Source organism: Triturus cristatus, chromosome 3_1 (genome assembly GCF_964204655.1).
Source record: "Triturus cristatus chromosome 3_1, aTriCri1.1, whole genome shotgun sequence".
NCBI lineage: Eukaryota > Metazoa > Chordata > Amphibia > Caudata > Salamandridae > Triturus > Triturus cristatus.
In genome coordinates, this window is record NC_140583.1 from 845,426,037 (window position 1) to 845,498,125 (window position 72,089).

Consider the following 72,089-nt stretch of genomic DNA (forward strand, 5'->3'; position numbering starts at 1 on the left):
GTGAGAGCTGATTGGTTTTCAGCACTTCATCCAAGAAGTGTTGGCAGCCATCTTGGGACCAATATACATGATAACACCTCATTAAAAAGCATTGCAGTTAATACAAGGTTTTAAGACTTTAGTTACATTATAAATCATTTGTTGATGGTACCATACTCATTTTAGGAATTGTGGTGTGTTCTAAGGTGATTTTACCATGTGAAAAAGCCTTCGGCTGGGATATCATGAATCATGTTTGAGAGAAAACTATTTTCTCATGCTTTTACCACAGAGGTTTGGAAGGTGATCTATAAGCTAAACTGAGAGCATATTTTCTGTAAATTCACATTATCTTTTTCAGTCATGTGAGACTGAAGTCTGAAATTCTCAGTAAAACATGTACATCCAACAAGGGCAGAGACCTGTCAGTTGATTCCTTTGTTTTCTACTGCAGCTTCCCAGAGTGTTCTAAAGAACAACTAGAGCACTAACAGTCCTACTTATGACAAACGTATTGCACACCTGAAGCCATCTTGATTGGAATAAAGTGGTAACTCTTAAAACATTTAATTTAAAAAGAAACAAAATGAGGGGGTTCATTTTGCCATAGAAAGTATGATTCGTGCTGCAGAAAGAAAAATTAGGGCACATTTTGAGTGACTTCTCAAATCCTCTTCTATTTCATTAAAGAATTCTGACATGCAGACTGAAACAAGCACTTTCAATACCAGCAGCAGACTTCCCTGGTGAGCAGTAGTTTTACTACAGTGATCTAATGAGCAACTAGAGTGCTAACATTCAGAATGTATGGCAAATATGTGACTCATCTGAATGCCTTCTTGATGGAACCAAAGTAAAAAACTGAAAGTATTTCCTACTGAGGAGACTGCAGTAAATGAGGAAATTAGGAAACGTCATAACAAATAAGTCTCCCAAGATGGCCACCAGAGGCAAAACACCCAAATGTAGCACAAATATCACCCAGATGTAGCCCAAGTATAGCCCAATGACATAATGTCCCAGTGTTCTTAAGAACAACTAGAGCGTTAACAGTCCTACTTATGACAAACGTATTGCACACCCGAAGCCCTCTTGATTGGAATAAAGTGGTAACTCTTAAAACATTTAATTTAAAAAGGAACAAAATGAGGGGGTTCATTTTGCCATAGAAAGTATGATTAGTGCTGCAGAAAGAAAAATTAGGGCACATTTTGAGTGACTTCTCAAATCCTCTTCTATTTCATTAAAAATTTCTGACATGCAGAATGAAACATGCACTTTCAATACCTCCAGCAGACTTCCCTGGCGAGCAGTAGCTTTACTACAGTGATCTAATGAGAAACTAGAGTGCTCACATTCTGAATTTATGGCAAATGTGTGACACGTCTGATTGCCTTCTTGATGGAATCAAAGTAAAAAACTGAAAGTATTTCCTACTGAGGAGACTGCAGTAAATGAGGAAATTAGGAAACTTCATAACAAATAGGTCTCCCAAGATGGCCACCAGAGACAAAAGAGCCGAAATGTAGCACAAATATCACCCAGATGTAGCCCAAGTATAGCCCAATGACAGAATGTCCCAGAGTGTTCTAAAGAACAACTAGAGCGCTAACAGTCTTACTTATGACAAACGTATTGCACACCTGAAGCCATCTTGATTGGAATAAAGTGGTAACTCCTAAAACATTTTATTTAAAAAGGAACAAAATGAGGGGGTTCATTTTGCCATAGAAAGTATGATTAGTGCTGCAGAAAGAAAAATTAGGGCACATTTTGAGTGACTTCTCAAATCCTCTTCTATTTCATTAAACAATTCTGACATGCAGCCTGAAACATGCACTTTCAATACCAGCAGCAGACTTCCCTGGTGAGCAGTAGTTTTACTACAGTGATCTAACGAGCAACTAGAGTGCTAACATTGAGAATTTATTGCAAATGTGTGACATATCTGAATACCTTCATGTAGGAATCAAAGTATAAAACTGAAAGCATTTCCTACTGAGGAGACTGCAGTAAATGAGGAAATTAGGACACTTCATAACAAATAAATCTCCAAAGATGGCCACCAGAGACAAAAGAGCCCAAATGCAGCACAAATATCACCCAGATGTAGCCCACATGTAGCCCAATGACAGAAGTGTGCAAAACGGTCCCCAATGTTGTATAGGCCCCAGGGGATGGGGTCCCCGGGGAGAATGGAAATTAGTGATAGGTGCTAATTGTTTTTTTTTATGGGCAAATTAGGAGTCGCACACCCAGTGCGGCGCTCAGCGCGGCTACTTGGTGCGCACGTGCTGGGTGCGTGACTACTAACGCGTCGAACATGTAAATGACGTCATGCACAAGCGCGCGAGCATCACGTAAAGTAATACGTATGTGTCGCGTATGCGCCTGGAGTCGCGTACCGGTCGCATACCAATCGCGCAGGAAAATAAGCACCCATCGCACATCCTACGCATACAACAATCCTAAAATGTCGGCTAGGTTCTGCGCGCTGATCGAGAAAGGTACGCTTTGAGTGCGCGACTCCCCCCAAAAATTTGAAAAAATAAAACAATAAAGAAAATAATATAAATATATTTTAAAAAATATATAAAACAATAAAAACATTAGAGTTTCAATATTTGAAAAAAAAAATGTTTTCCATTGATGTTAAAAATATTAAAAATACATAATGTAATTTAACAAATAAAATATGTAAAAATAAATGTAGAAAATCAGAATAAAAAAAATAAATATAACTATTATTACATTTAAAAATTGTCATTTAAGAAATCTTTGAAATTCACTGAAAAAACCATAGGTTTCAGACATGTTATAACTTGCTTGCCCGCAATCCACTGCTGATGATGTCACATATTAAATCATTCATGACATGGTCAGTGACATCACTGATGACATCACTGATGACATCTCAAATGACATCACTGATGACATCACTGATGACATCATCTAGTAGCTGTAATATGTGACGTCATCAGCAGTGTATTGCGGGCGCGCGAGTTATAGTTAGTAGAACCAACTATAACGGAGGAATTTCTATGGTTTTGTACGAGTGAAATGTCCATCTAACTATAACTTTCCCTAAAACCTATGGTTTTTTCAGTGAATTTCTAAGGTTTTTAAATTTGCTAATCTCTAACTATAACGTGCCTGAAACCTATGGTTTTTTCAGTGAATTTCAAAGGTTTTTTAAATGCTAATTTCTAACTATAACGTATCTGAAACCTATGGTTTTTCAAGTGAATTTCAAAGGTTTTTTAAATGCTAGTTTCTAACTATGCCTACAGAGATAGGACATGTGAAGAAACAAGAAAAACGCACAAAAAGAAGCAAAAGAAATTTAGAAAGAGGCAGCAGAAGTCCACAAAGATGAAGAAAATTACAGGAAGAAGCAAGATGTGCAGAAAGAACCAACAGAGGAAAAGAAAGAGGCCTCGTTGCAAAATCATCATGTGCCCACAACTATTTGAGCCGGGTACTGGTGGTAACTGACTCTGACTAACCATGCCTAGAGCCAGTGCTATTCTAAAAGACACTTAGAATACAGTGAAAACACCAATATATACACTATGGAACACTATGCGTTGTGGTACCCCTGTGATTAGCATGACCTCCTCTGTAAGGCCCTAGTACATAATAGGGCAGGGGGATTACATCTACCTCCAGGGGCCCTCAGGATGGAAGGGGAATTAATTCTCCAACTTAAAACATGCCAACGGGTGTGTTTGCACATGTCATCTCAGGCCCCGCCCCCTCCCTTCACAACTGTGTAAACACGCCCCATGGCACGTTTTAAGTTGGGGGATTAAGCCCCTCGAATCCTGAGGGTCCCTGCGGTCCAGCTAGCCCACCACAGCACCACAGAGCTGCGTTGCAGATAGGTGCAAAAAGGGGCTTTGCCTGGACCACATTTCTGCAACGCAGGTCTGTGGCGCTTACTGGAGGTACCTGGTAGGCAAGTTGGCCCCCAGGAACCCTCAGGATTGAAAGGGTATTAATTCCCCAACTGAAAAAGCGGCACAGGGTGTGTTTGCACACGTCACCTCGGGCCCCGCTCCCTCCCTTCACCACTGTGTAAACACACCCCATGGCACATTTTAAGTTGGGGAATTAAGTCCCCTTGAATCCTGAGGGTCCCTGGGGTCCAACTAGCCCCCAGGTACCTCCAGTTAGCGCCAAAGGGCTGCATTGCAGAGAGGTGGTCTGAGGCCACGCCCCATTTTACACTTCTCTGCAACGCAGCTCTGTGGCGCTGACTGAAGGAAAGTGGTGGGCTAGTTGGACCCCAGGGACCCTCAGGATAGAAGAGGAATTGATTCCCCAACTTAAAACGCGTCACAGGGTGTGTTTGCACACATGTCACCTCAAGCCCTGCCCCCTCCCTTCACCACTGTGCAAACGCGCCTGTGGCGCGTTTTAAGTTGGGGAATAAAGTCCCCTTAAATCCTGAGGGTCCCTGGGGTCCAACTAGCCCACCAGGTACCTCCAGTAAGTGCACAGAGCTGCGTTGCAGAGAGGTGTAAAAAGGGGCGTGGCCTCTGAACACCTCTCTGCAATGCAGCTCCCTTGCGCATACTGGAGGTACCTGGTGGCCATTTATGGCCCCGGGGACCCCATCCCCCGGGGCCGGTATTTGCGTATTTAAAAAAAAAAAATTGTGGGGGAGGGGGACCACGTGGCCCACCTCATGTGCCACTCATGGCCCCAGGGAACCCATCTCAGGAGCCTGGCCTCTCGTTGGGGACAGTGGGTGGACCCCAATCCCCCCACGGTCCCACCGGCTCCCCGGCCCCGCATCCTGCAGGAGCTGGCATTGCTTTTCCAAAAGGGGAGCTGCTGACATCAAGCTCCCCTTATGGAAAAGCAATTCTGCTTTGCTTCATTGAAGCGAGAGCAGGTTTCCCTACTTTCGCCTCAATGAAGCAAAGCAGACTTTGCAATGACCGGATGGGAGCCGTGAGGCTCCCGCCCTGTCATTGCAAACAGCAGTGTCCTGGAGGTGGGCACCCTGGGACACTGCAGGAGCCGGCCCTGGGGGGTGGCGGTCCCCAGGGCCATGAAGGGCTCCAGGAGGGGGCCGAGCGGCCCCCCTGCCAACAATTGCACAGCCTCGGGGAGGTGGTGATCCCCGGGCCTGGGGGTCCATTACCCCTGAATTTAAATACTAGTGCCCCGGGGAGGTGGTGGTCCCCAGGGTGTGTGGGGGGGCTCGAGCCCCCCACACAGGTCTTCTGTTTTTTTAAAAAAAGCCCTAGGGCGGTCCCCAGGGCAGCGGGTAGATGTGTGCCCCAGTACATAATTAATCAAAACCCCGGGGGTGGCGGTTCCCAGGGCCCCCCATAAAAAAAGCCCCGGGGCTGCGGGGGGACTGTGTGGCCCCCGCAAATATTTATAAAAAAGCCCCGGTGGGTGGCGGTCCCCGGTCCCCCGCAACTATTTTTTGCCTATGCCCCTGGGGCTTGGCCCACCCGGGGGCTAATTAATAATGAAGCGCGGGAGTCCGCGCTTTGTTTTTTTATTTTAGCGGCCAGATCCGTGGATCCTCCACGCATCCCGCGATTTAAAAAAAAAATACATCTTTTTTTGGCCTTGGGGGTCCTTGTGGAACAGGCCTAGGGGGTCAGGGTGTTTCTACCCTGCCCCCTTTTCCTGTTTTATGCATTGGTTTTTCTGTTTTCTTGTGCCTCGCTTCTACCGAGAAACAAGATGGCTGCGATCACTTCCTGGTTTGGAGTGTTGATAGCTAATTAGCATGAAGCTCGTCATCGGGAGGGTGCGCGGATCCTCCGCGGCCATAGATATCCCTATCTTTGTTTCTTAAATTTCTCAAAAACTACTGAACGGATGTACACCATTTTTAAAAAGGACGCTTTATGGGCCAAGCAGTACCTTTTTGCCAAATTTGGTGTAATTCTGTTCAGCAGTTTTTGCTTTAACTGTGTTTAAACTTTCCTATGGGAAATTGATTTTTGACCTCTATTTTTTGATTTTCTCAGGAACTACTGAATGGATTTACACCATTTAAAAAAAAGGCCTCTCTCTGAGACAAGGGCTACCTTTTTGTAAGATTTGGTGTAATTCCGTTCAGTAGTTCGGGCTGTAGCCTGTTCCAAAATTTCCTACGGGAAATAACATGGAGAAAACGCGTTTTGGGAACCCCCTTTCTTCTCGGCTCCTGCTTGACGAATCACCCCCAAACTTTCAGGATAGGAGCTGACCCAAGCGCCCCACCAGTTTAGAAACTTTTGCGAAGATTCGTCATCCGGCGCCAAAGTTATTGGGAAAAGAATGTTCAGAATTTCCTATGGATAATAGGTCCTAACTATAACTACCTACTGGCGACCGCCAGTAGGTAATATATATATATGTAACAAAAGATTCCATCAGCGAAGGAAAAAGGAGGGACTCAGAGCTAGATAACAGGTCTAGAGCCCGTGCTCCTTGGTTTATAACACAATCAAAATTATGGGCCTCTGTTCCTAAAGAGAGAGTTAGAGTGTCGACACGACAGGTTATCTAAGATAAAGGCATATGTAAGGTGGCAGTCAGCAATACTCTTTCTTGTTGCCCTCACACAACCCAAAGGGATGTCATGCTTCATTATAGGATTGTTGCTCCTCGTTGGGCCGGCGCTGAAATGCCCAACGGGTCCCCCGACGGGTCACTTTGGCAGAGATCGTCTATTGGTATGTCGTATGGTAAGTGCAAGGTGGAGTCTTGTTGGGGTGGTTTTTCATATGTGATAATGTGAGCTAAAAATGATCCGGGAGGCCCCTAACTACTTTTAATAACTGGACGGTCCTGTCAGATTTAAAAACCTTTCTAAGTAGATGCTACCAGTAGGGTCATAAAGTCCCTTGGTAGGCTAGATGTGACTTTCCTTATTGGGGTACAACTCTAGTTGGTCAACATGTTTCGCGCTGCTTGTGGTCAGGAGGATCCTTGGCACTTTGTCAGGACAGGAATCATTTAGTGACTCTTCCTCCCCCACAAATATAGCTAAAGGTGCCCTTGCAGAGGACGAGTAGGTGTGACTATGCAGTCATACTCGGAAACGTTTAGCATGACTGAGCGCGGCACCTCTGCCAGACCCTAGGGAGCACTTCTATCTACCGATGGAGGTTGGAAAACCAAGTCCAAATAAGTAGGTACCACGGCAGGTACTGTGTGGCTTGTCTGGCTACATTCTTCTCCGCAGCAGCAAATCCCTTTTAGCTGTTGTTTACCAACGGGGTATATGACCTCGTCGGACTATCTTCAGCTACAGCCCTCTACCTCATCCCACTGGAGATTTTTTACTTCCATTTTACAGACTAAGTCCAAACGTAGAAATCTTCAACATGGCTCTGACACAAAGCTATCCACCAATGACACTCCCTCTTCAGACAACTCCTGCAGCCTTGCCCCGCTGAATGTTATCTTCTCAGAAAGATTTTCTTAAGGTAAACTCTGAGTGGGCCGAATCCTCTTCCTGTATCTGAACAACGCTCCATTGCAGACGGCATTTTTTTGGGTCTTTGATCCGGTCTTGCACAACTAATGTTCGCTGTTGGCTCTTAAATCTTTTAGGACCTAGTGTTTACTAAAAGCTTTAAAAATTCATTACTTCAGTTCTACTGATTCTATTTGAGTAATTTCGGTGGCAAAAAAATTATAAAATTTACTCTATTTGTCTACAGTGGTTTGATATTTTTCTTGTGATCTGGTTTCACTTTATTACTGTTTGTGTGTTGCATAAATCATTTTTACATTGCCTCTAAGTGTAGCCTGACTGCATTTTGTGTCAAACTACCCAGGGTTAAGCAAAGATTAATTTACTGACTTTATATTTTGGCAAAGACAAAAAACAAAAGAAACCATAACAAAATCAGTTACAGTCATGCAAAGACATACATATACAGACCATGCGTCATAAACTTCCGCGTTGCAACCCCATAGGGTATCTTCAACTGTCAATTTCCACCCGTTCACATTTCTCCATTGAAATATCACATGGTTCATCCTCTTCTTGAATGCTTGAAAGCTAGGGAGCCGAAACGTATGTTTAGGGTTAAAGGAGGGGCCACTCAAAGGCCCGCTAGCCATCACCCAGCCCCCCATCTAGGCCATAAAATGCCCACCTTTTACCCCACACCTTGCAGAATTTCCTCAGGCACCCCCTTGCCTTATAGGTGACCCTTTCTGCCGCCATGTACATATCCATTCCTGCTTTCCACTCTCGGAGCCGGGGAGCGGTTGCAGCCCCCCAAGATCATGCTACGTCCTGTTTTGCCACCACCAGGGCTAAGATAACAAAAATGAGCTGCGGTCGGCCCAAATCTACATCTCAACTATATGAATTTAGAGTCCAAGGGTATAGTTGTTTCTCGAACCTTGCTCACTTGCCCCAATACTTTCTTCCAGTATGTCTGTATTTCGTTGCAGCCCCATATGGTGTGATAAAGGTCTCCCTGCTCATAGCCACATCTCTGACAACCTGGTTTGCTGGCTTGGCCCATTCGGTGAAGTCTAGCCCTGTCATAATAGACTCTATGGAATATTTTACATTGGATGAGGCGGAGACGGGATTTATTAGCCACCTCCCTATGGTGCATCAAGGCTGCTTCCCAATCTATGTTTTCAAGTGCACCTAAGATCAGTTCCCAGGTCTCCCTCAACCTGCCCAGCCTGTCTGGTGCATTATTATTCAAGGTCTGGTATGTAAGTGATAACGCCTTAGTAAGCACTTCCTCCTGTAGCAAGCGCCCCTCCAGTGGTGCACAGTCTGGTAGCGAGGAGCAGAGTATGGTCTCTGCCTGCCAGGCATGCTGAAGTTGCGCATACTTGAAAAACTGGGAGATATGCAATGCAAAATCTGTCTGTAGCGAGCGGAGACTTTTGAGTTTACCCTTGGCTATGATATCGTCTATGGTAGAGATACCTATAGCATCCCATTCCTTCAAACACCCACAGTTTTTGGATTTCTTTTAGCCAGGGACAGTGTCAAGGAGGCGTCTGCTTAGTAGGTTTGCGATCCCACCCCATTGCCCTCGTTGCTCTTTCCCATGCTTCAATCGTGGCTTGGGTGGCCGGGAGAAGTCACCCTCTACCCCGTCCCCCATAGTGATAATTCAGGCAGATACGTCCCGCCATGGTTTCCCTCTCCAGTCTGTAGGTGGGATGGTCTGCCGTGGCTTGTATCCAGTCATTCACCGGCGTTAGGTGTTCCGCCCAGTAGTAGGCCTCTATATCTGGCAGCGAGATCCCCCCATTGTATTGATTACTTTGCAACGTAGTCAAAGCAATCCTCGGTTGTTTCCCAAGTCATAGGAGGGAGTGTAATTCCGCCTCAATAGCTCGAAAAGTCAGTCTCGAAAGGGGGATATATGCGTTCTTTAGGGCATAGAGAAAGCGGGGCAAGGTGATCATTTTAAACATGGCAGCCCGGCCTAGAATTGTGAGAGGAAGGGATTTTCATTTCTGCACATCTTCTGCAAAATTGGTAATTACCTGTTGGATGTTTCTCTGGTAGTAGAGGCTCTTATCTGTAGTGACGTAAATACCTAAGTAGGTGAACCCAGTATGAGCTATCTGGAGGGCCCCAGGGAGGGTAGGGCCAAGCGGATAAGGTACCTGGAATATATATCACCGACTTGTGCTAGTTAATGGTTTACCCTTAGTGAGTCCCATATACGTCCATGGTGGAGAACAAGGTGGGAATCGTGGTGGTCGGATGAGTGATATAAAGCAGGATATTGTCCGCATTTAGTGGGATCTTTTCTTCCCATGTGTCAAATGGATTCGGAACACCCGGATCTCTGGTCACTGCCTAATCGCACAAGCCACTGTCTCAATCGTGAGAGCAATGAGCAATGGGGAGAGAGGACAACCCTGACGGGTGCCTCTTCTGATAGTTGGGCGATATGATGCACATTCAGTAGGGGGCTTCCCTGCTTATGAATAGGGATAATCGTGGCCATGGGCAGGTCCAGGGGCAGGATTCCATCTTGAGACGCATCATGGAAGAGATTCAGCAGGTCGGGGCTAAAGAGATCTGCGCACTTCTTATAAAATTCCACAGGTAGTCCGTTGGGAAACGGGGTTTTCCCGGGACGTTGTCAGGTTATAGCCAGTTTAATTTCGTCCACCGTTATATCTGAATCTAGCCCCTCCCTATCACCCTCGTCTAGTAGTGGGGTATGAATTTCCGCCTGGTATTCTGTTATGGCTGAGAGCGTACTCATGGTCCGGGCCTCATAGACGTTTTGATAGTAGGACGCAAAAGTCTGCACTATCTGCTTATCGCGCCTCTGTGTTATCCCCTAGGGGGCCACAATACTTGCCACCCACCGGGCCTCCACCTCCCTATGACTAAGCCATGCCAGGAGCCTGCCTGACATGTCCCCCACATCATGCAACCTATGCAGGGTCGCCTGGGCCTGTGCTTTTGCCGCCTGCATAACCAGAGCCCTATATTGATGCTGTGCACCAGCTAGCTGTCGTAGGACTTGAGGGTCTCTCTGCGTGATGTTCCGTCTTTCTAGGGTAAGAATGTGGGCCTCCAGTGTGGTGAGTTCTTCATGAGCCTTCCTCTTTTCCCAGGCTATCTGGTTTTGAACCGTATCTCTTAGAACTGTTTTATAGACTTCCATATCACCACTCCCGACTGCACTGAACCCAGATTTTCAGCAAAAAAGACTTTTGTGTCAGCTTGGATGCCCTCGAGCACCTCCTTAGTCTGTAGGTCCCATGCCAATAATCTCCAGCCCCCATGCCCAGTTCGGGCTCTCTCACCCACTCCAACATATAGGGGCGAGTGGTCAGACAAACCGCTGGCCATGTATTCCACCTCGTAGATGTCCTGTATTACACCGTTCGGGATGAATACATAGTCTAGTCTCGAGTAGACCCTAGGGGCCCCAGAGTAGTAAAAGTATTGTCGTTCCCCCAGATGCAAGTCCTGCCACGCATCCACCAGACCCAGTGTGTCAGTCAGACGCGCCAGTTGTGTAACAGGGGATGAATGGACATGCTCTCCCGAATGATCAGCGGAGACATGCATCACCTCGTTAAAGTCACCCCCAATTATGTGTGTCGAGCCCGGTGTCTCCAGAAATATGTCCGTCACCTTGTTTAGTGTCCTGGTCTGAAGTTTTGGCGGGGCATAGACTGATATGATAGTAACATTCCTCCTTCCCCATGACACTTTCACTTCCACATAGGTTCCTTGGGGTTCTATCCACATACGCTTCACACTGAAGGGAGGCGACTTTTTAATCAGGATGGCGACACCTCTAATTTACTGACTTTTTCTGCTTCAGCCTGCAAGGGATGGTGGCTGTTGCTTAACCAGGGCTCCCACTCCAGTCAACCAACAACCCAATTTCTAACAATATTCCAATGACAAATGCATAGCTGAGTGATGATGGATAACTGTGATGCTTTCAAAAAAACTGTTGTAGTTCAAACACTTAAGGCAAAGTTTTCTTTCTTTTGTGTCATCAGATCTCATTGTCTTGCTACTAGGTTTCTCTCTACTTCAAGGAAAATGTTTCCTATGGTGGTTTGCCCTAAAAAAGTAACCATAGGTAATTGAGTTCAGTATATAGTGAATATAAAATCTGGTCAAATGAAATTGTTAACACAATTGTATTTTAAGATCATTATTGATCTGAAGGGCAAGTGTTTCAAATTGTACTATTTTTGTTGACACAGATTATCGTATTATCGAACAACCTTTATTTTCAAACCAAAATAATTCCTTGTTCCTGATACTGGTTCAATGGGTCAAATACAATGAAGTGTTTCTTTAGGTGGGAGCGGCCAACAGCACCTGGACACCTTGATGGTAGTTGCATGCTAAAAGAAAAGGTTAACAAGACATACGATTGTTGCATTTTTCCTGCCCAACATTGTGGTCCAGGCTGCAAAAAAATATTTTGGACGTTTCACCCAAACAAGAGGGGCCTCCTGATACCATCAAACAGCAGCCTTACATCCACTGGCTCACTGTAAATGGAGTTCTGACAGCAGAAAAACTGTGGTTTCTCCATATCTAAACGATGCAAGAAAATTGAAAAGTCACTTAAAAAGAGTCCACTGATTGCTAGGGGATACCCTAGCTCAACTACCTTGAAATGACCTTCTCAGCCTTAACAAATAGCTATGTAAACATCTTCATAGATATTGGAAGACAATTGTGATGGTATGGTAGACGTGAAACACTGTATGCCATTTAGAACTCCTGTCCTGTTACTTTGATAAAGTCTTAACAAGTGTTAGAAATGGGGGTCTCTAGGTGGCAGGTTGCTAGCCATTCCAAGTAGGGACCCTTTTTCCTAGTCAGGATAAGGGGGATGCACTTCTAAAATAACCCCTGCTCACCCCCTTGGTAGCTTAGCAAGAGCAGTCAGGCTTATCTCAGAGGCAGTATGCAAAGCATTTGCACATAACCAACAGTAATACAGTGAAAATACTACAAATGGACACCACACAAGTTTTATGAAAATATCAAATATTTTATCTGTGCAAAAAAGGCCAAAAACTATAAAAATCCACCATACAGTTATCAGAAATATCAATAATCATTAATAGACTCAAAACACAGTTCCTTGTAGTCGATAGCTCTGTCTGGGGCTATCATGGCGTTGTGATAAAGAAATCCAAACAGTTCTGCCGGATGGCAGTGACGCGAGCCAGCTACTGCCTTGGGAAGACCAGCAAAACAGTACCTTTTAGAAATGCAGGGCGTCAGCGACCTCTCATTGAGCTCGGAAGAGCTGGCGTCAGCAGGCATCAGTTCCGGAAGCCGGTACAGGAGTCGTCCGGCCCATGAAGTCACATGCATTGCAGATCGAACTTCTCGCTGTTGAAGTCGGAAGCACCACTATCAGCAGGCGTCGGGGCTGCAGTGTAAAGTGCAGCAGTGCAGCAGTGCAGCGTGCGGTGCCCTTAGGTCGCAGTGCAGGCAGCGGCATGGTGATGGTTATCCAGCGGCATCGGTGTTACCAGGGCTGAAGTGCGAAGTGATGCGGTGCTCATTGTGGTATTGGCACATCACAGTGCAAGCTGCGGCATCATCGTTGCTGAGGTGCTGTCATCAGCTGATGAACTAAAAGTCGATGGTGCCAGCGTCGGTAGGTCAAGGCTGTGGAATAAGGGTGGTGCATTGTGTAACTTACAAGCGGTGCCCTCGAACCACGGTGCAAACAGCAGCGTCGGTGTGGAGCACCATTGTCGGGGATACCACAGCGGTGGTGTTAAGCGAGGTGGCATGAAAGTGCAGTGCCCACAGGTCGTGGTGCAAGTAGCAGCTCAGTGGCAGCATTGGGGGGCAGCATTGTTGAGACCAGGGTTGTGGTGCAAAGTGTGGTGTTGCCCTCTGCAGTGTCTTCAGGACACGGAGCCGGCATTGGCATAGTTGACGGTGTTGGGTTTCTTTTTCTTCTGTTGCAGCATAAAACACACCATCGCAGTGCTGGTTGCAGATGAGCTTGAAGTCTTTGCTGTTCCTGAGACTTCATGAACTGAATGCAAGCTCTTCCTCAAGGCATTGGAGAAACTCAAGCAAAGAAGTTGCAGAAAGTTCAGTCCATTCCTTTCTCTTCCCAAGACAGAAGCAGCCAGTGCAGGCCCACACAGCAAAGTGGTAGTTCCTCCTCACAGCTTCTTCAGCTCCTTTTCTTTGCTGGTTCTAAAATTCTGGGGTCAGGGCCCCAATATTTATACCACATTTCCCTTTGTTCTCTTGTGGCAGAGAGTCTCTGTGCTTAGCCCAAACGAGTTCTGTCCTCTCTGGTCCAGCTTCCTGGCAGGAGGTGCAGACAGCATTGTGTAAGGCAGACCAGGCCTATTCAGGTGCAAGGAAATCTCTTCCCACTACTCTAAATGCGGCCAGGTTTATTCAGTCCAGCCCTGACTCATCCAGGACAGGCAGGACACACCTCAAGCCCCCTAGAGGCTGTCTACAGTAAAAGCACATCCCCAGCCCCTATCACTCCAAAGCCATACAGTCAATCCAAAACCTAGCAGAGGCACACAGACTGGTTTAGCAAGAAAATGCCTACTTTCTAAAAGTGGCATTTTCTAACACAATTTAAAAACCATCTTTACAAAAATATGTTTTTTAAAATTCTTAGTTCAGGCAAACTAAAATCCATTCTAATAACTTGTCCCAATGGAAAGTTATACTTGTAAGATGTTACAAAGTACCTCCCATTCTATCCTATGGGACAGATAGCCTTTCTATAGTAAAAACACATTACACTGTATTTCACTATCAGGACATGTCACACACACCAGTACATGTCCTACCTTTCACATACACTGCACCCTGCCCATGGGAGTACCTTGGTCCTACCTGAAGGGTGCCTTATTTGTAAGTAAAGGGGAGGTTTGGGGCCTGGCAAGTGGGTGTGCTTGCCAGGTCGAGATGGTAGTCACTGTGGCAGGTCTGAGATATATTTTCAGGGCTACTCAGGTGGGTGGCACAATCAGTGCTGCAAACACCCTAGTAGCATTTGATTTACAGGCTGTGGCACACCTTGTGTACATTACTAGGGACTTACTAGTAAATCAAATGAGCCAAACATGGAAACACCAATCAATAAACACAATTTACATGGAGAGCATATGCACTTTAGCACTGATTAGCAGTGGTAAATGTCCCAGAGTCCTAAAACCAACAAAAAGAAGGTAAAAAACAGGAGGCGCAAAAGTCTGAAAAAGTCAAGTCTAACAAAAAGTAAGACTCTTTGTGCATCCAATTATTAGTCTATAAGGAGAAAATGCAAATTGTCTGTGACTTTTAGGAATCAGTTATGAGATTGATTTTGTGATATAGTTATGGACCATGTACTTACTTGCACATGCTTTAACATGTGTCCTCTACTTTTTCATTCAAAGAACGCATCGCCAACAACGCACACAACAGCAAAGAGCTCTTCAACATCATGAAGGAACTCGCCAACCCCAGCTCCAGCTCTAAGGACATCCCTCTGTCGCAAGACCTCTGCAACTCACAAGCCAACTTCTTTCACCTCAAGATCACAGACATCCACGTCAACTTCAACACCCAGACCCCTCTGACAACTAAAACTCACCGCCCCCCAGCCACACCAGCCTCCTGCTCTCCTGGAACCATGTCAACGACGACGACACCATCAAAATCATGAAGACCATCTGCTCCGGCACGCCATCCAACCCCTGCCCCGATCACTTCTTCAACAAAGCTAGTTCCACCATCGCACCCCAACTTTGGAAGATCCTCAACAGCTCCTTCGAGACTGCCACCTTTCCGGAGAACTGGAAACACGCCGAGATCAACGCCCTACTCGAGAAACCCAAGGCAGACCCAAAGGACCTCAAGAACTTCCGGCCCATCTCCCTGCTCCAGTTCTTGGTGAAAGTCATTGAGAAGACTGTCAACAGGCAACTGACCCACTTCCTCAAGGAGAACAACACCCTGGACTCATCCCAATCCGGATTCTGAGGCAACCACAGCACCAAAACGGCCCTCATCACCACCACAGATGACATCAGGACCCTGCTGGACAACGGCGAAACCGTGGCACTCATCCTCCTGGTTTTCTCAGCCACCTTCGACACTGTCTGCCACCACACCCTACGCACACACCTCCACGAAGCGGGGATCCGCGGCAAAGCTCCATTCCGATCCGATGCCACCAAGATCATCTGCGGCGTACCCCAAGGATCATCCCTCAGCCCGACCCTCTTCAACGTCTACATGGCACCGCTCGCCAACATCGTCCAATCGCACGACCTCAACATTGTCTCAGATACCGATGACACCCAGCTGATCCTCTCCCTCACCAAGGACCCCACCACCGGCAAAAACAACAACCTCCACGACAGAATGAAGGCCGTCGCCGAATGGATGAAGAAGAGTCGACTGAAACTGAACTCAGACAAGACGGAGGTCCTCATCCTCGTCTCCACCTCATCCGCCTGGGACGACTCCTGGTGGCCACGCACGCAACTTGGGATTTATCCTGGACTCATCACTATCTATGACTCAGCAAGTCAACGCCATCTCCTCCTCCTGCTTTAACACCCTCCGCATGCTTTGCAAGATCTACAGATGGATCCCCACCGGAACCAGAAGGACGGTCACCCAGGCCCTCGTCAGCAGCAGGCTGGACTTCGGCTACTCCCTCTACGTGGGAACCACGGACAAACTCCAGAAAAGACTTCAACGCATACAGAGCACCTCCGCACGCCTCATCCTCGACATCCCCCACCACAGCCACATCACTACCCACCTGAAAGACCTGCACTGGCTCCCCGTCAACAAGAGGATCACCTTCAAGCTCTTCACCCACGCTCACAAAGCACTACACAACGCCGGACCAGCATACCTCAACAAACGACTCACCTTCTACACCCCAAAACTGCCAGCTTCGCTCCGCTGACCTCTCACCGCCACCGTTCCACACATCTGTGGTAAATATTTCGTTACCGGTACTATTTTTTATGCGGTAAAGTCTATCAAGAATAACTCAGTAAATATAAGAGGCAGAATCCGTGGTATTAGAGGTTTTAAAATGCTTTATTCCTATAAAAAGGAAGACAATTCGAATTGTGGGCCTTCTATTCCATCACCACGAAAGTTCAGGAAGGAAGGGAGCATATATTATTGACAGGTAGGCAGTTTTATAGAAAATACATTACAGTGAAACAGATGCAAGAGGCGTAACAGCTGATAAAAGGTGCATACGTAGCTAATAGAGGGCGTAATTCAAGAAACGTCATTAAACATGATGTCACAAGTGGGTGGATCCATAAAAGAATCCTGCAATGTCAGCAGAAATGTTTGGCAAAGATGCGCACGCAGCCGCATGACGTGTGATTGACGTGCAACTAGAGGGTGAAGGGGACTTGACATTTAGCTCTACATGTGGAGACAGAAGTCTGGGGTTATGTCAACCTAATTCCAAATCATATCTAATATCCTATGGTTAAAGAACTGTGTTATCCAAAAGGAAAGGTCTCTAGGATAGAATCTTATTCTATACTGACTATACTGACTGTTAGTGCGTGTACAAGCGTCTAAGTGTCTACACTAGATGCGAGGGGGTAGGAATATTCCATGGTAACGGGGCTATGAATTACTTGCATGAGGACAGCGAGGCCTGGCCCCTTTGCACGGTAGCTGGAGGAGTGTTTACCTAAACTACTAGACAGGAATGCATCGGATGAGGAGCGAAGGAGATAATCTCGAAGGTGAAATACAGTTTTTGGCAGGCGACAGGCTGGATCAGGCACCGTGAGCCGCGCGAGGAGTAAGACAAAGTTCATGGTCACAGATGTAGGCTCAGACTGGAGCTTTCAGAGGCAGAAGGCAGGAAAAGGCTTGATGACAGAATTCGGGCCTACTCGCCTGAATCTGTGAAATGTGGAAAGTGAACCACATAAAGTCGGTGGCCTTTCATACTTAGGAATGGAATATCTGACCCATTCATGACGGATCAGAAAGAGGACATGTTGACGGTGGACGCACATATATTTGCGTCTTCAGAACTGGAGCAGGAGGGAACATACATGTACTTATAGCATGCACATGGAGCCGTTGGGGTCTACGATAGGGGACATAACTGATCACAAAATTCATATTTCCTCATTCCCTCCTTGTCCCCTTCGGACCCTTAGGAGATATCGATCTTCATCAATCTATCGATCTGTTCATATAGCATCATTTGTTCTTCTTTCTTCTTCCGGGATCTCGAACGAAAACTTGGATGTGGGATACACGATGTGGCACACAGACCACAAATCGCTGGCCCACATTGTAGACATAAGCAGCAACTGAATAGTATGAGAAAGCCAATACCTAGGAAGGATAGGATTCTCCATCCCCAGGCTGACAACACGCTCCAGAACCAACCGGACCAACTCCAGGTGCCTGGACTCTGGTGTATCTGGCTTATAATCTTATGAAGGCGGGTTATGGCTTTATATACTGACGGTGAATTTTCTGGTATGAAAATGCAACAACTTGATCCGATGACCCTACAAGCTCCGCCCCTATCGGCCAGGATGACGTCAAGGACAAGACGATTTTGAAGCACAACAATCCGCATAGCAGACTGTTCTTCTGTTAAATTGCCTAAGGCGGAAATAGTCTCGTTCACTACTGCTTCAAGGGTTCTGGTTAATCTACGTATCAGCTTACTATTAGTGACTGTACCTATATAGGGAAAGAAACCTTTATTGAAATCTGTGTATTTTTCCCATGCTGTTTCAGTGTAATCGACAATTGGGAGATCTCTCTGCTGTCTATTGTGTACTAAATGGGTATTTCTATGATAATCAGGAGGAGCTAGGAAAACAGGTGGCAGAAGGAATGCTATGTAACAGGTACCATCCCAATCTAAAGGTAGACATATATATGCGGTCTGGCCACATATGAAGTAGGAATGATGGGAAGCTCTAAATGTAGACTTGCCTTGATCACTGAATTTTATTATAGTGGTACATTTACTGTGGCCCATGTGTATGGAACCATTCTTTCTTATACATAATTCCCCTTTTACTGGGAATACTGACATGGCGGGCAAGATTGGTGTAGCTTCAGATTCAACGTTCAGGATCATGAGGTTAAATGTAAAATTACCTAATCCATATACTTCATTTTCTAGATCAGTTCCTGTTCTTTTGGGGAGTCCCTCCTTGTTAGGGTAGCAGACTTTAAGTAAAACTAGGTTCAGATTTCCCCAAACCCAGTTGTCTTGATAAACTGCGGAATTTGAATCTAGGGTATTAATCAAACTAAACCATGCTCCACAGGAGCCATTGTGTGTGAACGGATAAGGAAAGAGGGGCAAAACTCCCTTATAGCTTTGATAGGGAGGGAGTCGGCCACATATACAACAATTTGTGGCATTGCTGGTTTGATGGGAATGATGTAACATACTAATAAATGTGTTGTTGCGCAGCGCAAATCTATATGACAACTCATGCGGAGGAAATTCACTAAAAGAATGTTCTGCAGTTATATTATAAGCACGCTTAAGAATAGGGTAATACATGTGCAATAGGATGCTGACAATGATGATCAGAAGACTTAGAAAAAGCAAAATTAATAATGTTACTGTGCAGTGACTACGAAGTGATTTACAATACGCATGCCTCTTGAGCTGTATCTGATTATTTCTCTCTCTATTCCGGTCCAGAGGATACATGTCAGAGACAAATTCAACCGATTCACCTTGGAGAGGACTTAAACAATCAAATTGTCTGACTTACTGGACCTCAATTTTAATTTATAAATTTCTGAGTTCGATTGCTCAACCAAGGGGAGCTTTGAATCTGTTTGTGAGGGAATACAGGGTTGAGTATCTACACCGGGTGGTAGTCCATAAAATTTTTTGATATGACTCGAGTGTAACCACCCTTTTCTTCCCTCGATTTTTACGGCTGTCCTTGTGGTGAGTAGAACCAACTTCGGTGACTTCCACCTAGGATCCAGTTGGGTCTTCCGGTCAAAGTTCCTGACCAGCACCAGGTCACCAGGAACCACGTCATGGGGCTTCACCTCAGTATTGTCGGGAAAAGCTGCGGATACCTGTGAACGACAAGATTGTACTGCAGACATCAAGGAAGCCAGGTAATCTGTCAGCATATTACAGTCAACATCAGTGATTTTGCGCGGTATAGGCGTCCCCCACATATTTGGTGGTCTACCGAAGATCACCTCATACGGGGATAGCCCTGTTCGAGAATGTGCTACCATTCTCATGTAAAAGAGCGCAACTGGTAAGGCTACTATCCAATCGACTCCTTTTTCTCTACATATTTTGGACAATCTAATTTTCAAAGTTTGATTATGGCGTTCTACGAGACCTGCTGCCTCGGGATGTCGGACACAGTGAAATTTCCATTGATACCCTAATAGAAGGGAAACGTGTTTCATTAGTTCGGATGAGAACGGCTGGCCGTTATCTGAGTAGACAACACGTGGTAAACCGTACCGTGGGAAGAATTCTCGAACTAACTGTTTGGCAGTAGTCGGGGCAGTGTAATCTGAAACCGGGTATGCTTCTGTCCAACGGGAAAGAGCACAGACAACTACGAGAACATATTTGAATCCTCGACATCGTTCCATCTGGATATAATCCATCTGGAGGACTTCAAAAGCATGATCGGGAGTTTGAAATCCACCCTGTTCTACGGGGATGCTTTTACCTGGATTAAACTGACAACATATCATACAGGTACGAACCTTTTGTTTAGCTGCGGCTCGCAAATGTTTGTTGAACCAAATGTGTTGAATACTGTCTAGCATAGCTTTTTCTCCCAGGTGTGCTGGACTATGTATTGTGTTAATGATAACTTGAACCATTGAGTCGGGAAGAAACCATATAGATTTTTCCTTCGTCATCCATCCCTGATCTGTTTGGATCCCTCCTAATTCAGTCCATTTCTTTATTTCTTCTGGTGTAGCATGTGTCTGTATGTCAATTACATCAAGGGCGGGATCCTTAACTGTCATGCAATGTGTTAGTGTCGGAACTATTGTCTTTGTCATGTCAGTTGTGAGAGTCTGATTCTGAGCAGTCTGTTTAGCTGTTCTGTCAGCTAGGTCATTACCCTGAGAAATGATATCGGTAACTTTTGTATGGGCTTTGCATTTCATAACCGATATTGCAGTAGGTAGATGAATCGCGTCTAATAGGGCTTGAATGAGGGGTCCGTGTTGGATGTGGGCACCGTGAGAAGTTAAATAACCTCTCTCTCGCCACAGTACGCCGAAGTCATGGACAACTCCGAAGGCATAACGTGAATCTGTGTATATATTGACCTTTTTATTTGTGGCTTGAATACAGGCTTGTTTCAGAGCGGTGAGTTCTGCTGCTTGAGCTGACAAAGTGTTAATACGATTTGTTTCAATGACTTCAGTGTCTGTTGTGACTGCGTAAGCAGCCACTAACTCTCCTGTACTTGTTCTCATACATGACCCATCTACATACAATGTCAAGTCTGGATCTGACAAAGGGATATCTGTCAAGTCTTGTCTGGGTTTCGTCGTGATAGTAATAACTTCGACACAATCATGTGTCAATGGATCTGTTCCGCCTACTGGTAATAGTGTAGCAGGATTTAACGTATTACAACGTCTGATTTCTATATGTGGCTGAAACAATGTTAATTCGTAACCGGTGAGTCTCGCTATAGTCAAGTGTTGTGTTTGTGTGCGGTTCAAAAGAACCTCTACTGCGTGTGGTACTTGTACGTTCAATTGATGTCCTAACACTATGGCATCGCTTTGTCTGATTGCTAAAGCTGTTGCTGCCACCGATTTCAGGCACGCTGGAAGAGCCTGAGCTACTGGATCTAATGTACTAGAAAAATAAGCACATGGTTTATGTGATCCTGCTTGTTCCTGAGTGAGTACTGACAAAGCAGTACCTTCGCGTTCTGTAACAAAGAGTGTAAACTGTTTATTGTAACATGGTGTTGCTAGGACAGGTGCTTGGCATAAAGCTTTCTTTAAACTTTCAAAGGCGTGTGTATGTTCTTGAGTCCAAGGGAGGACAGTCGATGTGGCTGTCTCCTGTGTTGTCAACTGGATGAGTGGTTTTGCTAGAAATGCATATTGAGGGATCCACTGCCTACAGTATGAAGTGAGGCCTATAAAAGCCCGTACCTCCTTTTGTGTCTTGGGTGGTGGCATGTTAGCGATTAACTGGATGCGGTCGGATGTAAGCTGCCTTCCCTCCTTGGACAGCGAGTGCCCAAGGTAAACAACTCGCTGGACACAGAATTGCAGCTTAGAAGGGGACACCTTGTGCCCTTTGTCAGCCAAAAATTTTAAAACCGTCAGTGACGCTTTTTCACATTCATGTTTGCTTCGAGCGGTGATCAGTAGATCATCGACATATTGAAGCAAGGCCGTGTTAACTGGCATATGGATACTGTCAAGTTCTCGTTTCAGTGCTTGGCTATAGATGCTGGGGCTTTCTGTAAATCCTTGAGGTGCGCGTGTAAATTTAAAACTTCGTCCATTTAAACTAAATCCGAATAAATATTGACTTTCCGGATCGATTGGGACACTAAAGAAAGCATTCTTGAGATCAATTACAGTGAAGAACGTTGCTTCTGAGTCAATAGCTGTTAGTAGTGAAGAGATATCGGGAACCACAGGGTATTGTGGTACAATACATTTATTTAATTCGCGCAGATCAATAACTAATCGATATACTGGTGGAGCTTTTGGATCCGTTCTTTTAAGAATCGGAATTATCGGAGAATTACATACATTGGAGTCAGTTTCGACAACCACTCCTTGTGCAATGAGCTCGTCAATGATTTGCAGCAAAGCCACAACAGCATCGGGTGGTAACTTGTATTGTCGTATTCGTGGTAGTATTACTCCTGTTTTCAGTGTAACTCGATATGGTGTAATGTTCATGCAACCAACATCAGTGGGGCCTTGTGCCCATAAGTGTATAGGTAAATTCTGCAGTCGGTGATCCATGTCTCTGGACACGTAGTGACCTTTAAAGTCACGTAAGAATAGTCGTACTCCTTCCGGAGAACAACATATTATAGCTCCTAGAGCTTTCAATGTTTTTATGCCTAACAAGTTTTCTGGACATGATTTAGTAAGCAATAAATCTGTAGTACGCGTCAATGGACCGATTGTAAGTGGAAGAGGTTGTGTCACATCATTAATTATAGGTTTTCCTGAGAATCCAAGGGAAATATTCTGTGAGCCTGAGAGGGGTGCCCCTGGAACTTCACTACGTCTTATAGTTGTTCTGCTTGCCCCTGTATCAAGTAAAAACTTTCTGTCTTCCCCTAATAGTTCACTATGTACATAAGGTCCCTCTTGGTCTACAGGAACCTCAATAAGGGGTAAGCCAACTTCCCTCTCTAGGCTATCTCATGAGTATCGCTGATAATCGGGATAATCTGCTTGTGCATACTGATACATCTGTTGTGTCGTTGCTTGTGTTGCAGCAATAGGCTGCGCTTGCGGTGGTGCTATTGTCTGTTGTGGAGCTCCTTGTTGCGGAGCTAATTGTTGCGGAGCTAACCTAGGTTGTGCATGCTGAGGTATTTGTTGTTTATTCTGATCCTGTCTAGGTGGACGTGGTCTCTCCTGAGTTCTACCTGTAGCAATATTATGTTTCAGGACTGGACAATCGTGTATATAATGACCTAGTTGTTTACAATAGTTGCATGTCCCTTTCGCAGGGCCTGCGGAATCACCCTTTTGATGATTATCAGCTGGAACTGACTGTGCAACAAGCATTTTCATTTTTGTATCTTTCATACGTCTTTGTTCGTGTTCTTGTTCTTCTCTAATTCTATTGTGATGATATTGTAACATCTGTAACATCTGTGATGGGGTATTACCTTGCCAGGTACTTTCGAATTTCAATACTCTATTCTTAACTTGTATCAGAGAATTTTCAACTAATTTTGTCACAAACAGATGTGGATATGACTCACTACTGGCTTTTATGCCACTATTTATACCAAAACATTTTTCAAATCGGGAATAGAAATCACTAGTATCTTCGTCTGGCTTTTGTTTACAGGCTGAGATTGCACCCCAGTCTTCCTTTTTCGTAGTTAATAAACGTGGCAGTACCTGTATTAGTAATCCTGCTAGTGCTGTAGTCTTTTCCCCAAGCCCTGCTCCTGCAGCTCGGGCCTTTTCTTCGTTTTCTAATGCTGTCCAATCTATCTTTTGGTCTCCCACCTCCCATTCTTTTTCTTTGAGTTTTTCATAAAGACCGGCGGGTAATAGGACTTTTAATATTTTCATAATGTCGGGGTAGGTATACTCTCCCATGAGTAACATGTCTTTTATCTCACGGTGGAAACCTGCTGGGTCCTTGTCATGGCTTGGTACTACTTTCTTCATTTCTAATAATTCTAATTTAGTTATAGGTGTGTACACAAATACGCGTGTAAAATTATCACCGGCACCTCTAATTGGGTGTACTTCGCGTAACGGATTCTGTCTATCTATGTGATACATTTTTCTTCCCATAATGGGAACTGGAACGTGTTCCGGGCATACGAAATTTAAATATTGGTTTCGGGATTCTAGTATTTCTTTAATCAAATCAGTACCTGACCCTCTCCATATGTTCGTGAGTAGTTCTGTCAATATGTCAGGTAAGGGTCCTGGATCGGAGTGTTGGCTTTTATATAATATAAGGAGGTGTTGAATCATGTATATACTAGCTAAACACTGTTCATATGGGTCTAGATTCAGAAACGTGTGTGTAAGTACATCATCATTGTATTCGCCGGGACTGTCAGCCCATTGTACTGCTGACCTGGCTAATTCTTGTTCGTCCATGGAATCGAGCATGTGGTACCCCCTTCGATCTCGGAGTAATTTATCAGCGGCTTGGAATAAGTGTTCGGGGGATTTTGTATTTAGCATAGGGTTTTGAAAATGTCTATTATATTCTGGACGTATTGGACGTACCGGATCATTAAAACCTCTGGTATTATTATGGGGTCTTCCTCTACCTACATAAGCTATCGTTTCTACTTGCTCTGACTCTTGCTCCTCCTCTTCTCTGTTTAGGTCAGCGGCGTCGACCTCTAATCTTTCTTCATGTATTCGTTCTACTTCTTTGCGGATCTTTCGGTACATAGCTACTATACATAACTGTTTATCATGTCTCCCTTCTGATATATTCTGGCCCCAAGTGACAAGTTTTTGCATTTCTTCCGGATTTACCCCAGGCCGGTCTTGATTTCTGATTACACAGTTTATGAGGAAACGTAACAGTTGTCCCTGTACCTCCGCTTTCTGGTACTCCATGGCTCTGCTAATACTTTCAGGACCTCGCCCTGACTGGACAAAGTGATACATATTTTCTAAATGTGTAGTCATTCCTGGTAGCTTCGTTAAATATATTGCAGCTCGTCGAATACGTAATGATGACAGCAGCATTTCGTCCCGTTTACCGGGCACAGGATCATATCTACAATCTACTAGAAGTTCCTTAAGCATGTCGGGAGTTGCTAGCTTGGGCGTACGTTGGAGTGCTAATTCTCTAAGGGTTAGTTTATTTCTCGGTGGTGTGGCAAACATATCTGTCGTACCTCCTGTAGCACCATCTGAGGTGCTAGGCAAGAAAGGATTCGTTGGGCGTAGGATAGAGATTGTAGATGCGGGAAAAACTGTAGAAACGGACGGACCTGTTGGAACTTGTGTAGGAGTTTGTAATTGCGGGGATATAGACGTATGCTCTTGGTGTTGGACACCATCGGCAAGCGATGTGGGTGGTATGGCATTAGCATACTCGGGAGCTGCGTCATCTAAATAGGAGGAAAGAAAAACGTCCTTTGCTGTTTTGGGATGTGATTTGGGATGCGCTTTTATCGGAAACAATGGAGGTGGCAAGTCTTTTGGTATTTCCGGAGTAGCCTTAGGTAACCCTTCGGCCAGAAGTGGATACATACCATTCATAAGGGCGTTTCTTTGTCTATCTACTTGTTCTGATTTTACTCGGGTACCTTCCTCAAGTAATAGATTTTCTCGTGTTTTATTTGAATTCTCTCTACCTTTCTCTTCCTGTCTGAGTTCTTTTTCTGTACGTCTATATGATTCTTTACGCCATAATTCAATGGCATCTTTCTGTGACTGTCTGGCTTTCTTTTTCCATAATTCTTCTTCTACTCTCATGATGCAATCTGCATCCCAGGTCCCTGCTGCGGGCCATCTCTGACTTTCTGGTAATTCTTTGGTGTAGTCCACCCATAAATCAAGAAATAATACGGCATCCAGACCATGCTTATGATACATAAAGTATCCTGGAGTATCCCTAGGTGGAATGGGAACAGCTTCTTCGAGTACCCCTTTTCTGGTTTTGATCTGTCTTAGTTTCGAAAAGAGCGGCATTTTTTTTTTTTTTTAGACCTTATTACTAGGACACACTTTATAAAACACAATAATGAACAGTCATTCACACCACAATGTATAGAACGTATTTAAACATTTAACATTTAACAGTTTTTAACGGACAATGATAACTAATAGAAAACTAGTTACTGACATAATACTGACACTAGATAATACTTATTTATATGCAAGACATACTATATATACTGCTAAACAGTACAGATACACTGCTGAAACAGTGCAGACCGGATTTGTGTACCCAAACCCGTCTTGACCAGCACAGACTATGTGCACGTTAAATGCCTCCCCGGTAATGGTACTCACCGGGTAGCTCGGAACGGAAGGCCTCGGAACGGAACTGAAACTGGACCGGACTGGACTCGACTTGACTGGACTCGGAACTTCGGAACCTGGTGGGCCTCTGTATACCTCGGATCTTGCTCTCTCAGCTAGGCTCTGGTCGGGATACTTCGCACTTCTCACCGCCTCGTCTGGGTGTTGATCGCAGCCTCAGTTGCCCCCGCTTGGCCGGAGGGAGATACAGGAAATCCTGCGGGTACGCGTAGTTGTCCGTTCAGCTGTGGCAGGAGACCGGGCCTGCAACGCACCGCCGGCGCGTGAGATGAGAAAGTGTCCCTATTCGGGCGCCAATTTATGTGGTAAATATTTCGTTACCGGTACTATTTTTTATGCGGTAAAGTCTATCAAGAATAACTCAGTAAATATAAGAGGCAGAATCCGTGGTATTAGAGGTTTTAAAATGCTTTATTCCTATAAAAAGGAAGACAATTCGAATTGTGGGCCTTCTATTCCATCACCACGAAAGTTCAGGAAGGAAGGGAGCATATATTATTGACAGGTAGGCAGTTTTATAGAAAATACATTACAGTGAAACAGATGCAAGAGGCATAACAGCTGATAAAAGGTGCATACGTAGCTAATAGAGGGCGTAATTCAAGAAACGTCATTAAACATGATGTCACAAGTGGGTGGATCCATAAAAGAATCCTGCAATGTCAGCAGAAATGTTTGGCAAAGATGCGCACGCAGCCGCATGACGTGTGATTGACGTGCAACTAGAGGGTGAAGGGGACTTGACATTTAGCTCTACATGTGGAGACAGAAGTCTGGGGTTATGTCAACCTAATTCCAAATCATATCTAATATCCTATGGTTAAAGAACTGTGTTATCCAAAAGGAAAGGTCTCTAGGATAGAATCTTATTCTGTACTGACTATACTGACTGTTAGTGCGTGTACAAGCGTCTAAGTGTCTACACTAGATGCGAGGGGGTAGGAATATTCCATGGTAACGGGGCTATGAATTACTTGCATGAGGACAGCGAGGCCTGGCCCCTTTGCACGGTAGCTGGAGGAGTGTTTACCTAAACTACTAGACAGGAATGCATCGGATGAGGAGCGAAGGAGATAATCTCGAAGGTGAAATACAGTTTTTGGCAGGCGACAGGCTGGATCAGGCACCGTGAGCCGCGCGAGGAGTAAGACAAAGTTCATGGTCACAGATGTAGGCTCAGACTGGAGCTTTCAGAGGCAGAAGGCAGGAAAAGGCTTGATGACAGAATTCGGGCCTACTCGCCTGAATCTGTGAAATGTGGAAAGTGAACCACATAAAGTCGGTGGCCTTTCATACTTAGGAATGGAATATCTGACCCATTCATGACGGATCAGAAAGAGGACATGTTGACGGTGGACGCACATATATTTGCGTCTTCAGAACTGGAGCAGGAGGGAACATACATGTACTTATAGCATGCACATGGAGCCGTTGGGGTCTACGATAGGGGACATAACTGATCACAAAATTCATATTTCCTCACATCCACCAAACGATCACAGGCAGCAGATCATTCTCCCACCTCGTCGCCAAGACATGGACCACCCTTCCCATCCTCCTGCGACAGACCCAGGACCTGCTGACCTTCAGAAGACTTCTCAAGACCTGGCTCTTCGAGCAGTAGCAGCATTCCCCCCACCCAGCGCCTTGAGACCCTCACGGGTGAGTAGTGAGCTCTATAAATGGATTGATTCATTCATTCATTCATTGGCCATTTTTCAAAACTCGACCAATCATTAATTAGCAACAATTAGTTCACTTCGTGAAATAATGGACAACAGGCCTCTTTTTGATAACAGTCAGTACCCATGATTCGAACAAACACCAACTCTTCTCAATAGATGTGGCTGTGGTTCCTGGGAGTTTTTCTAATTATTTAAATTGTGTTGCTTTTCTTTCTTATTAGGTATAGAGTGATGCTATTATTAGGGAAATTTCAAATCATCAGTCAGAATGCCTACATTTTACATGATAAATAAAGAATTTATACCAATTTTATGGTGACATTTTAGATAGGCACACTGATTTGAATGAAGGAAAAAAGAACAATCCTGTTTTAACTGAACCAGAGCCTGCATAGCAGACCATTCAGCATCCACAGCAGATTTTCATTGAAAACATGAGCAACATGGCAAGCAGCCCAAAGAATTCTCAGGGATTTTATTTTTTAGATGTGGGTCTCAGAATTAGTCCATACATATGTAAACTTGGAAACAAGGGGCTCTTTCTTTCATCAGGGATATCCGTTGAGAGCTGGGGACTTTCCTGAGTGCCACTCTTAGTACCATTTGGTTTACAGTGGCTTCTGAAACATTTTGTTTCCATAATGTGGATATGAGAATGGTTGAAAAAATGTCAAGGATCGGAAAGTGGATGGTGAAAATTAAAAAGTGTTCCTTAGCGTGGGGGCAGCACAAGCAGAGCAGGTAGAATCTGTTATGGGCAATTGGTGGTCTAAACTGACAAAAAGACAAAGAGATATGCCATAACCCGGCAGATGACTTACGTTTACCAAGAAAACCACTTTATTAAAAGCTTCAACTTTTCCATCAAAGCTAGAATTTAAATTTCTCTATATTATTATGTTTGTGAATTACATTTTTTTTTCATAATTTCTATATTTGTTTAATGTACACTTAGAACCCCATTACGAAAGTCCGCCAGCCACCGTATCGGAAAATGGGACCAACCGCCAGAGGTGCGGTGGTCCCGTCAGGACAATTAGAATGCGACCGCCACCCTGGCGGTCGCATCCAGCATCTTTAACATTGCGGCGGGCGGTGCTGTAAGCAGCACCCGCCGCAATGTTAAAGTGGCATGTTGTGCATTGCCATGCACACTGTGACAGGCACTGCACGGTGCCTGCCACCTTGTGCTTGGCAATGAAGGGGGGTACCATAGGTACTCCCCAAGTGCAGCCGCCTACCCTCCCATCCTCCCAGGGGCCCGCAACGGGCCCCCAAAGTGATTTATCGTATGTCTTTCCATGGCGGAGTCTCGACTATGGAAAGGCATACCCACCGATAGCGTCATAATATGGATGGCGGTGCCTGCAATATTGTGGGCCTTTCCGCCCGGCCAGCAATCGTGCGGATTGCTAACCAACGGAAAAGCGGCGGACAGACTTTCCCTCAGCCGCGGTACCCCCAGCCATGGTAATATGGCGGGGGGTAAATGTAGTTGTGATGACGGGCAGATCGCCACCGCCGGCCAGGCAGTGGTGATCCGCCCGCCATCATAATAGGCCCCTTAGTTCGGTAATTCTATGTATTAGTTTGAGGTTTAATCACACAAAACTCACAGGCCAGGGTCCCAAGCCTTCCAGTAGTGAACGTCCACAGAGGTCAAAAGGTTATGTATTATTGGTCTAGGGCATTAGTATCTTTATATAACAAATGATTTGGTATTGCTGACAATGTTATTCTCCATCTATCATGAGACCCTTATCCTTCACTGTATTTGGGAAAATAGGCACACTGCAACCCTTTCAGAAAAAAATACGTTTATTGTAACTCTTTGGCTTTATATTGCCTTGTAAACAGCATTAAATAACAAGTATTCCCTGTTGCCAAATTTAAATTCTGAATAATTTCTAAAACCCCATTTTTTTATTACCATGATTTCCATTTCTTCAGCGTAGTTCAGAAAAGAGTGATTGTCTATCTGAAATATTTATAAACTATGACCAAGTAAAATAATTGTTGTTAGAACTGTGCACACTCATAGAGGCTCATTACTATGTCGGGCAGAAAGCCTCCGCCCGACACTGTCTCGGTTTCGTGACCGACCGACTTGCGGTCTGCGGTTCCGACCGCCGGATTATGATGCTACCGAACACTGTTCGCTCGGATTCCCATTGTTTCCTATGGGAGTTCGTGTTACGCCTGAGAACTGGCCATAACAAAGGCTCCTATGAGGAAATGATGTGTGTGTGTGGAAAACCCTGAATTCTTTGGTAGGCACCCCATGGTGCCTGCCACACAGTGCAGGGTTTTACAGGGGGGTACATTAGGTACCCCCTTGGCAAGCAACTGTAGGGCACCAGGGCAGAGGCCCCCCAAAGTCAATTTCCGACAGCCTTTCCATGTCGGACAGGCTGACACGGAAATGCTGTTGGAAACCAACTCGTAATCCCAACAACGAAAACTGTGTCCATAGGGGATTACGGTGCAGTTCTGACTGACAGGAATACTCCACGAGTTGCTCGGGACCGAGTCGGAACGACCGACTGGTTTACATTCCGACCGCGAACATAGTTATCGGGCGGTTGGACTGTAAACCGACGAGTCGGTCGGAAGAGCTCCAACGCAGTCGCGAAGACTCCGACTGTTGGGCAGAGGCTTTCCGCACGACATCATAATGAGCCCCATAGTGTTTTCCACCCTTATACATTATCATCTCGTTTTGATCATCTTTTGTGTGAGTTCTACTTTCCCAAATTGAGTGCCATTTTTGCATTTTACAAGCTCATATCCTTTGAGGTTTTCACAAGGATTTACATTGTCTCTCTAAAGGCTAATACAAGCAAAATGTCGGTGCCTGGCATGGAGAAATGATTAGGCTTGTATGTGCCTGAAAAATGATTGGCGTGGAGTGAGCTTTTAGGAAGAAAACACTGAATCTACCGTAAGTGTGATGAGAGGCAGAGAAGGTGTGGGAATGCGATTTAGGGTTTTAATTAGGCCTGTACGGTTTTGCCAGAGTAATTGGAGTCATTTTGGTAGTTCCGCTTAACTCTTCGATGTGGAATTACCAATAATTATGCGACTACGCCTCATCACGTAACTAAAAGTAATTTGGTGGAAAAAATCCTAAATCAAGTGCACATTTAGCGAGCATAAGCAGCCACTCGTGCTCGCTATTTGTGTTCTGCTGCATTTAACGTTGTTTCTTATCGAAAAATGCATCCTTGTGTCTATTTTTGATGGAAGGGTGCATTTTGCGCTAATAAAATGGAGCTAAATATTGGTAATAAATTGGGGGAAAATCTTAACCCAAGAGCAAATTCAGAAAGTGTGAGCGGCCGCTCATGCTCACTCTTTGTGTTCTGTTATATTTAGCACTATTTCTTAGATCAAAATGCATCCTCGCATCCATTTTGGACATGAGGGGGCTAAATGTATAATTACTCTTCTCACGTAATTCAACCATAATCTCACAGTATTTTTTTTTAGGTAATTCTGCGTCATTGCACCACAATAAATTATGCAAGTTACACTCGCCCCTAGTTTAAATACAGAACCCCCAACTATTTCCACCCCCAGCCTCAGCTCCACTTCCCACTTATTTCCATTCAATAATCACATACCCATCACAGACTTCTAGAATGTTTATCGCTAGAGCCACATTTGGTAAGGTCTGCTGTCTGTGCAGACCTTGACAAGTCTGGAGCTTTATGTGCATAAATAACTAGCCTTACCTCTGAAGGGCACACTAAAATCCATTTATGCACACGCGTATGGCCTGGCTGGGGCATAAGGTTTAGGCAGAATGCAGCAGAATTCGGCTTTTAATAAGCAGCGATAATTAAGTACAATTTCCAAAATGTTGACACTGTAAAAAACCCTTATATGTCCACCTTTTTTTCAAAGGAAAATGTAATGAATAAAGAAAAAAATAACTTGCTTATTCTTACCAAAAATGGACTGCTTTTCTGTCGAAGGTACAAATGCACGGAATCTGATAAGGCTAGTCCACAGGTCACAAATCACCTGAAAGTGAATTTTATTTTCTGGCCGCTCCTGAGCCACAGAAAGTTATGCATGAGTACTAAGGCAAGCAATGCAAATGATATACCAGCCTCCGCTCGGGCGCATCTGATTGCCAGTTTGAATGTCTGTCTCTCTTTATTCAAGATGGTTACACGGAAAGTCAGCGCCAATGATGCATGCTTAAAAAAACGTCCTGCCAGAAATCAGGTACCTACACATCACCTCTAGTACAAATCTGAATTGTGCATCACCGGTGGTCGACATGGCTCTGAAGCCTTTGCAGACAGGGGAAAAAGTGAAGTGATGCATGGAAGGGAGTACGTGCTGCCTGCAACATTGTTGTAGCCACATTTCAGAGTAAACATTGAGATCAAATTACCATGAGGCGCAACAGCTAATCGGAGAAAATACATGTTTTCTTCACAGCATAACAAGAATGTCATATTCATCGCTGCCCGAATGGCGGGTTGGCAAGCATTTTTCTCAAAATAAATTTTGTTTTGCATATCTATCATTTGCTGATTTGAACAGATAAAATGGAAATCAGGATGCTGAATAAATCTATTAGCATTCTCACCTGTGAAGAACAGACAGGCGAGGAAGATCTGAGCATCATAAAAAGCGGGCTTTTTCATTATATGAACAATCTGATCATTTTTTTATTTTCGGGATCGCTCCAGTGCATTTACGGGAAAGTAAAATGGTATATATACAACCAAGGGCCTCCAGTGCTCTGCTTGCAAAGAGTATTCACCTCAAGTTCACTGACAATGTGCCTCGTGATAATAAAGTCAGGAAGATTGTTCTATGACATGTTATTTTCCAATAGGACATTTGTTTACCCTTCAATGTAAAAGAATGGCTGATTGTACATGCCTGGTATAGAAACTGAGAATAAGATGGGCAGTCAGCTTGCATGCCTGAAGAGGTATTCGGTCATGTAGTAGATGGTGATGTTTCGACAGCAGATGGCTAAGTGAACAACTATGACAAATTGATTTAAAAAACATATACCCTCATTATATAGCATAAATGCCAGTTAGGAAGCAAGTACTTTAATCTTCACGTGGGAGAACACAGTTTGGAAAATTGCTTCCAGGTAATACCTCAATTGTGAATGATAAAGATACGAAAACCCACGTAAGTATTGGATTCTTTATTTAACTTTTGGTACAGGCTAAATATTCCTGTCTTGAAAAAGCATATTCAAATTAATGTACTGTGTGTAGAACGTCCACATTTTTATCACTGAAAAACTGACTGATAGATGGGGAACGCTGCAACAAGGAATATTCCTAAACCTTTTGGGAGATTGTCAGTGAGTGAATAAGCTGAGCACCTACATAGGCCCCTGTAAACAATACAGATTGCTTTCAGGTGTCAATTGCAGTTTATAGTCAACTCAGGACCACATGAATTAGGAAGCAAAGGAAGCCTACATTAGGCGTTAGGTGTAGGTTAAGGGTGGACAGACTTCGTGGAATTTCACTCTGCAGAAATCTGCTAAATTACATAAAAACTCCGCGAGATTTTGCAGAGTTCCTTCAAGGTGTGGAAAATATGCAAGTTGCGCTGTTTGCATTGCAACTTAGCACTGGTAGCAAGAGCAGCACTGAAAAATCAGTATGAAAGGCACCATGCAGTGTGCCAGAGCTCGCGGCCATTCGAGTTGATTTTGCTACCCATCAAGTAGAAAATCTACTCCAGCAGCAGAAAGACACGAGAAGCAGCCCTCTGGCCATGGCCGTTCGTGACCACACATGACTACCTGTGACCATCAGCATTCGAAAATGGTGGTAGGGATGCCAAATATCGCTCATACTCGCACTTCTGGGGTATCGTGGGAAAAAATTCCGCCCCGTGGTGATTGGCAGAATTTGGCTGGAGCTCCACATTACGAGAGTATAACAGTCGCCAAAGCCTGCCAATTCCATGGGCAGACTGAAATATTCCGCCAACCCTTAGTGTAGATCCTGCGCATAATATTCTTTGGAAATGTTATCTAGGTTTTCTGAAATTTTAACATACATTGAAGCAAAAGGGAGCCTTCACACAGTCAGAAGATCCTTATCAAAATGGTATTCACCAATTCTAAATGATTTTGTCTTGATGGAAGACCACAGAGGCCATTTTATTAACACTATTTGTTATGGTTGGTCACACTGGCGGCCATCAGCATTTTAAAGAGTTGTTGCACTTTGGCTGGGATTGGACAGCGCCTGGTGCGCATGCATTCAAAATGTTTTTGAAGAGGTTGCCACCTGTGTGCCTGTATAGAGCATAGTTCTTTAGGCTGTGATTGGACAGCTCCAAATACCAAGGATCTTTGATTTAACAGCTACTTCTCAAAATGTGGAAAATCTGAGACTTTTCAATGGATTATCACCTAAGGGGCTCATTACGATGTCGGTCGGAAAGCATTCTGACCAAATCGGTCTCGGAATGGTTTCCGACTGAATCAGATTCATTTAGTCTGCCTGACCGATTATGATGGTTTCGGATACCATTCGGTCAGACTCCCATTGGGAGCCTGTGTTCCGACTGAATACACAGGCTCCTATTGAAGAAAAGGGTGAGTAGGGAAAATCATGCACCCTGTGGCGGGCACCCCTTGGGCCCATTCTGAAGGCTCCGGGTGAAGCGGGCCTGCTAACGGCCCCCAAAGTCAGATTCTGACAGCCGATCTGTGTCAGACAAACTGATTTGGAAAGGCTTTCCGATTCTGAAACCGTAATGGCTCTGTCGGAAACTAGTCTGTAGACCTTTACTAGTTGGCTCCGAATGACTCGGTTCCTCCGAATGCCATCCGGAACCGACTCGGAAAGTCCGAGCGCTTTCCAAACATTGTAATCGGTCATTCAGAAAGCTTTCTGAATCGGTCGGAAAGATGGGTTCCGAGTCCGATTCGGCAGACCTGAATCCAATTCCGAGCCTTTCTGACCGACATCGTAATCACCCCTTAAGTAGGAATGGTGTATACAGTCACAAATTGACTCACTACTCCACTTACACATTCCCCTCAGTGAGTTAAACACTTAATCCAGAGAGCTGTCTCTAACCTGCATGTCACATATGCCTTAGCTGTACATGTTCTCTGACCTACAAAAGTTTGTGCTACTCTGCTCTGCTGGGTCTTTTCTCCTGATAATGAATTACTGCACTTGTTGCCTTCTATGTGAGTGGTACTTGTTCTGGGTGGTGGTATTTTTAATAGGTGATAGGCGCTTATGGTTGATTCACCTGTTATCTAGTGAGAATTGTGTTATTCACGGTGCTAAAGGGTTGGGGAGAACCACCAGCCTCCCTAAATTATTGTGGCAGAGCAACAAAACAGTCATCAAAAAGGTATACCGAAGCACACGCAAAGTATCAGTTAGCATAAATGCAAGATCATTCTTGATGACTTCTATGTGAGAGGGAAGCTTGCTTCGCCACTGCCATCCTGTACCATTATGCGAGGAAGCCAAACTTGCACAGCTGCTGCTTGATTTGTATATTTACTCATAACTAGGAGACTGTACAACTACTGAGCAGTAGCACTCTGGATGGTTACAATGCTAGTTGTGAAAAACACTGATAAACCATACCACACTTGCTAGGTGGGTTTTAGCAACATATATGTGTACATGAATGTATGGCAAATCCATTAGAGGTTGGACTCTTTCTACCAAGCGTGATGTGCATCTTATATGTTTATGTGTGTTTCCAGCGAGTGTACAAGAGCCCTTTAACTCCTTTCACTGCCTCTTTACTATGTTAGCTACTTTTGTTGAACCTGGGCTTTAATGAGTGGAGTTTGTGTGATGCTCCACCCGCTCCAGCCACCTGTGTTTTACCTATTCTTTGCATAAACTTGAACTGCTGCTGTCCATGTTGTACCTTTATCAAAAAAAACTTGAGGTAGTCAAGTTACAAGAACCTAAACCAGGGGAATAGGAGGTGTCAGAAATCAACTTGGTTCTGAATATCACCTATTTGAAAGAAAGGGAAAAAATTTTCCTTTTCTTGAGTCCCCTCACTCACCAGGGTTTCCCCATGGTGACATGCTTCATCACTGGGGTCCTCCCAGTCCTCTACGAACTGGGGCGTGCTGCGACTTACGGATTACGCAGGAGCACTATAGGTCAGAATATGTGTAGTGCAAGTGAAAAAAGTGGAGTGGGAAAATTAAAATAATCAGCTAGTGGGCTAAATAAAATTTATTGATGCTCTAAGCTGAAAGGTTAAAAACGGGGTGATATGCTATAGGCCCTAACTATAATGGGTAGGTGTGCCTAGCATATGATCAGGTCAACTAGTTTCGAGCTTCCCCAGCTCTTCTTCAGGACTCCACCGGGACCAGCCCAGTGTGACGGTACCACTCCTAGTTAACCTAAATAAGGTGCAAAGTGTGAGACGCTGCAACTATAAGGCATGCGTAACAATAAATACATTCGTAATGTACGTCTGGTATAATCTGTAGGATATAATAAAACAAATGTTAAATGAAAAAAAGCACAATGTACTGTTAATCATAAGAAGTTGTGAGCACACTACACCCAAGTGTACATACACTTTAGTTTCTGATGTGCCTTGTGGTTAAAAAGAAAGAAACAATAAATCGCTTTCTCCATGCCGGCGTTTGTGCTGAAAAAGTGAATGAAATGGCAAGTTTAAACATAATTAACGGGTCTGACATAACATATAACATACGAACATATAATTGACAAATATGACATTACATACTTTTTAAAAAGCAACAATGTGCCTCATGGTCAACGGAGGGGGTGTGGCGATCTCGTACATCCAGGAGAAAATGTAGAGGAGGTTGTTGAATTTGTATCTGCCTTTTTGAAATAAATAAAAAAAATTTTTTTTTTTTTTTGTTTTTCTATTTTTTCTAAGGTACTGTGTTCCATTACACCATGGCTGCTTCTCTTTACCAAGCGCCATTCATCTTTGACAGCACCTCCACACGTCAGGCATTATCCTCCGTAAGTCAGTATCCCTACTGGTTGTTCTAATGCCTGATTGAATACTAACACATTGTCTCTTTACTATGTCCTGCATAATCACCCTTTTCTAAGATGGCCGCCCCGGTCGTACCCCGGATCACGAGCCCTCTTTGCTTTCCAAGCGAGCTGTGACTTTGGCATTTTGCTCCATTCCGGAGCAACACCGACATTAACACACTTGTTTTATCATTGCATCTCCACACATAAATATTCTTTCTATCTCATCCCCCCAAATACTCATAGACTTAGCAGGCACTTAATATGCTGTCTCGGTAATCGCCCCAACATAAGATGGCCGCCCAGATAGGGTTTCGGTTCACGAACCCTTCTCGCTTTCCATGCGGGATTTGGCTGTGATAAACAGCCCGTTACCGGAGACACGCCAGAATGCGGTCCGGTAGGCTTTGGCCCCAGTAGGTGATTAAGAGTGAGGCTTTCAACGTACAAGTAAGTGACCATTCTGGACCCAACTCCCTCCTCCCTCCCCCGTTTATCAGCTAAGTGGAGAACAGCTATTTCTCCCGCTTTTCCTTCCCTAAGGGCGAACCATTAATACGGAGGCAGATACAAATTCAACAACCTCCTCTACATTTTCTCCTAGATGTACGAGATCGCCACACCCCCTCCGTTGACCATGAGGCACATTGTTGCTTTTTAAAAAGTATGTAATGTCATATTTGTCAATTATATGTTCGTATGTTATATGTTATGTCAGACACGTTAGTTATGTTTAAACTTGCCATTTCATTCACTTTTTCAGCACAAACGCCGGCATGGAGAAAGCAATTTATTGTTTCTTTCTTTTTAACCACAAGGCACATCAGAAACTAAAGTGTATGTACACTTGGGTGTAGTGTGCTCACAACTTCTTATGATTAACCGTACATTGTGCTTTTTTCCATTTAACATTTGTTTTATTATATCCTACAGATTATACCAGACGTACATTACGTATGTATTTATTGTTACGCATGCCTTATAGTTGCAGCGTCTCACACTTTGCACCTTATTTAGGTTAACTAGGAGTGGTACCGTCACACTGGGCTGGTCCCGGTGGAGTCCTGAAGAAGAGCTGGGGAAGCTCGAAACTAGTTGACCTGATCATATGCTAGGCACACCTACCCATTATAGTTAGGGCCTATAGCATATCACCCCGTTTTTAACCTTTCAGCTTAGAGCATCAATAAAGTTTATTTAGCCCACTAGCTGATTATTTTAATTTTCCCACTCCACTTTTTCACTTGCACTACACATATTCTGACCTATAGTGCTCCTGCGTAATCCGTAAGTCGCAGCACGCCCCAGTTCGTAGAGGACTGGGAGGACCCCAATGATGAAGCATGTCACCATGGGGAAACCCTGGTGAGTGAGGGGACTCAAGAAAAGGAAAAAAAAATCCCTTTCATTCAAATAGGTGATATTCAGAACCAAGTTGATTTCTGACACCTCCTATTCCCCTGGTTTAGGTTCTTGTAACTTGACTACCTCAAGTTTTTTTTGATACATGTAATGTTGGAGGGCGAACCTAACCATGAACCTCTAATTCCCCCCCTTTTTTTGATAACATGTTGTACCTTTGTCATGTTGTGAAGCCCGGAATAAAACTTTCTACTACACAAAAGAGAAAAAAAAAATCATATTGCCAACATACCGGACAAGTGACTCCATGTCATGTATAACACATTTGGCCAGTTCTGGTATTGACTTTGAACCTTAAGAAAGTGGAAAGGCACAAATACAAGCTCCACAATGCAATGTACTGTTGTCTGAAAACTGAGGAATGGCTGATATGTCATAGTGCATTTGATAGATCAGTGAAAGGCAAAATAAAATTTTGTTCCTGGCTTTCTGCCTTTCATTTTTGAGGGTTAAACAGCCCAGTGGGTGAGAGGGAAGGCATAGCCTTTCAACTGTAAATGGGAACATATCACTGCTAATAGACTAACATTAACACTCTTTGGAGAAAAACAAAATGCTAAAAATAGATTATTTCCCAGACCAAGGTGAGCAGCAGACACACTAGGAAAGGAAAAACAATGTGCTGACACCCCTCTTTCCTGAGCATCTGCCTGGGATCCTGCCTTGAAATGGTACAGCATGTGTTGTAAGTGCTACCCTGCAAGGGCTTCCAATGGTTGGCCAGTCCAGCACGCATCTTACTGCATCTCAGCTCACATTAACTGGTACTGCCAGTTAATTGGTGTTTTTACTCACATTGCTGGAGACGGTCACACTGAACGGAGGGGCATTTGGCCTGTGCTGGGTTTCCATCTGTGGGCATGGCTGCTTCCACTGAATTCCATGTCAGTTCTTACCTTTGGAGTAAGTGCTGAGCTTCATGTTTTTCATTATGAATAGCAAATCCAATATGATGGTTAATTATTTCCAGGTCTTGTCTTTACTTCCTCTGTCTTTCGAGTATAAAAGAGGCTCAGGGGGCTACTCCAGTGCGACGCAATGTGTATTTCCTGTTTTTCACTCTAAGTGGATACTGCACTGATGGTTTGGTACTGCTTTTGATCCTGTTACACCTTGGCTCTGTTTTCTGCCTGAAAATTTCAGAAGTTTTTTGTTTTATCTCATGGGTTTTTCTTTCTGGAAGACAGGTTTCCCAGAAGCTCAATATGTTGTTCTTTCTCCACAGTGAATTCTAACCAACCTGGAGTCTGAGCAAGCGATTCTGAGGTGAGGGTCATTATTGGATACCAAGTGAAGACCAGATCCTACTGCTAATAAGAATCCAGTCTTGGTAAGGCTTGACAGGCTGTGAGAAGCTTGTCCAAGCTCAGTAATTAAGATGCATCAAGTTCAGGATTTATTGGTAGCTGTGAACACACTGACCGCCCAAGTTCAGGCCTTGACTACTCAGAATTAATCTCCCTGGTCCCCTTCGTCAATTCTATGACAAAGCATTGTTGTCCATCAAATAATGGCAGTGGCTGATCATAACTTTGATGGAAGAAGCCCTCATGAGAGTAAATCAATGTTGGACTCATGCATGATACACCTCTCATTTAAATATCACATTTATTCCTCTGTTGGCTCCAAATTAGGCTTTGTCATGAGTAATTTGATTGGGAATGCCCTCACCTGGGATACTCCATTAGTAGCCTAAGGGAGCCCCTTGCTCGAAAATTAACAATGACATCCCGAAGTCCTTCTTGGCCATGTTTGAACAACAGGATCAGCAATAATTTGTGCTTTTAAAAAAAATAACTTTTTTGTTGGTATTTTTATGTATAACAATATTATACTCAACACAATTACAGAACCATGACACGAGAAATATAGAGCATAGTGTGCCCATCAGGTTAAGTATCTCACTACAATCGTTATGGGAATCTGGGACAATAATCCGCGATCTCCACTCTATCTCTTGGTCATATCCGAATGTCTCCAGAATAACGTTCCCTTCCAGATTTGATGCAGCAGCAAAATAATTTCTCATCATGGCATTACAATCAATAGGGAGCAATCAGGTCAATTATCAACATTGTCCACTGTAGTTGTACATAGCTCCAAGGAGCATCATTTTGCCGCATGTTAGGGTACACCACCATAGTATAGAAGAAAATTATAGCCATATAACAAAACAAAAGAAAAACACAAAAGAACTTACGTAGCATCAAAAAAATATACACTGTAAAATAAACACACAACTACAACTTGCGATGAACTGCCAGGGTTCCTTAGACTGTACAAACATCTGCAATCTATGAGTCGACGCTACTTTGGGGTTGGGGGTAACCAGGGGGGGGAGAAAGGGGTAGGCCGGCGACGAGGAACAGGGGACAAGGGGGAGGCAAAGGGAATGAAGGCTAATACTGCCCTAGTTCAATAAGTGGATCAACAGGGCTTCACCCAATCTAACGTTCAGCATAGTTGTGATCTCTCACCCGGGAGCCGATCCCCCCTCCACCTCCCAGGAGCTCCAATCGGTTCACCCAGTCCACAACAGTCAAACAGCCATTAAAGTACGTGGGAGTGTGCCTCCCCCAATTCTTCAGAGTCAGTTGAATTTGTGTGTGAGAACTGTTCAGGTGAATGTCATGTATCCCATTCCCGCACAATGTCTGCCCATGGCTCTGCCAGTGGTTTACACCGCTTTGTGATTTTATCCTCTTTTATCAAGGCCTTCTCCTCAGCTCTTGCCAAGCAGGAGACATCGTCTTCCCATTTGACCACTAAAGGAGCCTGCTTCGCCTTCCACCTAAGAGCTATTCTCCTCTTTGCCAGGAGAAAGGCCAGGTCAACGAATCTATGACCCAGTCTTTTGGATTTAGGCCTCGGGAATAAGCCTTGGAGACAAACCTCTGGAACGCATGCCAGATTCTGAGACAGCACCCTATTAACCGTGTCTACAATCGTAGTCCAATAATCTGTGAGCCCTGGATAGAGCCAAACTATGTGATCAAAATCTGCATCTCTCTGCGAGCATCTGCCACAGGCCTGGTCATCACCCCCATATACCACGTTCAGCTGGTGAGGGGTAAGATAAGTTCTGTGGAGCATATTAAATTGCATAAATTTGAAAGCTGCGTTCCTGAACACTTTTTTTGGTCCACCCAGAGCCTTCTTCCATTCCTTCTCAGTCAATTGCCTATTCAGCGTACCTTCCCATCTCTCTTGTAGTCAAGGCAATGGACAAGATGTCATTTCCATTATCGCCAGATAGAGCCATTTCACCAGATGTCCCGCCAAGCCCAAAGTCACCATTGCCTGTAGTGTTGCATGGGTATCTGACTCTTTCATATCTATCCCCCATAATTCCGCCTTTGCCCCCGTATCCCATGGTAGCTCAAGAACTGCCCCGGTGGCAACCCATGGTATTCCAGGAATTCGTCTAGTGGAAGTAGTGCGTCTTCCCAGCCCTACAGCTGCAGCTGCGGAAGGGGAGGACCCCGTCCCGCTTGGGTGAGCCCCACAAGGGGAACACTTGGTGCATAGAGCAGCACGTCTTTGGATCGTGCTGTGCATCTGTCCCAGCATGTCACTGCCACTGAGAGTAACAACCCCATGTGTTTGATCTTCTGACGACGGTTGAGCATCCTGGGAAGCAAAACCATTTGTGCAGTGCCAGCCGGTAGCGACAATGTATCCAGTCCTCTCTCTTCCAGCCACCTGGCAAGCCATTGTAGTTGAGCCACCAGATAGTAGGCTTCAAAATCAGGGGCCCCCAATCCACCACCCACAAGCGGGAGCCGCAAAGTCTGCAATAATACTCTGTTACGTCCACCCACCCACACTAAGTCCCTTAATATCACGTCCAAGGTCTGAAAACACCTCTTAGGTATCACCACTGGTAAGTTGACAAAATAATATATAAGACGAAGTAATACTACCACCTTGGACAGAGCGACTCTAGCCATGACTAGCAATTTGAGCGTACGCTAATAAGCCACATTTGCCTGAAGCGCCCGCAGAGCACCTCCAAGATTCCCTTCAAACAGATCACTCTGACTGTGATAGATCCGAATCCCCAGGTATTTAAAGGAGATCGGCGCCCATTCCAAGTCCAGCGGGAGGGTCAAAGGTCTAGGGAGGGTAGGGTGCAACAGGAACACATGTCTTCTTCTTATTGATATGCAAGCCCGAGAGCTCAGCAAATTCCTCTAAGATGTGTAAGAATGTCTGGATCCCACTAGACCCGTCTCGTAAATATACTAGCACATCGTCCGCATATAATGATATTATATGATGAGATCCATCAAGCGCCACCCCAATCTCTCACCTTCTTGTCTGACTCGTTCCGCCAATGTTTCCATCGCCAGAGCAAAAAGCAGTGGCGATAGGGGACATCCCTGTCGGGTTCCCCTGTAGATGGCATAAGGTGCAGAAACCGTACTACCCGTGCATACTCGAGCTCTAGGATTTTCATGCAGGAGGCGGACCCAGTTTGACCACCCGGTTCCCATCTGCATCCTCTCCATCACTGCTAGCAAGAAATCCCAGCGCAGGGAGTCGAAAGCCTTTTCCAGGTCTTTCGCCACCACCACTGCATCAGGGTAGTTACCCAGATCTGCGTGGAACAGGACATTATATAGTTTCCTCAGGTTATTAGACGTGGAGCGTGAGGGGATAAAACCGTTTTGGTTGGTGTGGACCAACTGCCGCATGTGTGGAAGTAGCCTAGTTGCTAACATTTTGCTTAACATTTTAAAATCCATGTTGAGCATGGATAAGGGCCTACATTCCGTTACCACTGCATGGTCCTTCATGGTTTTTGGTAAGGGGATCACCTGCGCTTCCCTAACTGAGGGCGGCAGTAGTCTCTCTCGAAGTGCAGACGCATAAACTTGTTCCAACTTCGGGGCTAATATGTCCACAAAGGCAACATAGAATTCAGCCAGAGGCCATCAGGCCCAGGCATCTTCCCCGTGCCATATCCTTAATCGCCGTTCTGATTTCGCCTGCTTTAACCGGCAATGCTAGCGAGTCTCAGGTGTTTCGCTCCAATCCCAGCAACCGCAACCCATCTAAATACGCTGACAGTACATCCTCCTGGTGGACTCCAGGCTGCACATAAAGTGACTCGTAGTACTCTCGGAACGCATCATTGATAGCCCTCAGAGAGCAGACTGCCCGCCCATTCACGTTGGTGACACTAGCAATTCGCGCACCCATAACATCCGGTCTAATCAACCAGGCCAATAACCTCCCAGCCATGCTGCTTTGCTTGATAAGTTTTAAGGTTTAGAGCCCGCAGGCTGTCCTGAGTGGAATTAAAAAGGCTTTTCACATCTGCCAACTTTTCTAGTACCGCAGCCCCTCCCGCAACCTCTCTGTCTAACACCAAGATTTGTGCTTTCTAGGAATTCCCTGGCATTCTCTCGACTAAGTCCCACCACCTGCCCCAAGCATTGCCCCCTGGTTACCACATTAAATGCATCCCATTCCACCAACGGGGAGCTAGCAGTTCCCCTATTCCCTGTAAAATAGGTAACCAGGGCTGCAGAGAGGAGCTGCCGAAAACAATCATCCTCCAACAGAGCAGGGTCCAATCTCCACAATGGGACCGGGGCCCTCTAGGAGGTAGGGGCAAATATCAGAAGCAGGGGACTATGATCAGAAATGGATCTGCCTAGATATTCAACCCAGACAGCATAGGAGGCAATGGAACAGGGCACAAAAACATATCCAATCTCGTGTGTAAGTCGGAAAGGTGGGAGTAATAGGAGTATTCTCTCTGGTGTGCATTCTGTAATCTCCAGATGTCTAACAAGTCCCACCCCATTTTCCAGGTCCTGAGTCCTTTAACTGTAGTGGCAGCGAGCGTACCTCGCAATTGAGGAGTAGATCTATCCCATCCTATTTCACACACGCAATGAAAGTCCCCTCCCAGTATCACGTTTTTGTGCACCACTCCTGCCAGTGTCCCAGAGAGCCGTTCCAGGAAGGGAATCTGCTCATCGTTACCTCCCTGCCCTTCAATTTGCCTGTGATGACTACGAATCTCCCGTCTGCATCTGTAAGTTTCCGGGAGAGCAGTAAAAGGACACCGGCCAGATCCACACAAGCACTCCCCTTGTAAAAGCCCTGAATAAGTGGTTGCAAACAGTTACCCGCTCCACCTACGTTTCAATCAAACCACCTCCGTCTCAATGAGGTGGGTCTCCTGCAGCAGTACCACATGTGCACCCCTACGTTTGATATAGTTCAATATACTGTAACATTTTGAAGGCGAGCCCATTCCCCGAATGTTCCATGTGAGGAATGTAAACTCCTCAACCTGATCAACCATCTGTGCCATCAGTCAGTACAGTACCCCTCTGGACCCCCCACTCCGTCAGCTGAAAGAATTGTCACAGACCTCCTGGCATAGAACAACAAACCCAACAATTCAACTCCCTCACCCACAAGTGGGCTGACAACGGTCAGCTGCCCAAACTCACAAAAATACAGCATGTCACGAAACTAAAACAAGTAGTTAAGGCCAGAGGCTACGAGCACAAGGGCCTACAAGGGAGCGCGACTGTGCCCTCTAAAGCCCACCAATGTTTAACCATACATGACGTCACAGCCTTAATTGGCCGTTCCAACCCACGCCCAGGAGCGTCCCCCGGCCACCCTCTCCAATCTTTCCCACCATGAGGAGGAGAACCAGATACATGCAAGTAGGAATAAAGCCATCCGACCTAGTAGAACAGATAAAGAAGGAGCGGAGGGCAAAAAGAGGAGAAAGAAATTCCAAATCACCTATCAGACAATCCCATCTGCTGTTTTAGATGTCCATCAAACTAAAACAAATCCTATTTTGCTATATGGTGCCTTGATTTGGTTACTGCCAGTGCAAGTGTCTTACCTTTTTAATTTTTATTGAAAGTCTTGCACAAGATATTTACCACGCATAATAGTACATCACTGGTCTTAATCAGACTGGAACTGTGCCTGAGATTAAGTTGGGTGGTAGCACTGCCATGAACCTTCGCATAGCAGCAAATGTAACAATATCACATTTGGTGTCTGTATTGCTAACAAACTGTCAATGGCAATTATTGGCCCATTAAATATTAGTACAACTTTTGGCTTAATTGGTTTTGAATGTTGAATATGATGGGACGTTTACATGATGTTAATATCTTGAGTAATATATTTAAAAAAAGGATAAGATCCGCTACTGCAAATTTACCAACCAGGGTGAACTAGTGGAGCTTAAATAACTCATGTGACTAGTATAATTATCCCAATGTTTATACGAGAAAGACGCACATTATTGAATATGAGTTATTGCACTGTTAAAAACACATAAGTCATTAGGTTTAATCTTCTGCCAACAATAAAGGTGATCAGGAATGTGTAGCCTTTACCTCGCAGCCATTACTCCGCGTGAACTTTACCCCGCAGACTTTACCATATGGGTAAGTATATTGAATGGGTTTTTACCTTTATCGTTTATGATGCAGTACATTACTCGCAGGTAAGCATATATAATTTGTTTTAAAAGCAACATTATTTTAATGTAATTTTTAAAACAAAGGCAAAACTGCAGGTAGACGTAAAAGTAAGTTAGGGATGATATCAGGGTTAAGGGGTGGATAGAGGTAAAGAGATAGGGTTTACTTTAGAATGAGGAAACAAAAGCACAAAAAAAACATGTAGGGGGAAGTGTAGGGATACCCTGCCCCTCTAGGCCTGGTGGGGTGGGTCCATGCACTGCTAGTTACCTCTCATATTACATCACTCTTGACATGTTCTATGGCAGCAATGAAACCAACTGTGCAACATCTTAAATGGCATAATTGATAACACTATGCATGACGGGAGCGCAATATATAGTTACTTTAGTGCACAAAATTGAGATAACTATAACTGGTGAATTTCACCGATTTTGTTTATTTAAAACTGACAGTTTCACCTAACTATAGTGTCCATTTAACCTTTGTTTTTTTCAGTGAATATAGATATATATATATATATATATATATATATATATTAAACAACATATTTTCCGCACAAATTCCAAGCGCGAGAAAAAACAGTCGCACACAAGTTTTCTTTAGAGAAATTTAGTAATTAGTGACTCAGACGAATTTCGACACCACGGTCTTCGTCAGTGAGTCATTACAATGAACCAGGAAGTTGTTTCATTATTTCAAGCAGTTCCTGTTGCTTAACAATAGACATAAAAGAAGTATATGCATTGGTGCTTGGTGCTTAGTGCTGCTGTGCATCCTAGGTTTTAGAAGACAGACTCCAACAACTTTACTCAAAATACAGAAAAATGGAACAACAAGTAAACACTTCATATAGTCACTGTTATCCCTGAGTTAACATTGGAACTGTTTTTAAACGAAATTCATATTAATATCATAATACAATAAACATAAGTGAAAAATGGCTAGTGCCTGAGGTTCACTATTTTGTCAATAGCCTTAATAGTCTTAATGGGAAAAATAATAATGAATTCAATCAATTCCTGGTGGTTATTAACAAACAAAACATATTTAACATCAATAGCCGAGGCGGCCAGCAGGGGCAGAACAGCGATTCGCAGACTCCTAAGGAGCGTGTGGCAGAGGTGGAAGGACAATGGCAAGGTGAACTAAAGTCTCATTGTATCAACCTAAATGAACGTGGAGGTCTTCCTCATGATTTAGGACACCTGGGGTATTGCTCTGTAGCTTTATTATATATTCAGATTCCAGGCGTCGCAAATGACGTTCCCGATCTCCCCCTCTGGCTGACGCTTGCACCCTGTCAATGCCAAAATAAGAAATTTTAGAGCTGATGACGAGAATATTGGGATGTATCAGATCACAGTGTTTAGCAATGGCGTAGGACAAGTCTTTGTTCTTAATAGCACGCAAGTGCTCAAGTATACGTTTCTTCACTGGGAAGATCGTACTTCCCACATAACGTAGGCCACAGATACAGACTAACACATACACAACAAAATCTGTATTGCAATTGATAAAGACGTTAATCGTACCCGTTTTACCGTTAGGTAGTTGGAATTTTTTTACATTTGTGCTAGTGTTACATGCTTTACAGCGCCCACATTTGTGAAAGCCTGGTAGCTCCCGCAGCCATGTCCCCTTCTCCTTTGTTTTCATATCTAGATGACTATGGACTAATATGTCCTTTAGTGACTGACATTTCCTATATGTGACATGTGGTGATGGGCTAACCAGTTTGCCAATTATTAAATCTTTCTTGACTATGTGCCAATGTTTGCGTATGATCTGATGTATCTCATTTGAAGCATGATTATAGGTAGTAATTAATCTTACCTCATGTTTATCATCTGCTTTTTCTTTTGGGATAAGTAGACTATTTCTGTTTCTGCCATCTGCCTTATCTGAGGCTATCTTAATAATTTTAGATGTATAGCCTCTGTTTTAAAACGACCTTTCATGTTCTTAGCTTCCTTCTCATAGGAAGCCACTGAGCTGCAATTTCGTTTTGCTCTTAACAGTTCTCCATATGGGATACTGTTTTTGAGGTTTGTGGGATGATGACTATGTGCATGTAAAATGCTATTCGTAGAAGTAAGCTTCCTATAGAGGCTGGTATGTAATGTTCCTGATTCTACTTTTACTAGGACGTCCAAGAATTCAATTTCATGTTGGTCTGTCTTACTGGTGAATTTCAAGTTTAAATTATTCATCGACAAACCTTGAATAAAATCATCCAAGGTATTTTGTGGACCGTCCCAGATTAGAAAAATATCATCGATATACCTGGTCCACATAACCAAATTATCAGTTTACTGTATATTTTTCTGGTGCCATAGGTGTTCTGCCTCCCACCACCCCATAAATAAACAGGCGTAGCTCAGCGCGAAGCTATTTCCCATGGCAGTACCTGTATGCTGTTCATACCAGTCCTCCTCAAATAAGAAACAATTGTTATGTAAATAAAAATGTAACATATGCATCAAAAGAGTAGTGTGATCATACATATTAATTGATCTGTCTCTCAGAAAGTATTTACAAGCTTGTATACCCAAATCATGTTCTATACAAGTGTACAAGGAAATGACGTCAATCGTTGCCAATATGTAGTTGTCTTTCCATGGTATCTCCTGTATTTTAGACAAGAAGTCCATAGTGTCTCTACAATATGATGGAAGGTTAAAAACATAGGGGCATAGAAAGTAATCCAGATAAATGGAAGTATTTTTCAAGAGGCTTTGGTTAGCTGTAATAATCGGCCTACCAGGGGGATCAGTTGGATGTTTATGCACCTTTGGAAGCATATAGAAGACCGGTGTGACAGGTTTGCGTGTTAGAAGGAACAAATATTCATTTTTACTAATATATATATATATTCACTGAAAAAACCATAGGTCTCAGGGGCGTTATAGTTAGCTGGACATTTCCCTCGTACAAAACCGTAGAAATTCCCGCGTTATAGTTAGTTCAGCTAACTATAACTCGCGCCCCCGCAATGCACTGCTGATGACGTCACATATCACATCACTCATGACATGGTCAGTGACATCACTGATGACATCACTGATGACATCTCAAATGACATCACTGATGACGTCATCCATGTGATAAATTAGTGCATCTTCTCACACCCTAATAAAACCTTTGATACACCGACTCAAAATTTCAGACGGCCATTTTGAAAACCATAGATACTCCAATACCAATAACTACATACCCACTCATTGACTCTTAGGTCTACATACACCTCCACTCACTCACCTGTACAGTCACTCATACTTACAGTCACTCCATACAGGACTATCATATGCATTTATACACCTATATAGACACTCACACACCGCCAATCATCCAATGAGGTACTGACACACCTAGTCAGTCATGCAAATAATTAAACACAGTCCAATTTACTCACCTATACAGTTAAACACACTCAAGTTCACTTACTCATAAAAATACTAACAAATTCTGACGCTCTTATACAATTACTGATACAAGCACATACTCATCCATACAGCCACTCCCGCAATCACACACTCTCACATATAGATAGTTATATGCTCTTACACACATATACACTGCGTTTCACATATGTAGTTACTGACACATGTACAACTGAGATATACATTCAATCACTAACACACCCATACATACACTCACTCAACCATACAGTCTATCACAGTTGCACTCTTAAAACCATGCACCCATAGAAACACCCACTCACACATCTATGCACAGAGTCACACACACCCTACCCACACAAACACTCAGGCACCCATACAGATACTCAGACAACCAATCAATAACCCATATAGACACTCATATAGCTATTCAGAAAACCATGCAGCCACTTATACACCAACAGACAGACAGATACAGACATTCACACAGTTTAGTCACTAGTCTGCAGTAAGATACATTTAATGACTTATAGAGTCAGTTACGCACCTAGAAAATCATCCATTCACACACTTGTACACCCACTCATTCATCAACAGGCCTTTCCCTATATATATATATATTCAACATATTAAAACTTTACAGAAACACAGACTCACTGGATGACGTCATCAGTGATATCATCGGTGATGTCATTTGACATGTCATCAGTGATGTCATCAGTGATGTCACTGACCATGTCATGAGTGATGTAATATGTGACGTCATCAGCAGTGCATTGCGGGGGCGTGAGTTATAGTTAGCTGAACTAACTATAACGGGGGAATTTCTACAGTTTTGTACGAGGAAAATGTCCAGCTAACTATAACGCCCCTGAAACCTATGGTTTTTTCAGTGAATTTCTAAGGTTTTTTAAATACCAATTCCTAACTATAACGCCCCTGAAACCTTTGGTTTTTTCAGTGAATTTCAAAGGTTTTTTAAATGCTAATTCCTATCTATAACTCATCTCTAAAGATATCATGTTTAATGATTTTCATTGGATTTCTATATTTTTCAAATTCAGTGTGTCAATTTCATTAATTATGTCTTTTTGAAATTCTTTTTTAACACTATTTTTAACCTATTTTTTATTTAAATATTTTCAAAATGTAAAAATATTAGTTATTATTGTGTTTTTCAAACATATTTTTTTATATTTTTAAAAATATTTTTGAACTATATGTTCAAAACTTTATTTTATATTTTTTTTCCATGTTTTTTAGATCCGCGCACCCTATGCGCACCGTTCTCGATCCCTACGCGATAGCATCCGCGCATGGTATGCCTTGGGTACGTGTTCAGTGCGCGATGGAAATGAGACTGGTACGCGACTCCCAGCCTATACGCGACACATTCGATGTACGTAACGCGACATTTCCGCGCTTCCGCGATGTGTCATCTGCATCTATGACGCGGTAGGTGCGCGGATCCCGCAAAATATTTAACATTTTAAAAAACATGTATTTGTATTTCATGTGAATATTAATTGAAGACAAACTCTAAACTAGTCTTAAAAGTAATATATTTTTACATCTAATCCTATATTTCTTATTAATTCAATTTTACGGATGCGTGCTGAGTGCGTGATGCGGAAGCGCAGGGTGCGCGGATCTCATGTGACCTGCAAAAAAAGAGATTTGATTGGTTCATTACACTTCCTGTTCTAACTATTGAAAGACCCCACCCATTTCAAACATTCTTCTTTGACCTTCTTTAGAGGAGCATCTCTTTGCAGAGAAGAAGATTTTTTTAGACTAAGTTTTCACTTAGCTCTAACTTTTTTCAACCAAAAATGGCTTCAGGGCAGCAGGCATCACCTGCATCTCCTCATACATCTGTGGATGAATTTTTGTAGGAGACACCACGCACACCACGTTTTTCATCTGTGGTGTTGACATTTTTTACTTTTCCAGAGGGGCAAACGAAGACCAATGCCACCTTGGTCACGTGCAAGATTTGCAAAAGAGTGCTGTCTCAAGGGGATCCTAACAAGAAAAACTCTTGCGGAACGGCTAGTATGATGAAGCACCGGAGGATCCTTCATCCTAACAATCTTGCACGAGAAGAATGCCGACGGATGAGAGACACTCCTGCTCCTGCGCCTTCCACCTCATCGCAGCCGAGCACTTCAAGAGTGCATCCATCAGCCCAAAATTTGGACATCCGTCCTCAATTTCAATTTTTGAAAGTGCTCTGTACTAAGTGCAATGCGACTTTGTGCTACGGTGAGCAGTCGATCGATCTGATCTGCCGCCGGCAAGAAAGTCACAATTGCTAGGTTTTTTTGTGTTTTTTTTTTTGTTCCCTTAAGTTCATTGTTTGGTCTCTCCTGTTTTTTTTGTTGGTTTTTTTTTGCAGAAAAACCCCCAAAAATTAAAAATTGTTCAGAAAATCCCCCCAAAAATATAAAAGAAGAAAGAAGAAAAAAAAAAGTTCTTCTAAGAACTAACTTTCCTGGTTTAAAAAAAGAGCTAAATTTCTTTGTTAGTGTGTGAAAGTTTAGATGAATGTATGTGTAGTACGTAATTGACTGAATGAATGCATTAGTAGCGTATAGTGAATGTATAAGTGCAGAACTATGAGGAAGAGCTGCAGCATCACACAGTAACCTCTTTAACTGCAGTGTGCTGTAGTACTTCCGAAGCACAGGGATGCAACATATGTACATAAATATGTTGCAAATCTATGCTTCTCTCTGCACGGCTGCTTAAACTGCAGCCATGTGGTGACACAGGCACCCTTGCACCATAGTGCAAGGATATCTGTGTCATGTGCTGTTTGTTTTTCTGCAGGAAGATACACCTTCCTGCACAAAAACAATCAGAAGACACATTTTTCTCCTTCAATGTATGCTGAACATTTTAGCATGCATTGAAGATGTAAAAATGTGGAGAAATGAAAATAATTCTCCTTGTTGTGCTTTCCTATACCAATTTCAAAATGGCGCAGCATTCACACACATATCGAGATTTATGATTTATGATAAATCTAGAGATGTGTCTTGTTCTATGAGTATTCAGTGAAATCATGCACAACAACACTTATAGAACACCCTTTCAATGCAAAGTGGTGTGTATGATGACGTTGTATTTACATGGAGTAGAAAATGTGCACAGAGTGCCTTTTCCTCTCTTTGAAATATGAAAGACTGTCTTGCGCAATAACTATGTTACAAAAAGTGACATATTTCTGTTTTTAAAATTGCTTGCGAATGATAGAAGGTAAGCCCAGAGTTTTATCTGCAAAGATGCTCAAAGAAGAATGATTGAAATGATTGTGGTCCTTCAATAGGTACAATGGGAAACATTATGAACCCCTCAAACCTCTTTTTTTGCAGGTCACATGATATCTGATTATGGTCAAATTTTAAAACTACATAGGTATAAACAGAGTGTTTTTAGAAATGTGTTTCAACTTTGTAGCTTCTTGCAGACCTCCTCAGTCTGCATATTGAGACTTAGTTAAACTTACCTTCACAGTAATAGGAATAAAAAATGGTATACATTTTTTCCAGATTTTCATTGCAATCTAAATTGATATATAAATTGCTTATTTTAAAATTTGGATCTGTGAAAGAAAAGAAAAAAAAAATTATAACATGTAATAATAAATTTTTTACAACACAGCTTAATTTCCACAAAGTAATTTGTTTGCCTTTTTTGCTGTTCTCAGAATATATTGAATTTCACTAGAAATAGTGATTTCAATCGTACTCATCACTTAACAGCGGGGAAAAAAAAAAACGATCAGAAAGATTGTTAAAAAAAACCCAACATGCTATTCTCAGTAAAATACCAGAAAATACACATCACACATATTTGAAATGGTTACGACTTACAACATTTTATAAGTTTAACTTACGAAAACTGTAAATATTGCCGCTTTAAAATATTCACCGAATCAATGACCACCAAAAAGTCCATAATTCAAAAATATACCTTTCCTTGAGGCCAAATGGTATTTTTGCACTCCTTTATGTAAATTGTCCAATGGTAGTCCTATTAAATTTTAATAATAAATTCCTCAGAGAATGAATTATCTTCCTAAAACTTTGACTTTAAAAATATTAGGTAGGAATTTTATAATTCCCTAGGCAAACGTTGTTTAAAAACCAACTGAGAATCATTACAAAGTGTCCAGCCTTTGTCACATTTTAGATAGGCAGTGTAATGTCCAGATATGGTGGAAGGACCATCATGGAAAATTATAGCAATTGCTACAAAAGTCCTTCCTGATATTGATAGTTGTGCTGCTACAAATTGCTTTATTAAAGTATCCAATTTTCTTCCGTCAGCTGTACAACGTTGCATCATTAAAATTATGTATTTTCCATATTTTGTTAAGAATAATGTGGATAACATTTCTGATTTACATTGCCTACACTCCATGTTTTGATTTGCACCTTTAACTAATTTATTGAAAGACACTGATTTACAGTCTGGTAATGTTAAATACAGAAATCTCTCAGTGTCTACATTGGTGCTACATGTATACATGCAATTTTCACAATCATGTTCCCATTTGTAAGAAAGGCCAAAAATATTTTCTATTTCTACACCTTCATTTTCAAAAATGATAAGCATATACATTAAGAATTCCTGAGCATCTTGTTGGATATTTTGTGAAAATTATGTCGAACCAGAACACAGATCCAAAACATTACGAACATCTGAAACAGATTGTATTTTACTTGTATCTGTTGTCAATTTTTCATAAACAGAATACAACAGAGAACAAAATCTTTTTTTCCGATTCTGCATAATTTGTTCTCGCAAACCTTCCAGATAAAAAACAACATTGACCAGTACATTAGCATAGCAGTTGACACCTGAACTATTTTCAAACTGATAACCAACAATCTCTTCAACAGTGTCTAATTTCTTTTTACCTGCAATCACAACATTATCTTGTTCTTTTCCCTTCTTGACATCTTCGGTACAGACATTCTCAAACCTTCTTTTTCGACCAACCACACGCTTTTCAAATACAGGATATTGACTTAAATTGGGAGCATACACCCTTCTTAACCTATTATACTCTTTTACACAGTTTGCATCTGCAGTAACCTTCGTCTCATCAAAATCAATCAAAAACAAACCAGATAATGTTCTGACTCGTGACAAAGCAACATATGCCTTACCCTCTCTAAATACGGTAGATCTAATGTTCACCAATGCACTGTCTACACTTAATCCTTGAGATTTATGAATAGTCACTGCGTATGCCAGAGAAAATGGAAATTGTTTCCTACGGACATATAAATCTTTAACAAGCAAAAAACGAACTGAACAACGACCAATTTCTTTAACTTCATCAATCTGATCAAATTTAAATTTTTAAAAATTCAATTCCTTCTTTTTCTGATAATTCACAAAATCCACCACTTTACCCATTGCACCATTAACTAAACCTTTCTCTACATCCAAATTACGCCTTAAAATTACCCGACAGTTTACACACGCATATAGTGTCTTTTCTAAACCAGCAGTTTTAGATATTTTTTTTTCTAAACAATCCAGTTTTGATCTCAAATTTCCCGTCAAAATAATAGTGATTCCTTCATGCTCTATTTTATCGATGGCTTCAATTTTTACAATTTCTTCATTTTCCAGTTTCAATAGTTCTTCGTTGAATATGAAACACTCATGCAGTGTTGGCATTAAGCAAATCACTGATTTATTTTTAGCAATTCCCACGTGCACTTTTCAAGGAACTGCATTTTCATTTGGAAAGACATTGCAAAGTAATCGACTCTCCAAAGCTTGTTTGCCTTGTTTTGAAAGAATTCCAATTCTTATTTCTTGAAGAATACTTCCATATTCAGCATCATTTGCCTGTCTCATATTTCTTGTCAGTTCTTTGTATTCAAAATGAGTCCAAATGTTCACATTACCAACACTGCCAAGAGACTTTCTGGTATCTTCATGGGCTAGTGTTTTAAATACCGGTTGTCCTTTTACCGGAGTCAGTTGCAGAAGATATCCAAAAACTATGACGTGTTTTCCTCCAAATAACACGTCATATTCTGTTTTAAGAATTTGCTGCATTCTTAAATGCACAAAGGCAAGCATCAAGTTTGAGACCATGCTCACCTCATCAATAATGAGAAGTTTCATTTTCTTCAGGACTCTTGAAACTTCACAACAAGCTTCTTCAGATAGCTTGTGGTATTCCAATTTGTTCTCATGCTCTACTGGCAGCATTAGTAAACGATGTAAAGTAATTCCTTTAATGTTATGTGCTGCCAAACCAGTTGGAGCAGTGAAAACACAAGACAAATGCGACTCTGTTGTTTTTTGCAGATAGCTTGTAATTACTTTAATTAAGAAACTTTTTCCTGTTCCAGCTTGACCACTCACATACATTCGAATAGGTTGAAATGATGTACATGAGCACCCTTTCTTTTCATGAAGTAATCCATGGTCAATCTGCTCTTTCACTTGCTGATATATTTGTTTCTGTTCAACATTTAGTTGTTCTTCCAAGTTTCCTAACTGTATTGCATCTTATTGAGCTGTATACATTGCTGTTTCCACCTCATTCATTGCAATCGCTGCTTCATTTTCAACAATTGGTTGTCCTAGTGGATCTTGACTCAGTACAGCAGAACTTTTGACTGTCTTGAGAACTGTCTCTAGCAATCTCAGCTGCAATTGTAGCTTCCTGATCAATTTCATCATTCAACATTTTGACATAATTTGCAAAAGCAATGCATTGTATGCTATCTTTAGAAGCATTAAATGAATCTTCATAGCTGGGAAAATCTCCGAATAATTCCAGTTCTGAAAGCCATGGTTTGAACATTTGCAAAAGGGCTAAATAGTAAAATTCCTTTTTGTCAGCAGTGTCGCAACTCAGTTTCCTGTGATTAATTAAATTTACTTTCCTTCGTTTCACCAGACATCAATTGGAACCAATAACTGCATATTTTCCATCATTGATGTTCTCTGTAGTATTCCGTTAAAAAGTGTAGTTTTGCAGCACTTCATAGAGACACATGTTCTCAAGATGATGACTTCTATTTGGGTAGTATGTGTCCGACATATTCGTTTTCATAATATCTGTACTTTCTGGTTCATTTTCTGCTAAATATTCAATTTCTTGAACAGATTTCAGTACCCGATTTTGCATTCCTGCAAGACCTAGACTCACCGAAATGATTCTTCTACTTTTGGAATATAGACTTTCAGATGATAACCGATCTGAACATTCATATGCTCCAATTTCACGATGCGATAACATCTTCAAACTGAAACTGTATAATTTCTTACTTAGAGTCTTCTCGTGAGAAATCTCTTCCCATATTTCTTTCAATTCAGTCTTTTCTGATTTAGTAATGTAAGACGTTACATATCGAGCAACAGCAATGGAATTGTCCGCAACATCCTGAATATCCATGTTAGCGTTCCACATGGATAAAATAACTGGATTGTAGTCATTTATGTATTTTGATTCTTCGCTTCTTCTTACGTTTTAGGTGTTTTTCGGAGACTTTCTTGTGATGGTATGTCGCATAGCTGACATTAAACTGTTCACTCTTCCTTTGGATAATACAGGAAGTGGAAATCCAAAACGACATTTGGTATAGAACTTATCCTTTGACTTGTACTTTCGTCGACAGTATTTTCCACACCTGTGGCTTTGAAATCGTAAGACTTGTTGTTTTAAGTTTTTATCTTCTCTGCTATTGGGAAGAGCACATGTAGCATAATCTTCAATGAAAGACAAAACAGTTTCATCTGAATCTGTTCCAAATTTGGGGGCGTCCTTGATCCATAACAACATATGTATGTGAGGAGCACCTCTTGCTTGATACTCCTTTCTCCAAAAGAAATCCACAACTTCTCCAAGAGGAGGATTCTTTTTATTGCAGATGAAAGACATCATAGCTTCAAATCTATGATTGAAATATCTGCATACATTGACAGGATCCAAAGAGCACAATTCTCCAGGTGTCTTGTATTCAATATTTTTTATATAAGAATTTGCCTCTCGAAGAAATTCAAGTAAATCATCCCAAGCATACTCAGCACAGCTTAGTGTAACAAACCATGTAGGAGTTCCCAAGTTCCGTAGCATACATATCAGTTTTCCATGTCGACGGTACCAATATTCATTAGTCCCACGCTGACATGCCATCAGATTAATCAACTGAGATTCTAAATGATCATCTCTCTGATGCACTTTATCCATAAAACCTTTGCAGTTACATTTTGAAGATGCATTCCAGTTTTTAAAATGTGATTTATTGCATATCAAAGTCCAGACAAGTCACTTTCAAACAGAAGCTGAAACATTTAAGGGATACATTGTCGAAATCTTGGATCTTCTGCATATAATATTGTTGTCCGATATTCAGATGCAGGAATCTGCACATGACGTTCATCATATCATCCACCTTTTCCTGTTGGAAACAACTGTGGGAAACAACGAGCTTCCAAGCTCTCTTACCATACACTCATGGGACTTCCTGTTGTTTTTTTCATTTGAAACAACTCAATTGTATTCCCCATCACCTCTTTAGAATGAAGTGGATGTACACTGTAATGTTCATAGATTTCTTCACATCTGGACATGTCCACTTTTTCTATTTGTCCACTTAATGTTTCAGTATCTTCTGCTAAATCTATTTCTTTTTCTCCTACAAACACATTTCTATAGTACTCATTGTTTTTTAACAGATACAATGATGCCTTTTGCACTTTTCTAACATCCACTAACTCTTGCCAAATTTTCTTATTCTTAGTAGGAACACCATTAACTAGAATGACTAGTGGCTCATTTTCTGCATGGTCTACACCAATAGTTTCAATATTTTTTCCTTAAATCTAATGGTAAATACACAACTCTTCCTTTCAATCCTCTTTGCAACTCTGATGGAGGTAATTTACCTGTTTTGGGCTCCATACGAACAATAGCCTGAAACGGGTGAACACATTGTATGAGAATAGACTCATACGTATTTAAATCTATCAGCTCTGCAGGAATAGCAACCAACTCTAGATTATTATGAACAGCTCTAGCAGGCATTTTATTCTCATCTAATTTGTTATAACAATATTTGCAAATACGCTGCTCAGATCCCAAATCAAAACAATCCTCTACCAACAAATAAGTTGCAAATTCCATCCACTTATCGTTATCTTCTATTTCACTTTTTAAATACCGATTGACACCCCTAGTATGATTTTTATAGTAACTTCGCCGACAACAAATACAAGAAACACTTGGTCTTTCACCTGAAATTACCTTAAACTTTGTGATTTCTTCCTCAAATTTTTCTGTAATTACGGGTTGTACATTGTCTTCAACATTTTGTTCTACTAATGTGTCAGTTTCTTCACTCTATTGCTAAGGGCCAAAGTAACAAAACTCAATATCAACACAGACCTGCTTCACATCTGATACTGACCCACACAAAAGAGCACTGTTCAACTCACTTAACTTTAGTGCTGGACTTTTTGCATAATACAACCTTCTCACTAACTTCCGCATTTGAGTACTATGTACTGCCAGCATTCTGAAATGGTGAAAAACACTTTGACAAACTTTCCTAGAAAGACAAGCCAGAGAATGACCTTGCAAACCAGTATGTTTTCTCATTCTGCAAGGGTCTAGTCCTTGCAACAGCTTAATCTTTTGTTTTACACTTTTTTTAGTATAGGCTCGTAAAAAACTACATAATTTTTCAATAGATTCCTGTCGTACACTGCAAACACTACTGAAATCCCAAATGTACACAGGGTTTTTAGCACGTCTCCCTAAAACTTCATCACCTATCACTTCTTCTGCATTTCTTTCAACCATTTTCTCTTTCTCAATTGGACAACCGTCGCTAACCTCATAACCTCTACCACTGGTGTCAACTGCATACAATAATTTTTCGCTCAGTGAATACCTCTCTTCATTAAAAAAAGGCTCTGAACTGGAACAGTGTTTCCATTCTCCCAAAAAAAATCACAATTTTTTTTTTATTAATAACTCTTTTCCTCCTACTTTTGGCCTTCATTACATGGATTGGTTTATCTAGTGATCGAATTCTGTTTAATGCTAAAACAAACACTTTCCTTTTAACTTCAAAAGCCTTTTCCACAATGTTTTCAATATGCTTCTTCTTTTTATAAAATAAAGTTCTCTTTTTATCTTTCTTCACATCTTTCAGCAAATTATGCACTACTCTCTTGTAAAATATTTTTTTGCGTAATTCCTTATACTGATTTTGCCTTCTTTTACCATACTTTATCTCCTTTGACTGACCATTTGCTTTTTTACTTTTCCTTTTATTTTGAATTTTTTTCTTACTTGAAAAATTCTCAGTAGTTCCAGCATTATCTACATTCTGTTTGCTCCTCCAAACATTTTTAATAAATTGCTTTGTGATCTTACCAGAAGATTTTTTCCTTTTAGCCACATTATCTTGTACATTCAATACTTGTGGTTGACATTTCTTCAAATAATCCTCCTGTCTCTGTTCTTTTCTTTTTCTTTTTTTTCTGGCATGATTTCTCTATTTTAACGTTGAAAAACAGTATCTGTAAAAAAGAATCACAAATAAATGTATATTAATAACTTTCAAATTTATACTATTCCATTACTGTACAAACACATTTTATATAAAAACTGACTAAGAAACTATAGCCCTGAACCACAAGTGTGACGATGGTTAAAACATTACATGCATAGTACATACTACTTTGAAGCAGTTCATGCCCTAAAGCCTACCTCACTAAAAGACTACATGCTAACTGACTGGATGAATACAGTACTGTAAGGAGACACACTGGGTGAGTAACAGGGTGTTTGCTAGAAGTGTATGAATACTGACTAGGGAATTGAAGGTTTGAAAGACAACTGTGTAGGTAGTTAGAGGACTGCATGCATACTGGATAGGCATTTGAAGTAGTCCATGTGCTAACGCCTGGCTCACTGCATGAGTACTTGGGTACTGACTGAATGATTAGAATACAGCAAGGAGAGTGCCTGGGTGAATTTATAAGTGTTTGGGTTTTAGCACAGTGAATGGATTAGTACTTGGTACTGAATGGGTCACTAGAGGAGTGCAAAGGGAGTGACAGGATGTTTGCTGGACTGTATGGATACTGACTAGGGAATTGAAGGTGTGAAAGACAAGTGTGTAGGTGGTTAGAAGACTGCATGCATAGTGGATAGGGGTTTGAAGCAGTCCATGTGCTACGAACTGGTTCGCTGAATGAGTACTTGGGTACTGACTGAATGATTACAGTACTGCAAGGAGAGTGCATAGGTGAATTTATAAGTGTTTGGGTTTTGGCACAGTGAATGGATTAGTACATGGTACTGAATGGGTCACTAGAGAAGTGCAAGGGGAGTGACAGGGTGTTTGCTGGAGTGTATATATACTGACTGGGGAATTGAAGGTATGAAAAACAAGTATGTAAGTGGTTAGAGGACTGCATCCATAGTGGATAGGCGTTTGAAGCAGTCCATGGGCTAAGGCCTGGCTCAGTGCATGAATACTTGGGCACTGACTCAATGATTACAGTACTGCAAGGAGAGTGCCTTGGTGAATTTATAAGTGTTTGGGTTTTAGCACAGTGAATGGATTAGTACATGGTGCTGAATGGGTCACTAGAGGAGTACAAAAGGAGTGACAGGGTGTTTGCTGGAAGTGAATGAATACTGACTGGGGAATTGAAGGTGTGAAAAACAACTGTGTAGGTGGTTAGAGGACAGCATGCATAGTCAATAGGCATTTGAAGCAGTCTATGCGCTAAGGCCTGTGTCGCTGCATGAGTACTTGGATACTAACAGAATGATTACAGTACAGCGAGGAGAGTGCCTGGGTGAATTTGTAACTGGTTGGTAGTGTCAAAGCCTGACTCATTTTATCAATGGATAAGCAAAGACTGACTTCTAATGCTACTAAAACTTGACAACATGTTTTAAAACAGTTATCTGTCAGCAAATACACGATGTTACCAAATGCTTCTCTCACAGTGGTTCCCAAATGCACATAGACTCACAGTGTGATTCTAGACAACAACCACTATCCCTAGGAGTTTACCAAAACTCATTCACTACTGTGGAAGTTGTAAGGGGCACACAATCTACATATTTCAGGACTGCACTTTTGTGTCAAAGCCTAACTCATTTAATCAACGCATAAGCAAAGACTGCCTTCTAATGCTACTAAAACTTGACAACATGACAGGTTTTACAAGAGTTATCTGTCAGAAAATAAATGATGTTACCAAATGCTTCTCTCACAGTGGTTCCCAAATGCACACAGACTCACAGTGTGATTCTAGACAAGCACCGCTATCCCTAGGAGTTTACCAAAACTCATTCACTACAGTGGAAGTGGTAAGGGAACTGCACACAATCTACATATTTCAGAACTGCACGATAGTGTCAAACCTGACTCATTTAATCAAAGCATAAGCAAAAACTGCCTTCTAATGCTACTGAAACTTGACAAGACAGGTTTTAACACAGTTATCTGTCAGCAAATACACGATGTTACCAAATGCTTCTCTCACAGTGGTTCCCAAATGCACACAGACTCACAGTGTGATTCTAGACAAGCAACACTATCCCTAGCAGCTTACCAAAACTCATTCACTACTGTGGAAGGGGTAAGGGAACTGCACACAATCTACATATTTCAGGACTGCACTTTTGTGTCAAAGCCTAACTCATTTAATCAACGCATAAGCAAAGACCGGCTTCTAATTCTACTAAAACTTGACAACATGACAGGTTTTAAAAGAGTTATCTGTCAGAAAATACATGATGTTACCAAATGCTTCTCTCACAGTGGTTCCCAAATGCACATAGACTCACAGTGTGATTCTAGACAAGCACCACTATCCCTAGGAGTTTACCAAAACTCATTCACTACAGTGGAAGTGGTAAGGGAACTGCACACAATCTACATATTTCAGGACTGCAGTTTTGTGTCAAAGCCTGACTCATTTAATCAAAGCATAAGCAATAAATGTCTTCTAATGCTACTAAAACTTGACAACATGTTTTAAAACAGTTATCTGTCAGCAAATACACGATGTTACCAAATGCTTCTCTCACAGTGGTTCCCAAATGCACATAGACTCACAGTGTGATTCTAGACAACAACCACTATCCCTAGGAGTTTACCAAAACTCATTCACTACTGTGGAAGTTGTAAGGGAACTGCACACAATCTACATATTTCAGGACTGCACTTTTGTGTCAAAGCCTAACTCATTTAATCAACGCATAAGCAAAGACTGGCTTCTAATGCTACTAAAACTTGACAACATGACAGGTTTTACAAGAGTTATCTGCCAGAAAATACATGATGTTACCAAATGCTTCTCTCACAGTGGTTCCCAAATGCACACAGACTCACAGTGTGATTCTAGACAAGCACCGCTATCCCTAGGTGTTTACCAAAACTCATTCACTACAGTGGAAGTGGTAAGGGAACTGCACACAATCTACATATTTCAGAACTGCACGATAGTGTCAAACCTGACTCATTTAATCAAAGCATAAGCAAAAACTGCCTTCTAATGCTACTGAAACTTGACAAGACAGGTTTTAAAACAGTTATCTGTCAGCAAATACACGATGTTACCAAATGCTTCTCTCACAGTGGTTCCCAAATGCACACAGACTCACAGTGTGATTCTAAACAAGCAACACTATCCCTAGCAGCTTACCAAAACTCATTCACTACTGTGGAAGGGGTAAGGGAACTGCACACAATCTACATATTTCAGGACTGCACTTTTGTGTCAAAGCCTAACTCATTTAATCAACGCATAAGCAAAGACTGGCTTCTAATGCTACTAAAACTTGACAACATGACAGGTTTTAAAAGATTTATCTGTCAGAAAATACATGGTGTTACCAAATGCTTCTCTCACAGTAGTTCCCAAATGCACACAGACTCACAGTGTGATTTTAGACAAGCAACACTATCCCTAGCAGCTTACCAAAACTCATTCACTACTGTGGAAGGGTAAGGGAACTGCAAACAATCTACATATTTCAGGACTGCACTTTTGTGTCAAAGCCTAACTCATTTAATCAACGCATAAGCAAAGACTGGCTTCTAATTCTGCTAAAACTTGACAACATGACAGGTTTTAAAAGAGTTATCTGTCAGAAAATACATGATGTTACCAAATGCTTCTCTCACAGTGGTTCCCAAATGCACATAGACTCACAGTGTGATTCTAGACAAGCACCACTATCCCTAGGAGTTTACCAAAACTCATTCACTACAGTGGAAGTGGTAAGGGAACTGCACACAATCTACATATTTCAGGACTGCAGTTTTGTGTCAAAGCCTGACTCATTTAATCAAAGCATAAGCAATAAATGTCTTCTAATGCTACTAAAACTTGACAACAAGACAGGTTTTAAAACAGTTATCTGTCAGCAAATACACGATGTTACCAAATGCTTCTCTCACAGTGATTCCCAAATGCACACAGACTCACAGTGTGATTCTAGACAAGCAACACTATCCCTAGCAGCTTACCAAAACTCATTCACTACTGTGCAAGGGGTAAGGGGACTACACACAATCTACATATTAAAGTACAGCACATTAGTGTCAAAGCATGACTCATTTTATCAATGCATAAGCAAAGACTGGCTTTTAATGCTACTAAAACTTGACAACATGACAAGTTTTAAAAGAGTTATCTGTCAGAAAATACATGATGTGACCAAATGCTTCTCTCACAGTAGTTCCCAAAAGCACACACACTCACAGTGTAATTCTAGACAAGCACCACTATCCCTAGGAGTTTACTAAAACTCATTCACTACAGTGGAAGAGGTAAGGGGAATGCACACAAACTACATATTTCAGAACTGCACTTTAGAGTCAAAGCCTGACTCATTTAATCAAAGCATAAGCAAAAACTTCCTTCTAATGCTTCTAAAACTTGACAACAAGACAGGTTTTAAAACAGTTATCTATCAGCAAATACACGATGTTACCAAATGCTTCTCTCACAGTGGTTCCCAAATGCACACAGATTCACTGTGTGATTCTAGACAAACAACACTATCCCTTGCACTATACCAAAACACATTTCTTCATCTAGAAGGAGTACTACATTTTAGTGTAGAAACATAACTCATTTCACAAATTCATAAACAATGACTGGTTTCTAATTCTAACAAAATATAAAAACAGCACAGTTATCTGTCTGCAAACACATGAAAAACACGAATGCTTATCACAGAATGGTTTCTACATGCACACACACTGTCAATAAGATTGTAGACAAAAAAAAGTACTCCCTACACTTTAGCAGGAGAAATACATTAGTCTGATTAAAATCAAAATAGTCTACATACATCCCCTCACAATTAAATAACTCACCTTTCAAGTTGTTTTGTAGATTAAGAAGTATATCAGTCACACACCAGATATCAGTCACACACCAGATGTTCTTATACAGAATCTCTGCACTGTGCACCTGTCAGCAAAACCAAAGAATGGCAAAGTTTCCTCTCATTTTCCCCACATATACATGTAAACATCAAATCACATTCCTTCCCACATAAATTCAAAACCAAACACACATTTCTATTGGTTAAACATTTCAACCCTTTCCAAATAACATAAATTTTAACCCTTTCCCCAATCTGCCTTCTGCCTGTTACCATAGAAACAGGTCATGGAACACTGTACTGAGCACAAAGGTCACAAGTTCAGCACACAATGTTGCTAATCAAGACAGCAAGTGTGCTTGACTTTTCAACATATCAGCTTATCATATATAATGTTCCTTACAATCATTTTTTCATTTCATTTCATTAATCTTTATTTCGACTTTATAAGTCATAAAAGATGAACAATACAGATAAGACAAAAAAACTGCACAATGAAATACACCATTAAGAGAAAGATAAGGTGGAATTACAGTTTCTGCACAATATTGACCAGGAATCATAACATCAATTAGTGCAAAAGAATTCATGTTATCAAAAAAGTTCTTCTGATATTCCATACAGCAGCTAAGTACTTGCTGACAGCAAATACAGTTAAAGGGGATAAGTCGGATTCAACAATCGGAAGGCCTCCAGATGATGCCTGAAGCCCCAGTTTCTGCAGATGGGAATAATACACTTTTTCCTGGATTTCGTATAAGAAGGACAAAAAAACAACATATGAGTTTCAGTCTCCAACACATCATTGCAAGCAGGACAATTTTTAGGAGCTGAAGGGTGCCATCTGCTAGTAAGAGCTCTTATTGGCAAAGCATTGTGTCTCCATTGAAGGAATAGTTTCCTAAGACCAATAGGGTTAATATCGTCCAGGACTATCTCCAACTTGTAGTAGCCCTTCATAGTTAAAAAAGTAGTAGACATCAACCCAAGTGTATCATTAGTTATAGAAGCATTCAGATTGTGTTCGTAATATCTTGTAACCAGAGCTTTACGGGATATCCTACTACAAGCTTCTTGGGGGTTTATCCACAGGGCTGATAGACCCAGGCGAGATAATTCATTCTTTATATACACTAGCCATGCAATTTTTCGGACAGCTGGATGTTGATAAAGATCCATAAATTCAGCCCGGTAGCATGTAAGTTCGGGGGTTACCCAAAGTCGCCTCCAGAAAGTCAGAGGCTTCACACCTGATTCCTCCTTTAGTGATCTTAGTCCCATATCAAGCCTAAGGGGGAGAAGTGGTGAGCTCAGTGGTAATGCGGCTAGGTTCCGGAGGAACTTGTTTTCCGTAATAGTAATTTCAGGGGCACAATTATTGCCCCATAATTCTGCACCATACATTACTGCACCACGGGCCTGAGTTTTGTAGATTTCAAGTGGGGAGCCAATAGGGTGTATCATGGATTTATTCCACAGGTTTACTAAGCCCCCAACTTTTTGAGTTAATTTTAGATTAGATTTTATCTGGTGGTGAGACCATGTCAAGTTTTCATTCAGAGTCAGTCCCAAATATTCAAAGGTGTGTACTCTCTCCAGACTAATACCATGGATAACTGGATTGGGGTGAGTTAACCGAGGGGGGTTAAAGATCCTAAATTTTGTTTTAGCTGTGTTGATCTCCAGCCCCTGATCGGCACAAAAAGAAACAAAGCCATCCAGGACTCATTGGATACCCATGGGAGTCTTGGAGAGTAGCAGGGTATCATCTGCAAACATAATTGCTGAGATTCCTATACCTGCAATTTTGGGAGCATCTCTGTTAGAGACATGGTTCAGGTGTGAAATTAGTCCATTTACATAGAGGCAAAACAGGGTCGGTGCCAAAACGCACCCCTGCCTTACCCCCCTTCCAACGGAAAAGCTAGATGATAAACCACCATCACTCCCACATCTAACCTTAGCAAAGTTGTTGGTATGAAGGCGCACTATAATCTGCAAGAGGGGTTCTGGGATACCTAATTCTCGCAAGACATACCACAGTTTGGTGCGGGGGACTAAATCGAATGCCGCACGCAGATCAACAAAGACTGTGTAAAGAGAACCACCCTCGAGCTTGGCTGTCTTCCAGAAGAGCATACTCAATCAAAAAATCTGGTCAATTGTTGAGACGCCCTTTCTAAAGCCCGCCTAATAGTGACTCAGAATCTCAGACTCCATCATCCAGTCCAGGAGACGGTCAAGTATTAACCTAGAGAAGAGTTTCTGAGCAACATCTATCAGACTAATGGGCCTGTAATTTGCGGGGAGCAAAGGCGACCCCTTCTTGAAAATAGGGACAACTTCCGCGCCCAGCCATGAGTCAGGCACAGGCATGCCCCCGACAATTGCATTAAATATCATTGTGAGATAGGGTGCCCAGACTCCGGATTCATGTTTGTACAAGTTGCCGGGAACCCCATCTAACCCGGGTGCTTTGCCTGCGGGGAGGGCGGATATAGCGCGATGAACCTCGCTTAAGGCAAAATGGATCTGCTCAAAACCTGTGGAAATACCCAACACTGGGTTAAGCGTGGAAGGGTCAGAGCAAAGATATTCCTCTCGATAGAGAGTACTAAAGTGTTCTTCCCAAATTTCGGGGGCAATATTTGGTTTTACTGCTGCTTCAGGTTCAACTCCTCCAGTAGACACAATTAGCCAAAATCTACGAGAGTCTCTAACCTGGAGGGCAGATGTTAACCTGACCCAGTTTTCAGTAGCCCACTCAAGCTTTGCATGATGTATTACGTTGCGATAGGTTCGTCTCTTGTGTTGAATGTCATCCCTGCTAGCTTTCTTTTTTAGTGCGTTCAACTAATCACGCTTAGCCTGAATGCATGCTCTATTATACCATTGATGGCATCTGGTAATCCTATTCCTACAGGAGACGTTAGGGTTAAATATGTCGGCTAGGCTGGTAAATAATTCTTTGTTAACTACAGCCAATTTTACATGGCAATCAGGGGAGGGATACTTGTCCATAAAAATATGGACATCTTCCAATGCTGTGCCTACCCTAGCGTAAACTCGGGATAACTCCCCTTGGTTAGCGGCCATTTTAGCCCATGTAACCCTGCGTTTATTGTTGGCCAAGAAAGCCCTGTTTGGTACCACAGATTTAGGTGATGATAAAGAGTCACCCGGACATAGGCCTAATAAAGAAACGTCCAATATCAAGGGATTGTGATCCCTTTCCCCCCTTGGTAGCACCACAAAATCACATACTCTATTCCACTCCTTGCACTGAACAAAAATATAATCAAGTCTAGCCTCTCTGCCAGGCTTATTGTACGTAGGCCTTGAGGGGATGTCGGAGATTGTTCGGCCATTGCAGGCCCTGATCGAATGGGCCAGCATTAATGAGGTAATTTGGACTGCCAAAGGAGACCAGGACTTGACCGTTGGACCAACTACCTGAGGAATATGCCATATCTCATCCTCGTCCTGATTTACTTGGTCGAACAATCCATTGAGGGGTTCAAAGTGAGAGTTGAAATCACCAGCTATGACAAACATTGAGCCCTCAGGAATCTTAGTTAAAACATTTGATAAAACATCAACAACCCCGGATTCCATACATGGATTCACCGGTCTAGAGTACACATTGATTACCGCGAGCTTTGTACCTGTCCGCCAATCCAAGAGCAAACAGAGAACATCCTCGGACCCAGTTTCTAAAATCATGGGGATGCAACCCAGATGGGTAGCTACCCAGATGGTTAGACCTCCCGAAGGACGGCCTCTGCCTCCCCACGTGGCCGGAATAGAGAAAGAAGCAAACCCCATACGGTGATATTCTTGCCTTACCCAAGTTTCTTGAAAACAGCATATGTGATGGAGATCTATAAAAGTTCCCCAAATAGGGCAAGTAAGCTTATTGGCAAGTCCTGCAATATTCCACGAGAGAATTTTTCGAAGGAATGCAGGGTCGGCCGTAGGATCAGATTTTTTGTGTGTAAGGGGTTCGGTTGGATTCCAACAGTTCAGTTGGAAATATGTCAGGTAGGGGTAGACAGGGAAACTGGTCCTTGGGAAAATGATCAGCCTCAGTGACTGTAAATGCAGAATCTGGCAAGGGATCAGAGTTTATGTGCATGAGAGATTCGCTTGGGATCATCGAATCGGTTGTAAATAAATCAAATGGAGCTAGACACGGAAACTGATCTTTGGGCAAGTGGTCAGCCTCAGTATGTGGATTAAAAATACCGTCCTCTTGTCTCAGTCAATCGACCTCATCAAGACAGGCATACTTATTATTACAGAAATGGTCACCTCTAGGTGGCACATCAGAACGGGTGTGCCAGTGCCTTCCTCTAGATGAACTAGTTCCAACCCTGATCCAGTTTTCAGCGTTCTCGGGTTGGGTAAAATTATTTGTTGGAGGATAGAAGAAGGACAGGGGTAAGGGTTTAATAGAGGTGGCTCGGTTATCACCTAGCCAGTTGCAAATATATGATGCAGTGTGAGGGTTGTTAAAGTTGACCAAAATACAATCACCCCTTATTTCCTTAATGATATTTCCTACCCACGGAACCCTCCTAACCATTATGACCTCAGAGCTAATGTTTGGGGGAAGGGGCCTGTGTGTGTTTAACCAACGAGTCACTTTGTTCTTGAGAGAAGCATAACTTTCTGAGACCGGATTGGCAAGCTCAGGAACACCAGTTAAGATTGTTAGATAGGGCGATGCTTCAGGGGGAAGGTTTATTACATCTTTCCGTTTAGTACTAACCATTTCCCTAGATATGCAATCGCCTGAGTCCCTAAGAGATCCCCTGACTTCTTTATGGGTTGATCTGGGTACTCGAATGGGACAGTTTGATGAAGTGGCTGGTTGGGTAGGCAAGAGGGTAGGAATAGTAGAAGGCGAAGAGTTATGTAAAGTTGGTAGTGCTCTAGATGGAATAGATTCTGTTCTAACAGAAAGGTTAGACATGGCTATAGGTTTAGAAGAAGGGGGGAGCATTGAGTTTATTAATTGACCACTACTCCCCGAAGAATTAGCTATTGTAAGTATAGACCTTTCTATTTCTTTTAGCCTTGCATCAATAGTGTCAAGCCTATCCAATAAAGGAGTGAAAAACTCCTTAAAAGCATTATTTAAAGTACTTATGTACTGGACATTCCCCCCTTCAAACCCGTCTCCCAGATTTGGCACGGGCAGCAAGGACGGAGTTTGTGGGGAATTTATCAATGGGGGTGTATTTGGAATCACCCTAGTAACTGGAACAGGACTGCTAGCCATTGTGGTTAGGGTGTTTAGAGCATTAGTATGGGAATTATCCAATCTTGCTTTCTTCCCACATTTAGAGTTCCCCTCTCGTTTCCTTTTAGGAAATGCACCCTGAAGGATCAGTTGGGCGCGGGTCGACTCAGCCTTACTCTTAATCTTTGGGATAGGTAGTGTCTGGTGCGTAGTAGGGGGTAAACACTCCGGAATGGGTTGGAGGGTATCACTGCGTAAGATAGAACTAGACCTAAGGTCTAGAAGGACCGTATCAATCGTTTGGTCAATGCTCTCCAAGAGGGCTGTATGAGAGTCATCCAAATTTGAGGGAGACCTAACAGATGCCAGTAATCCCAAAGAAGACCTTCTAATGCTCGTTATGCCATCAGACAAACGCCTTTCTAGCATATTCAATTCATTTTCAACAACAGAATTTGCCCTAATGATAAAACTGTCCAAAGTACCAGCTACCATAGGATTGGATCTTGTGGATTTACCTCGGGTGTCCATGTTAAGGGTCGACTGTCGTCAGGTCGAAAAGGAAATAGGAGGACCACGAAAAGGGGCCCGGTCCGGTCTTGACCGTGCTTGAACGGGCTTAAACGGGCCCGCCCTTTGCGCAGACTCCGCCCCGCACGCGTCCCGCTGACGCGAGGATGAGTATGACTTAAAATAGGGAGGAGGAGGAGTCGGGAAGAGGAACCAGGTGCGGCAGCTAAACTGTTTGCAAGGTGCCCTGGTCCTCGCAGTCCCGGGAGTTAAAAGCAAAGTCTAAAAGTCAGCGTTGTCCTCCTGTAGCGTGGTTCATTTCCTCCGTTGCAGCCCCGATGGATTTTGCACAACCTCGAAGCCTACAAGCGGCTCCCGCGAAGCGGGGGCCGTGAGGCTCTAAATGCTTGGCGGAGGAGGAGTCGGGAAGAGGAACCAGGTGCGGCAGCTAAACTGTTCGCAAGGCGCCCTGGTCCTCACAGTCCCGGGAGTTAAAAGCAAAGTCTAAAAGTCAGCGTTGTCCTCCTGTAGCGTGGTTCGTTTCCTCCGTTGCAGCCCAGATGGATTTTGCACATATTTACGAGACTTCCACGAAGGAGTTTGCAGAGTGTTTCTATTTTCTCAAGGTCTGCCAAGAGTAGTCTTAATACATCAAAAGAAATTCCCCAGGACGTCGGAGTACTGAGTTCTCAAAGGGAAGGTAGAAGTCCAATATATTAAAAAAAAAAAAAAAATATCCAAGTTGTACTCACACATCAAAGTTCGACATTGACAGAAAGTTGATAACACTTACAGTCTCTGAATGCGAAGCTTGTTGTGGCAATGAGACGAATACCTGGAGCGGGAGCTCTCCACTTTCATTTAAATTGATGGCTGCATCAGGAAGACTACATCCATCTCTGTAAGTCCTCACGGCGAATGCTAGGAGCAGGAGCTGCCGATTTAGCAATGACACGAATTCTTGACCTCTTTCAGAAGTGTCAATAAAGTAAAAAAATATATCCTGCAAGTTGCCTTTTTCCGCAAGTTGCCTTTTTCCGCTACAGTTTTAAAGGCGCAGGAAGTCAATTCACTCCGCAGGAGTCTGTGTTTCTTCGGAATTTGCACGAAATTAAAATCGGGGTGTATAATCCAGTATTGTCCTCCTCGGTCGTAAAGTGTTTACATGAGGCAAACAGCGGCGGGTCTTCACGCTCCCGGAGCAGGGAGAGGGGGATAGCGTGATGTATCCTCGAGGGCACCAGCGTGTTCCGTGTCAAACAACCAATAATTTCTTGTCTTTTTTCAAAACTACATCTTAGCCACCATTTTAGAAAAATCTTACTTTCCAAACTGCCATTTCATTTACAGAGACCATCTGAGTGCACGCAGACCTCCTTTCAAGATGCTTAGAGTGTGGATTGTGGGACACAGCTATATTTTCTGGAGCCAAAGGTATGCAGAAAACAAAGGCATTCACAAAGACCTAGGTTTGCCAAATGTAGACATTGAATGGATTGGACAAAGAGGGTTAAAGTGGCACCAATTGATGCCATTGGTGAAATCCTTCATGCATATCCAACACCCTGACCTCATAATAGTGCACTGTGGTGGCAATGACCTAGGCACTTTGACTGGGGTAGGTCTGGAAATGCTTATGAAGGGCACCTTTGCAGAACTGATTTCACTTTTCCCCAAAACTGCCTTTGTGTATTCTAACATATGCCAAAT